General features: G+C 43.7%; 1 protein-coding gene across 3 annotated transcripts; it reads right to left on the reverse strand.

Moving 5' to 3' along the window:
* Positions 1-2,441: 2,441 nt before the first annotated feature.
* On the reverse strand, positions 2,442-58,407 carry Cd38 (CD38 molecule). Of its 3 annotated transcripts, XR_010040850.1 has the most exons (9): positions 57,996-58,407; positions 48,186-48,315; positions 46,534-46,666; positions 43,217-43,299; positions 39,709-39,782; positions 36,386-36,478; positions 35,947-36,032; positions 17,941-18,031; positions 2,442-2,848 (listed from the first exon to the last, which is right to left on the reverse strand). XR_010040850.1 is itself a non-coding variant. In XM_063230138.1 (8 exons), the coding sequence occupies exons 1-8, from the start codon at positions 58,241-58,243 to the stop codon at positions 17,994-17,996; spliced, it is 885 nt and encodes a 294-aa protein (XP_063086208.1). In that variant the 5' UTR covers positions 58,244-58,407; the 3' UTR covers positions 17,928-17,993. The 3 variants fall into 3 exon arrangements, 2 of the variants coding, with proteins under 2 accessions (XP_063086208.1, XP_005001592.2); XM_063230138.1 differs by lacking the exon at positions 2,442-2,848 and having other exon boundaries at positions 17,928-18,031; XM_005001535.4 differs by lacking the exons at positions 2,442-2,848; positions 17,941-18,031 and adding an exon at positions 29,592-30,868 and having other exon boundaries at positions 57,996-58,391.
* Between the last annotated feature and the right edge of the window lie 13,682 nt (positions 58,408-72,089).

The raw sequence follows: 72,089 nt of genomic DNA on the forward strand, positions 1-72,089 counted from the left end.
AGGGTGAACTCCAGACCTTGGATTGAATCCTTCGGCCTCCAGTGCATAGGTATCCTCTGCACGCTTCCCCATTGCACTCTGTGACTATCGTAAGCCAATCTTGTTGCTTCTGTATATCCCGGGTTATATCTGTTCTCTCTAATAAAACCCTGACCAATAATAAGTGAGGTGGAGGAGGAAGGAGGTGATTTCCTCACCAACCCCCTGCCTAGGTCACCCATCCTGCAGCAGTGTGACTCCTATCCCACCAATAAGCCCACCATGGCCTCTACATCCATCCAGCCAGCCGGCCTGGCTGTAAGGTTTCAAAGACACAGTCTCCTCTCTGATTTTCCCTCCTAGGGTTAATGAAAGCTTCAGCTTTTACTTGTAATAGATCCTAGTTTGGTTTCTTGGCCTCTTTCTTTATGGCCATAATAAATCCCCCACATTAAATAATTTCTATGAAAAATACTAGAATGTTTGTTGTTTTTGCAGGACTGATTTCCTGGCTTTGTGCTTGGCTCTGATTCCCCCTGACTTCTAGATAAGCTCAATCAGTAGGAGGTGAGGACAGGAGATGGGAGAAGAGTAGGAAGAAAGAGATGGAGTTTGAGTGAGACCTCAGCAGCATGATCACGATACCAGCATAGTGAGATCAGGTGCCATTCCAGTCTTAGCCACACTCAGGCCAGAGTCAGCCTTCTCCCCATTCCTGTTCCCCTTGAGGCTGAGTTTGGCTGATCACCTTGCCTGTCTAGCCATGGTTCTTGGCAATTCCCTCAGCTCTCCTCAGATCCCAATCATGACCATACTTAATAATAGTAACAGCTGCCTCTTCCTGCTATCTTGGGTGCTTCACCACCCCTTGTTGATTGCATCTTTTGCTGCTTAAATCTACCTACACTGAGAACTGTGGAGTTTCCAGCAAGCAGGTGGGCGCACACTATCCCCAGAGCCCAGCCTATTTGGGACTCTTGCACCGTCTGGGTGCAGAGCAAGGGATGGGCAGATCTGGGGTGCCTGCATCCGCCTCCCCGGGTGTCTGGAGGACTGTGGATTTCTCAGCAAGCAGGCGAGCATCACCAGTTCCAGAGGCCCCGTGGCCTGTGGTAAGTGCCCAGTGCACTCTGCCCCAAGCCCAGATTGTTTGGGACCCTCGAGCCTTCTGGGTGCAGTGAAGTAGCTAAGTGGGCCCCAGGTGCCTACATCTGCCTCCCAATTCCGGCTGTGAATGGAGAACTGTGGAGTTTCCAGCAAGCAGGCAGGCGCAGAGTGTCCCTGAAGCCCAGCTTGTCTGGAACTACGGATTTCTAAACAGGCAGAAGAGGGCCACTGGTTCTAGAGGCCCAGCGGCCTGGGGGAACTGGGTGCCAGAGTCCCAGGAGCTGCGAACATAGAAATGGATTTCCAACAGACCCTGAGGAAGCTTTCGAATAACACTTGAAACATAGAAATATAGGAAAATGACAAAACGAAAGACCAAATTACAACCTCAAACCTCCAGCCCATCTCAAGAAACCCTAGGAATGATGTATATAGAAGAAAATATATGCCATATACCTCAAATATCGGACATAATAGCTACTGAAATAAACAAGCAACTCCAGGAAGCTTTAAAGGAATTCAAACACGAAATAATCTCCCAGGTAAAAGAAGAAATGATAAAAGAAATGAAAGAGTTTCTGAATATATCTAAAGAAAACACAGTTAAAAAATTGGAGGAACTAAACAAAAAGATAGAATCCCTAGATGAGCAATATAAGAAACAAACAGAAAACATAAAACAGATGCACAGAGATATACAGGAAATAAAAAACTCCACTGAAAGCTGTAAAAACTGCCTCAGTGAAAGTGAAGATAGAATTTCAGACCTTGAAGACAGGATTGCAGCTAGTGAACAGGAAAGGAAAGATCTTTTAAAAATAACAAGGAATCAGGAAGTAACAATTCAACAACTGCAAGATGATGCAAAGAAAAATAACATAAGATTGATAGGGATTAATGAAAAAGAAGGGGACAACATAAAGGATGTCAAGAGGATAGTTAGAGAAGTAATAGCTGAAAATTTCCTAAGCATGAGATCAGAAACCAACATCAGGTTCAGTGAAACCTATAGAACTCCAAATGGTCATAACCAAAATAAAACTACACCCAGACATATAATAATCACCACCCCAGAAATCCAACACAAGAATAGATTATTAAAAGCTGTCAGAGAGAAAAGACAGATCACTTATAAGGAAAAACCTATCAGAATCACAGCAGACTTCTCAGCACAAACAATAAACTCAAGAAGAGCATGGAGTGAAGTATTCCAGATCCTAAAGCAAAATGATTTCCAACCTAGACTGATATATCCTGAAAAACTGCCAGGTGCCGTGGCCAGCGCGGGGAAGGAGTCAGGCGAGAGACTGAAGACACAGGGAGACCAGTTGCTCAGAAGGCAAAAGGCGATTTATTGAAAGACTACAGAGTTTTTATAATGTTTCAAAACAAAGAGCAGTACAAGTCACTTCAGGACACTTTCTTGTGCACACAGCAAAGGTAAACAGGCTCCTGGGCCCGTGAGAAACTTCTATGTTGTGCAGCCCAGGAGGTAAACATGTTCTTGGGCCCATGAGAAACTTCTATTGTTTATGTTATGAAGCTTTTCCCAGGTTAATATCAGCGCGATGCTTTGTCTAGAAGGCTGAGGTCACTGTAGGATGAGGAACTGATTGAGGTCCAGCTTTAGTGTGTGGTTTCCCACACCCGTTCACTGCCGGACCCCTGGCTCCTGCTCCCAACAAACTATCATTCAAAATTGATGGTGAAATACGATACTTCCATGACAAAGAACAGCTGAAGAACTTCATGAACACCAAGCCTGCAAAAAATATTGAGAGACAGTTTAGATACACAAAGGAAAAAACCACTAAGCAAAGCAGATAATTAAACAGAGCAGAAAGACAAAGAGGCAACAGCAGAGAGATAACATGTCAACAATAAACCAGCATTTAACAATTATAACCATTAATGTAAATGGTCTCAATGCACCAATCAAAAGAAACAGACTAGCAGAATGGATCAAGAAACAAAATCCAACCATATGCTGTTTACAGGAAACCCATCTAACCCAGAAGGATACTCACAGACTGAAAGTCAAAGGATGGAAAACAATACTTCATGCAGCAGGAATCCAAAAAAAAGCAGGAGTAGCCATTCTGTTTGCAGACAACGTGAACTTTAAACCAACAATGACCATAAAGGACAAAGAAGGTCACTACATACTCGTTAGGGGAAAACTACAAGAGGAAGAGATAACTATCTTAAATATATATGCACAAAACTACAGAGCAGCCAGTTATATGAAACAACTATTAACAGAAATGAAAACTCAAATTATCAGTAACACAATTGTAACAGGAGACCTTAACATGTCATTGACACCAAGGGACAGATCAACCAGACAGAAAATGAGCAAAGAAATAACAGAACTGAATCACACCTGTGAACAAATGGACTTGAAAGACATATACAGAATGTTCCTCCCAACAACATCAGAACACACATTCTTCTCAGCAGTACATGGGTCATTCTCTAAAATAGACCATATATTAACTCACAGAACATATTTAAATAAATGTAAAAGAGTTAAAATCATCCCTTACATGTTATCAGATCATAGCACTCTGAAACTAGAAATTAATGATAAAAGATACTGCAAAAATCCCACAAACACATGGAACCTGAATAACACACTCTTGAGTAATCAGTGGGTCACAGAAGAAGTTAAAGAAGAAATTAAACAATATCTACAAGAAAATGAAAATGCAGCTACAACTTAATGGAATCTGTGGGATGCAATGAAAGCCGTCCTCAGAGGAAAATTTATTGCACTGAGTTGCCACATCAGGAAAACAGAACAAATACAAATAAATAACTTGATGCTATGCCTCACACAGCTAGAAAAAGAAGAGCAAGTCAAGCCAAAGCCAAAAGAAGAGAGGAAATTTTAAGAATCAGAGCAGAAATCAATGCAATAGAGACTAAGAAAACAATCCAAAGAATCAATGAATCAAAGAGTTGGTTCTTTGAAAGAATAAACAAAATCGACAAGGCCCTAGCCAAACTTATTTTAAAAAGGGAAGAAAAGGCTCAAATTCATGCAATAAGAAATGAAAAATGTGAAATCACTACAGAAATACAGAAGATCATCAACACCTATTTCGAAAACCTCTACTTTCAAAGGTTTGATAACACAGAAGAAATAGACAGATTCTTAGAAGCATGTGAAGTACCAAAGCTAGATCAAGAGGATGTAAAACTGCTGAATAACCTAATCTCTATTAATGAAATTGAAAATGTAATTAAGTCTAAGGACTTAATTACATTTTTAGGTAAGCGTACAAAGAAGAGCCCAGGCCCAGATGGATTCACTGCAGAATTCTACAAGAAATACAAAGAAGACCTAATGCTGACACTCCTCAAACTGTTCAATGAAATTGAAAGGGAAGCAATCCTTCCTAAGTCAATCCTAGAAGCCAATATTACTCTACTACCAAAACCTGAGAAAGACCCAACTAAAAAAGAGAACTATAGACCAATCTCCCTAATGAACACGGATGCAAAAATCCTCAATAAAATATTGGCAAATAGGATGCAGCAAATCATCAAGAAGATTATACACCATGACCAAGTGGGATTCATCCCAGGAATGCAGGGATGGCTCAACATACGTAAATCAATAAATGTAATCCACCATATCAATAAAGCGAAAAGTAAGAATCACATGATCATTTCTATAGATGCAGAAAAAGCCTTCAATAAGGTCCAATATTCATTGATGATAAGAACTTTACAGAAAATTGTAATAGATGGTCTTTCCCTCAATATAATGAAGGCCATTTATGACAAACCAACAACCAGCATTATACTAAATGGCCAAAACTTGAAAGCCTCTACTTTAAAATCAGGCACAACACAAGGATGTCCTTTATCACCACTCCTATTTAATATAGTATTGGAAGTACTAGCCAGAGCAATTAGACCAGAGAGAGAAATAAAAGGGATAAAGATAGGAAAAGAAGTTAAATTATCATTATTTGCAGATGACATGATACTCTACATAGAAGACCCCCTAAACTCCATTGAAAGACTCTTAGATATAATAAATGAATTCAGTAATGTAGCTGGATACAAAATCAATACTCAGAAATCAATAGCATTCCTATACACTAACAACAAAATCACAGAGAGGGAAATAAGAGAAACCACACTCTTCACACTAGTAAGCAAAAAAATGAAATATTTAGGAATTACTCTTACGAAAGAAGTGAAAGACCTATACAGGGAAAATTATAATACACTGAAAAAAGAAATTGAAGATGATCTCAGAAAATGGAAAGACATCCCTTGCTCATGGAAAGGAAGAACAAACATTGTGAAAATGGCGATTCTCCCAAAACTGTTATACAGATTCAATGCAATCCCAATAAAAATACCATCAAAATACCTTATAAATCTAGAGAAATCACTCCTAAAATTCATCTGGAACCAGAAGAGACCTACAATAGCAAAGGCAGTTCTAAGCAGCAAAGACAAGGCAGGAGGCATCACAATCCCTGACTTGAAGTTATACTACAAAGCAACAGTAGTAAAATCAACATGGTACTGGAATCAAAACAGAGCCAAAGATCAATGCAATAGATTAGAAGATACAACCACAACTACAAACACACTCCAACCACCTTATCTTTGATAAAGGAGCCAAGCAGTTTCACTGGAAGAATGACAGTCTCTTTAATAAATGGTGCTGGAAAAACTGGCTCTCCATTTGCCAAAAACTAAAGCTAGACCCATGCCTCTCACCATGTACTAAATTAAAATCTAAATGGATGAAAGATCTGAATATTAAAACAAGAAACACTAAATCTATTGGAAGACAAATTGGGTAGAAACCTTGAAGACATAGGAGTAGGTAGAGAATTCATGAACAGGACTCAAATCGCACGGGAAGTACTTCCCAAATCAATAACTGGGACCACTTCTTATTAAAAAGTTTCTGCATGTCAAAAGAAATCTCCAGCATACTGAAAAGAAAACCCACAAACTGGGAAAAGATTTTAGTGAACTCTCTCTCAGACAAGGGACTCTTGTCTAAAAGATATAAAGAATTAAAAACCTCAGACCCCCAAAATTTAAAGAACCAATCCAAAAATGGGCATCTGAGATGAATACGCACTTCTCAGATGAAGAAATGCAAATGGCAAATAAATACATGAAAAAATGTTCATCATCATTGGTCATTAGAGAAATGCAAATTAAAGCCACACTGAGATACCATCTCACTCCTGAAAGAATGGCCAGGATCAAGAAAACCAACAACAACAAATGCTGGAGAGGCTGTGAGGAAAAAGGAACTCTCTTACACTGTTGGTGGGAGTGTAGACTGGTACAACCTTTCTGGAGGTCAGTCTGGAGATTTCTCAAAAAGCTGGGATTGGAAGTACCATTTATTCCAGCTATTCCACTTCTAGGCATATTCCCAGAAGAACTGAAAGCATCATACCACAGTGATATATGTGCACCTATGTTTATAGCAGCACAATTTGTAATCGCCAGATCTTGGAAACAACCCAAGTGTCCATCAACTGAGGAATGGACAAAAAAGTGGTGGTATTTCTATACAATGGAGTATTACTCAGCTATAAAGAAGGATCACATTGTGATATTTATCAATAAATTGGCACACCTTGAGACCATACTCGTAAGTGAAATAAATCAATCTCACATGTGTGAATACCAAATAGTTTCCCTAATGTAAGTAATGATTCAAATATATAAAAGTATGTGGTAATCATGATTCCCCATTATGTGGCCTTGAAGCCTTTTAAAGTTTTCACTTATTAATTGGAATGGCTTTATTCTGGGCTGCTTGATATGGAAGTATTTGAAGCTATAGTATATGAAGTTATATTCAAGTATTTCAAGGAAAAAGACACTATGGTAACTACTATTTAGTTGGGTTATTTGGTGGTGAAGCACTAGGTTGCTGAAACTGGCATGCTTTGACCTGTACCGTTATGTTGTTATGTTCTCTTTTATCTCCATCTCTCCCTTATTCATTAAAAAATTATTTAGTTATTTTTTATGATTTTTTAATTAAGGGGAAAAATAAAAAAATAGCAGGACATATTATAGTAACTGTTTTGATTTCCTATTAACTTGATTTGAAGTCCTGTAATACTCCCACTATCTTGTTTTGACTGATTAGACTCTGTTCCGTTCTGTATGATAGTATCAAGTTTGAAGGTATAGGCAACTACTTTGAAGGCAATAAGATTCACTATGATGCCCATTCTGGTTTGACTATTATCCTCTTTTGAGTTTCTGTAATGTTTACAATGTTTAGGTTTTATTGGTCTTGTTCTCTACTGTTTGTTCAACTTTATAATACCTGATGAGATAGACAATTCTTTTTAAGGAAGCAAGAGGCATTATGGTAACCATTGTTGATAACCTTGTACTCTGTTTTTACATCATGTGCTTTGTCTATCTTTGGTTTTTTGACTGACAGCTTTGTCTTGCCATATTTGACTTTATTCTCTTCCCCCCCAAAAAGTAATAAGAACTAAGGAGTAATAAAACCCAAAATGTGTAAATTTTGTTGTAAAAAAGAGAAGGAAAAAAAGTGCTCTAAAGGATACAACAGCAAGTGTGTTTAGGGGTGTTAAATAGCTGACCATATTAATGTTTTTGGTTGGATCATTGAACACAACTGTGTGCAGTCTCACTGTTTGAATGTCCACTTTGTATGCTTTGATACTGTGACTTGAGCAACTATCTCTAAGATGATAATGTGTAATCTATTAACTGGTGATTTCTTACTTTTTTTTTTTTTTTTGTAGTTCTGTATTACTTGTACCCTTACACCACTTTGTTTTGTTTTGTTTTTTCTCTTTTTCCTTTTAATTAAAATTTTAAAAAAATCTACCTACACTTTAGAAGATGAACCCTCTTTAAATCTTTTTTTATTCTGAGTGTGCTAATTGGTTTTTGAGGGTGAGCTGACTTATATGATGGGTATTTGAGGAGTGGAAGCTAGGGGTTGAGTAAGGACCTCTGAGGAGGATTTCTCTTGAGAGATCTGTACTGTGAGCCGCAAAGGAAAGGACTGAGTGAATCCTTGGTCCATCACTTTAAGTAAAAACCGAGGAGCTAAATCAACATTTTCCTGGTAGGTAGGACAGTGTGTGCTGTTTGACTTCCTGGCAATAAATGTAAGGCTAAGAGATAAATGGGAGGCTTGTTGGTATGTTATGGAGGGCCAACCAGTAAGATATGCAAGCATGGACTGTGGTCCAAATGTGAGTAAGACTGGATGGATCAAGATGGCATGGGGCATCCTAGGTCCCAGAGGGAACCTAGAGATAACACCAGAGAAGAGCTGAAGTGGCTGCCAGTCTCCAGGAGTTGAGGAAGGGCTGAGTTACTGGCTGAGCCATGTATGTGTCTGCCTGTATCCAGGAAACTGCTGGGAGGAGATGCCAGCAGCAGGGGGAAAAAGACACATCTCTGAGGGTACAGGTGAGAGTGGTCCACAAGCTACAGCCTCACTTATGTATCTCTGCAGGCTCCCAAACCGTGATGGCATGTTATCCCAGAGCCCATCAGATAGTTCCCACGCCCAGGACTTCTCCGCTCTCCTTCACCTCAAAGAGCTACAGAAGCCAGTGAGTGAGGAGGGCATGGGGCATAGAGGAAGCTGGTTGCCCCCCAGCCGCAGGATGCAGGCTTTCTCCTCTGAGGGCAGAGAGAGTGAGCAAAGCTATTCTGAGTCAAGCTAGAAATGTTGATTTTTCTACGGAATAGGATTCTGTAAACTTTGAACAGTGACTGTGTAGCAGCGACCAGGGGCAATTCATTTTCACAGGTGCCGCAAGAAAGCAGGGGCTCTGCTTAAACTCTCACCCACAGGTAGTAGAGGAATAGCCCTGTGCAACTCAGGGACAGGGACAGCACAGCGTCGATTTCCTGTCACTTCCTACACCTACGCTTGCTCAGAACACCTGCTCTGGCCAAGAGCGTTCCACGTGTTAATCTGTAAAACTAAATGATGTGATCGGATCTGTATCTAAATGGGGGCGAGGGGTCACCATGGAGTGGTAGAGGCAAAGTGCACGACACCAGCCAGTGGGTCCAAAAGCCAAGGGGAGCTGACACACAGCTGAGGCGCGGTCACACAGGGCGCTGTTCTACAGGACTGAGATTCCGGAGAAGGGGCAGGCGGATGCCCAGGGAAGATCAGCACAAGCCTTGGCAGCACACGCCTGCAATCCAGCACTCTAAATTCAGATTTAGAGCTCCTTATTATGTAGATTATACAGATCAGGAGGGCCATTGTGGGAAACCATGGACCCCTGGAAAACCTGGAAGTGGAAGTACCACACACTCCAGAAAGTCCACTACTGAGTGCGTGTCGAACAGAGATGAAATCATTTCCCCAAAAAGATACATGTGCTCCCACGTTCACCGCAGTGCCGTTCGTGAATGTGGGACCAGCACACACACCCTGCAGTGAATGGACAGATAAAGAAAAGGTGGCATATTCACACAATGGAGTGCTTTTCTGCTGAAAAAATAATGAATGGAATTCTGCTACTCGCAGCAATATTGACGGAAGTGGGGGTCATTATGTAAGTGAAATTAGCCAGGCATAGAAAGACAAATACCTCACAGTCTTACTCATTTGTGGAAACCCATGTGGAAGAACAGAGTGAATAGTGGTAGCAATAAACTGGAGGGGTAGGGCGGGAGGACAGATGGAAAGATGCTCCATAAGGGGCTCCACGCCTGGGCAAAACAATTGATGAGCTATTTGAGAATGACCAAACTGTACAAAGTCTCCAGCACAAAAATGATTCCTGGTTGGAGAGATGGAAATGCTTATTAGTCTACTTTTACTATTACAGTTTATTATCATGTATTGAATTTCCGTGATGTACCCCATGAAGATGCACAAACTAAAAATAATAATAAAAGATAAACCCAATGAAATGATCAATACTAGAACTACACATTCTGATGTTCCTGCCTGGCCTCTGAGTGCTGGATTGCAGGCATGCACCGCCATGGGCTTTTGCTCATCTTCTTATCCCTCTCTCTATATGTGAAGAACTGGCCACTCCTTCTGAGTATTTTGCCAGAAGAATTGAAAACATTATTCCATAGTGATATATGTGCACCCAGGCATATAGCAGCACAATTTGTAATAGCCAGATCTTGGAAACAACCCAAATGCCTACCAACTGTGGAGTGGATAAAAAGATGTGGTGTTTTTATACAATGGGGTACTACTCAGCTATAAAGAAGGATAAGCTTGAGGCTTTTATAAATAAATAGATGCAACTCGAGACCATACTCATAAGTGAAATAAATCAGAGTCGCGTATGTAAATATTGTCTTGTCTCCCTAGTGTAAGAAACTGAAAGAGTAAATAAGATCCAAAATCCATAATAAATATCATGAAAGGGAAAGAAATTGCTCAAAAGGAAAGAACAACTGTGATAGGGGAAAGGTGAGAAGAAGGAAAAGAAAAATACACATATATGCCAGACAGCTAAGGTAATTATATCACTAATTTCCAATCATTGAAAAGAACGTTAGTGCTTGTGCTCTTTGTTCAGTTTTGCATGCCTGTATCTTGGAATCTTAAGAAACTGCTTGACCTTCACACAATATATCAACCATTGTTAATTTCTTATTGTCTTGACATGAAATTCTCTATCCTTATTTTTATTGTTTCTTCTCTTTAAAATAAAAGAGGCAAAAAAAGAAAAGGTAAAATACACCCTCCAGGTTTATAGAGGCTTCCTTGTTTAACCAGGAGGACTTGGGGTACTCTTTCATCCCTCCGTGCCCTCCTCCATATAAATGCGGTGTTTGAATCCCATAATCGTTAATGTTTACCTGTCTGAAAATACATGAATTGCATGTGCCCAACCCTACTCCAAGGAAAATTAGCACTGAAGCAAACCCTTAAATCACAAGATTAATCTATGTTAATTCATGCCATCCGTGCCTGTTTACTGATGCAAACAGTTAAGGTTATATAAAGTGAACAAAACTTTAAGGTATCTTAGTAATTTCCGTTACTGGCCAACTCGGTTCCTGGCCCCAAGAGGAGTTCTAGGAAGGGGAAGAACGGGCCTGGGGGTACAGCTCAGTGACTCAGTGCTTCCCTGGCAAGTGCTAGGTTGTGAGTTTGATCCAGCACCTCCTCCCAGTAGGAAAACAAGACCAAACTTAGCCAAGAAAAGGAGCCCTGGAGACAGGGGCGGGGCAGCCTCCCTTCCTTTATTCTCTGCTCTCTTTGGCTGTAAACCCCTGCTGGGCCTAAAGGAGCTTGTGTTTCCCTCTCCATTGAAAAGGAAAATCAGGAACCTGGAGGAGATCAGGCCTCCTCCTCCCCCGCCACGCTGGCTTGCTCCCTTCCAGTCTCACCGGGTCTCTTTCATGGACCGGCTTTCCCGGTCCTGTTGTTCCCTGAACTGTAAAATTCCATAATGCGGCGCCCGCACAGGTCTGCTCCCACTCCGACTGGGGTCACTGGAAGCCTCTTCCAATTCTGAAACCCAAGTCCTGCGGTTCACAAAAATGCTCCTTGCAGTCACGATTCCCTGGCTCCCGTGTCCCCGACGCCTCCCTCTCTTGCCGGAGCCCGGGACCAGCACGGGACTCTGTCCCGCTCTCTTCTGCCTCAGTTTCCAATGCTTTGTCTTCCTCTCTAAGAGAGGATCCTAACAAAACGGCCTTGCAAGTCCTTGCACCGAGGAGCTCCTTTCTTCTGCATCACTGGTTCCAAGAGCGGCGCTTCTCTAAATACTCTTTCTCAAAATAACATCCTGGGGTTCTGGTTTTGATTTTCCTGTTTTTATTTTCACGTTTCTGAGTATGTTTATGACAGTTTTTCAACCCTTCTTTCCTCCCCTCCTCCTTCTCCATCACGGGTGTTAAAGATTGAACTCAGGGTCTCTGCACTGAGCTAAATCCTTGTCCTTAAAATTATTTTTTCTTATTTTATTTTGAGACGTGGGGCAGGGCGTCTCTCTTACATGGCTCAGGCTTAGCCTCCTAGGATTAAATATCCGTATCGCCACGCGCCGCCAAGCATCCTCCTATCACCTAACTTCCTCGAGGGATTTCCCCCTGCTGTTTAAAACGGATACCTGATTTTCACCCTAGGGCGTTTCCTCAGAATGAGATCCTTACTCGTCTCCTTTATCCGTAGGGATAATCAGGTCAGTCACAAGCAGCTCGGAGCTTTCACCAGCTTCAGGGCCCCACGCTGGGTTTTACCAGCCCTTAGTGGATTAGAGGGGCGGCAGGGTCTCAGTGGGCCCCTGTGTGCAGGCTGGCCAGGCAGAGAAAGGAGAGCACGCACTGCCCGCAAGTGTCTTTTCTGAAGTGACCACGGGCGCCTCCCTTCCCACCTGCTCTCCAGAGCAGCTCACGGGTCCGCGTGTGCTCCACGCGGAAGAGGCGCGGTTCCCCCGGGAAAGGGCCCTGGACACCCGGGAGCAGCACGTCGGGATGCGAAGGTCTCAGCCAGTGCTGGGAGACCGGCTGGGCTATTCGGCGCAGGGAACCCCTGCTTGCCTGGACCCCGAAAGCGGAGGACAAGGAGTCCACGCTCCTGCTCTGCGCGGCGAGGCAGGGAGGCAGCCCGGCACCCACGACCAGCGTCCAGGGCGCAAGGCCCCCGGCTCCACTGTGCACTCGCTCCTCTGCACCCTTGACCGCTTATGTGGCCACGCCCCAGCCTGCAGGTTCCCTGGGTTTTACCCAGGATAGAGCAGTAACTTCAGCAAGGCCGGAGTCAGCAAGGCGCTTTCCGCACCCACCTTGCAGCAGTGCCCGCCCTCCCGGGGCTCCTTAGCTGGAGCAGCACAACGGAGGAGCTGGTGTAGGGACCCAAAGCCTCCACACTGAGTCTTCACACAGTTTCGGAGGCCAGAAGTGTAAGAGTGCCTTGTCCGTAGCTCGGTGGCCTTTGAGGACTCCCTCCAGGGCTGGAGGTGGCTGTGTTCTCTCTGGCCTCTCCACCTGGACCTTTCTCTGCGCTGGTCTGGGTCCTAAGTGCCGCTGCTCATGAGGACCTGTCCTGCTAGGCGGGGCTCTCCCTGGGACCTGGTTTCTATTCAAAGGGCCCAGTCTCCAAACAAAGTCACATGGTAGGGTACAGGGAGCCCGTGGCATATGAATTTGGGGAAGAGGCAACTCAACTCATCACAGGTATAAAGTCAGGTTATGGTAAAACCAGTGAAATAAAATATTTTATAAAGTAAAATGGTAATAAAGACCAACAGGGCTAAGTTTATGTAATTTTATTTTCCTTGTATATTTTGAATTTTTTCTTTGTGTGTGTGTGTGTGTGTTTGTGTGTGTATGTGGTAAGCAACTAGTTTATGTTTTTAACTTTACTTTAAAGAAACTAAAGTGAAAAAGAATCGGAAGAAAATAAACCAAACTATAGTCCTTGCGTAAAGAAACTATCAGTGTTATTTCAGCTTCAGGCTTTTCTGGTGTTTCCAAGTTTTTCTAAGAAGCATGTGCGAAGCTTTACGAGACCAAGAAAAAGCACCCTACTTAAGACAAAGCACTAAGGTAGAATGGACCACAAAATATCACCGCAGAGTGGTAAATGCCAGCTTGGAGATTTCTGTGTTGCCTAGCTAATTAACCAAATTAAGTGGGAGTCTACCAAATGTATACTATACATTGTGCTGTGAGGCCCATTCAAATCTACACTTGGAATCATATATATATATATATATATATATATATATATATATATGACTTAGCCCTGGGATCTTTTATGGTCCTACACATCCAGAGAGTTACCGAGGGAATGTCGGTTATTCTGGTCATGTTACCAAAGGGCCTTGCCTTTTTGTTGCTAAGTAACTACTCATTCACAATATTTAGCCTTGTAGCAACCAAGAATAACAAGTGGAAAGTCCTGCTAAAGGGACTGATTAGTAAGTTGCACATGTCATTGTTTAGTTGCGAGAGTGGAAGTGAAATTAAGGAATAAAAACATAAATTACATAAAAGAAATTTGGGTAATTTCCAGAGCATACTCTCATACAATTTTCTTTAGGCTTCTGGGAATCCTATCTGCTGCTGATCTGCAGCTGTCTACTTAGTGGGTGTGTATCTTACTGTTTCCTGATCTTGCAAAGAAGGGGCCTCAGGTGATGGGATCAGGGCTGAAGGAAGTCTCTTGGCCTGCAGCAGGTCACTGTTTTTATTGTCACAAACCATGAAACCCTCTTCATTTACCTGAACCCTCCATAAACCTAACAGTGCCCCTTATACATGCTCCTATTTAATATTTTCCTGATAAAACTCAGATACAAAGAAGACAGTATAAAACAGACACCCAGTAATCTTTAGAACCAAGCAGCCTTGGGTAGGCAGCATCCAAAAATAGTCACCTTAACCAATGTTGGGAAAATATACTCCGGGTTTTGGCCCTTACATATTTAAATTATGACAATCTTCTATTTATATAGAAAGTGTGACCACAAGATCCTGGGACCAAGGCTGTCTTGTGTTAGGCATGCTTTGTAATACTAGAAAGATTTCTAGAAATTCTTTCTCCAGGATTCAGATTTTTGACCATTAGTCAGCATTGAAATTCCTTCCAAATCACGGTTTTCTGTCTGATTTTAAAAATGATTACCTTTCCTATTCATTAAGTGTTACGGTTTAGGTCAGGAACAACCCCTAAAACTCTCATGCGCTCATAGTGGAGCCTTTCCAAGGTGACTGCATGCTGGCGGCCCACAGCTGAAATGATGTGTGTGTGAGGGTTGACTGGCAGAGGCAGGTCACAGGGCAGGCACTGGAACATTCATTTCCCTCCCTCCCACTCCTTTCTCTGCTTCCTGTGCCCCAAGAAGAGAGCAGCTGTCCTCCACCCAAACCCTTCCACCATGGCGATTTTCCCATGAAGCCAGCTCACCATGGACTGAAACTGTGAAACAAGAGACACTCATCCTCCTTGTTTAAGTTGTTGGTGTTGGTTATTTTTGTCCTGGCAGTGAGAAGAAGACTGAGACAATAAGGTAGAAGTAACTTACAAAACTCACACTCACAAAGGATTTTCAAAACAATTTAGAACTATAGCTCTTGCATTAAGGCAACACCTAGCAGATGACTAAACCTACAATTTGAAAAGGTAAAACAGTATTAACCAACTCACATTCCACTGGCTGGCATATAGTAACAGAATCAATAGAGAGCCAAAAGGAACAAAAACTAAGACAGACCCATAGCAGAGCCTGACTTAGGTGGTACAGTGATGCTGTTGGCCTGCTGGAGACACTGCTGCTTCATCCTCCCAGCAGCAGGCAGGGATGGCACCTCAGCAGACTGGGCTAGGGACTGGTCAGTGCTCCAGCACCCTCACCTAAGAGGACTACATGGAAAAGCCAGCCCTGCTGGCCGTGGGCCAGCTGAGCCCTAATAGAAACCACACAGCTGCCCATTTCTCCCTGTGGCCAGTCCTGGTTCTTTTGCCTCCTCTTTCAGAGTCTTGGTCCCAAGAATAACCCAACACACTTCTGGCTGTCTGATCTCCTGAATCTGCTTGCTGGGGAACCACACCTGAAACATACAGTTAGACAGGTTTAAAGGAAGCCCTGCCCCCTCTCCACCACTGCTAACGAAACCAACAGCTCATTTGGACTTGCAGTTTTGAAGTATGTGTTAAAAAGCAGGCTACAAGCAAACCACAAGTTCTGGTTGCAATTGCAAAGATATGTATAAAAGCATACATTTCATTAACTCCTGAGGACAAGACACGTGGACTAATACTTCTAGGCATTAGGGTAGACTTTATACTAAAAATAGTAATTAACTCTGTGGTGGAGCTAGAAGTGATGTTTCACTTTCTTCTTTCTCTTTATTTCTTAAATGTTTTGAAATTACAAAGTTAGTAGTTTAGAAAGTGATGTTGCATAGTTAATCTGCATTACACCAAATATTTAAATAAATTCTTTCTCTAGTTTTTTAGGGTCCATTTCCCCAAACTCTCCTCTCTTCTTTCCAAGTACTCAGGGCCTATGAAAATGAGGCTTGACATTTTATAGAAGTGGAAAAGCAGGTTCGGAATGCTTTGGAGTTTGGGGTCTGCGGAGTTCTTAGTAATCCTCCAGTTCTGAAAGTCAGGATGCTTTGGGGCAAAGAGACACAGGAAGTTCCCATCAGTATCAGGTAACATAACAGAAAGAACATAAAAGTGTCTGAGCACTAAGTTTTGATTTTGTGTGTGTGTTGTTTCGTTTTGGGTTGGTTTATTTGAAGTAGGGTCTTGCTGTGTAGTCTGGCTTTGGACTCACTGTGTAGCCCAGATGGCCTTGAACTCCCAAGGATCCTCCTGCCCTACCTCCTAGTGCAACACCACACCCAGCCTCCACACTGGATGACACCATAGATACCACTGAGGCAGATAAAGACACGCAGATTTTAGAGCAATCTCCAAACACCTGGACGTTCTTTATCAGTCCCACCTGGAAACTGCCACCCAAAGATTATACTTATTTATTCTTCTTTCCACCAGTTTATGTGGAATATATTCTCACTGACCACAGTTGGTCTTCAATTTAGAGAGGATAGCAAATTAGAGGTATTGTCATTCGAAGGCTAAAAGAACAAAATGTGGACAAAATATCATTATTTCTTCTTTGTTCTTTCTGTTATTCTCCTTGTTGGCTCAAGTAAGCATACCTTAGTACATCAGTTTGGCAAAAACTTGCAGCTGAATTCAGACAAGGTTAACCTGAAGGTTAATTAAAGTGAGGACAATTTATGGAAGCTCTTCTGCCAAGACAAGATAGAGTAAGATGTCAAGATGAGTTGATTCATTCCAAATCACAAATCTGGCCACCATCTTGATTTTATGCCAGTCACATCCTGGGTGGCACGGCCTGATTTAGCTGAATTACAAAATTTTAGAGCAAGAAGGACCTAAGAAATCATCTTATCCAGCTTCCTTAGTAGATGAGAAAGTTGAAGCCTCGAGCTGTGAAGCGATTTGCTCAAGATCTGGCTCACCTCAGTGCCTTGTTTGGGCCATCTCCACTTTCCTGCCTCCAGGCACAGGAGTCTGAAGCAGACATATTCTCCTTCAGAGCTGGAAATGTTCCCACAACTTGTGGAAAAATGATAGGAGCCAGTGGTCCCCAGGAATCCCAATGCCCCCAGTTGGAGGACCGGGGACTATAGTACCTGAATCTTGACTTACAGAGGGGTAACATGCAGATAAACACATTATAAGTTGAAATACATCCAGCGTGCGTTTTATACACCTAACCTAAAGAACATCTACTTTAGCCTAACCTCAAGTGTGACCAAGACACTTACATTAGCTTAAGGTTGGATGAAATTATCTAACAAAGCTTATTCTATATGAAAATATTGAGCATCTCATGTAAAATATCATACTCATCCTTCCAAACACTGGCACCGCAATACACAGTAGAGGGCTGGCTGGGTCCCCCTGTGATCATGTGGCTGACCGGGGCTAAGGTCCACAGTTCCGTGGCAGCTTAAGAGAAAATCACAGCACGGAACCAAACTCCAAATTAGATCTTTGAAGAGATCCGCATTCGAAATTGGAAATGCAGTTTCTTCTGAATGCAGACCACCCTGTAGAATCGTAGCTGAAAAAAATCGTTGAGTAGAACCATAATAAGAGAAGAACCAGCCGTAGTTACATAGTGTCAGCTTGTTCCAAGTGGGGCCAGCTTGGGATCTAACTGGTAGATGCGTAGTGTGGCAGTGACTTCCTGAGTGGGTGGGAGGAAGCCCTTTCTCGCTTGCCCTTTCTTGCTCCAAGCTTTGAGGAATTCCCTTATTCTCAAACTCATCTGGAGACACAAATAATTTAGTGTTCAGGTGGAAACTTACAAGCGGAGGAATCACCAACAGTTTACTGGCCGTCCCTTCAGTGCACCAAACCTTCATGTCCCACGGTCCTGGTCAGCAAGGGAGCCTGACCCTAGAAGGGGGGATGACAGTATGAGACAAAACAATGCAGAGAACAAAAGAAAGGCAGGGCTGGACTGCTCCTCTCTACTCTGGTAGCTCCGGGTGAGTTCACTCATTCGCCCATTTATTTATTCATAATTACTTATTGAGGCCTTATTGTGTACCATAAAGCAAAAGCTTAGTGAAACACTACCGCTTACCGAGGGTTTCCCTGTGCCTGGTTCTGACCTGATCACTTCACTTCCTTACCTCTCATCTCCAGGGTCTCTGTCACTCCAAACTTATCATCTTCTTCCATGTCTTTCACTGGGTCTCTTATCACTAATCACAGATCATTTCTACTGATCATTTCCTCTGCTCCTTTCTGTGTGGAAACAGCTCCAGTCTGATCTCCGCAGCCCTGCAGTCTACAGCACATCTCTTACCTCTCTGCCCATCTCTCTCCTGAACTCTTTCCTCCCATCCACAAGGTCTAGACACTTCCTCAATGTCCAGTTCGGTCCGATTCCTCTCTCCACAGTGCTCTCTGACAGACTTATCTACATTTACTTCGCTGAAGGTCTCCTCTCATTTCTGGTCCCAGTTTCTCACCATCGTACTGGCTTTATATAACGGAATTTCACTGTGGCTTCACATCTGTCACACTCAAAGGAGATCTCTCCCCCTCCTGCCAAGAAGGCAGCTTGTCTTCCCATTGCCGCCCCAGCCTGAGCCATTGAAGACCCCGTGCCTGCACTGGTAGGTGACTCAGGACGTCTTTCCCATCCTCACTGCCTCTGCTGTGCTGCTTCTTGCCATGACTTTTGTCCTGATCCACACCATAATCTGCCCAACCATGCAGGATGGGCTTCCAAACACATTCCCTCCTTCTGTCCCACGGTGATTTGAGAAGGATGTGCCAAACCTTGCGCCAGCCTTGCAAGGCGGTGTGATTCCCTTATCTTTTTTTTCTCAAGTCTGGCTGGATTTTATTTTGAAGGTAGTAAAACACAACAAAACAACACAGAACAAAGCCAGTGGACACAATGCAGTGAAATTAGTATGGAACTTTAGAGCAGGACACTGGGATAAAAACAATAGTTACCATAGTATATGTTGTTATTTTCACAATAGTTGTCCATTCAATCAGGTACAGCAAAATCAAACCAAATGCAGAACATCATAAAACCTACCAAAGCAGAATATTGTATAGAGCAAAACAATCAGGACAACGCAAAACAGTGAAAACAATATTTTCCTTCAAAGAGAAGATAGGAGGAAATCCCTCATATTTGCTAATTGCATACGGTCATCCTCCCAAGAGATGCTCAGACCTCTGGCCCCAGGTCAGGATAATCAACCCAACAATACCAGCGTTTAGTTGCTTTATGTGCCTTAGCTGCTGTCAACCCCTGCTGTCCTCCACACTGTCCAGTTGCTAACAGGGGGTGGCGTGGGGGATGAGACGCTGGCTGGTTCTCTCCTGGCTCACCCATCCCTCACAAGAGTGCTGCTGCCGCTTACCTGGAAGGAGGGCTTATTGCTTTCTTGCTCAGCCCCCCAAGTTTCAACATGCTGGATCTGGGGAGACACTGACTTGTTCTCTCCTGGTGCGCCTGCTGCTCCTGATTCCCTTATCTTAGATCTCTCAGGAGTCTGCCTGCCTGAGTACTGAGCGGCAGAAAGCTGTAAGGCTCTCCCCATCTACTGAGTTCATTCACTGATCAGGAAACCAGAACCCACTCAATGGTTCCTTCCAGAACGCCTGCTAAGGGCTAGCTTTGGTCCTGGAGCTTACCTAGATTTTGAAGCAAACAAGACAGTGCTCCCTTGTTCGCTGTATCCACTACTCATTATGTAGTTTACCTATGATAAGTTTATTAGCTCATTCAACAAGTGTGACAGAGAACCTAACACAGGCCAGCACTTTTCTAGGGACTAGAATGTACTGTGAGTCAAAGATCCCCCTCTAATGGAGAGAGACAGAAATAACCACAGATTCGCCTTAATCATACACTGCCTGGTTCCAGCGCGTTGGGAGGCAGCGGCGTGGAGTTAAGGGTGGGAGCAGCTGCGGGACCCCTGCATCTGAAGTCGGCCCCTTTACGAGGATGTTGGCCCCAGGACTTTGATTGAGCCTTGTGACTTGTCTGTGCCTTAGCGAGTTCATCCTGAACGCGCCAAGAGTAGCAAGACCCCCCTCAGGAGATTTTTATGAGAATTAAGTGGGGCGTTGTGGAGCATTGAGCAGGGTGCCCAGCACGAAGGAGGCACAGTACCGCAAAGTTCCAAATTAATAAATCTGGAGAAAAACAAGGCAGAGACTAAGCGGAGGGCTGCAAAGCCTGCGCTTCCAAGGCGCCCTCTGGTGGCAATGAGAAGGCTCAGCGGGCGGGGAGAAGCAGGGAGGCTGTGGCAGAAACCCGGGTGAGGCATTAAAGGCGCGGCCACGGAGTCCGGAGCTGGGCTCAAGTTGTGGACAGAGGCTGAGCCCTGAGCCCTGAGCCCACAGACCTTCCAGTGAAGGCTGGTGGAGGAGAAGAACGGAGGAAAGGGCGAGGTGCTGCGAAGGCATGAAGTCGTTCGGGGAGGAAACCCAGGGACCCCAGGCAGGACTGAGGAAGAACGCTTGAGATGTGGAGTCGGAGATCCCACCGAAACTTTTTTTTTTTTTTCTAATTTTTAAAAAATTTTATTTAAAGAGAAAAAGAAAAAAAAAACCAGAAAACGGGTACAAGTAATACAGAATTTCAATAAATAAATAAATAAATAAATAAATAAACAGTAAGAAATCACTAGTTAATAGATTACATATTGCCATCTTAGAAATAGTTGTTCGTTACAAAATTAAAGCATACAAAGTGAACATTCAAACAGTGAGACTGCAAACAGTTGTGTTGAATGATCCAACAAAAACTCAGTAATATAGTTATCTATCTTATACACTTAAATATACATGCAGTTATATCCTTTAGAGCACTTTCTTTTCCTGTCGTTTTTACAATAACAATTACACATTTGGGGTTTTATTACTCCCACAGTTCTTCTTATTATTTTTTTTGAAGAGAATAAAACCAAATGTGACGTAACAAAACAGTCAGTCAAATCAAAAGGATGGACATAGTACATGATGTAAAAACAGAATACAAAGTGATCAACAATGATTACCATAATGCCTCTTGCTATCTTAAAAAGAATTGCCTATATCATCAGGTATAGTAAAATTGAACAAAACACCTAAACTTATTTAAACCACTGAATGCCAAGGGGACCCTAGACAGGCTCCAGCGCCAAGCCTGTGAGTGCTCTGCCACCTAGAGGTGACGCGTTGTCAGGTCCTTCCTGAGGGGGCCGTGGGCGCTGGGGCCGGCGTTACGCCGTTTCCCTCTGCTGGTTATTTTGCAAATCGCACTTCAATGGATCTTAAATGAGTATGGGCTCTGGTAGATCCCTTACTGGGGGTATTTGCTGCAGCCTTCCTTCGTATATTTAGGTTTTATAAGAGGGTGCTGAATACAGCCAGATTTATTAAAAGGTTATTTGTGCCCCAAATTTTAAAAAGGCAATTGAAAAGTCATGTAATGCAAGCATCATCGCACCAATTTCCACCTTCGTCTTGCATTTCAACATCTTTTCATTCACTGTCTCGTTACAGCTCAAATCGAAGGCCAGGCTCGAACTGACTATATAGCACAGGCTGGTAACCATCCTGCCCCAGCCTCCTGAATTCTGGAGCTCCAAGCATGCAAACCCAGCTCAGAAAGAGATGTGATGTCCTGGCCCTAGGATTCCTGATAGAATATTTTGCCACACAGCCAGTCCTCTAGTTACTGGAACGTAAGGTCCATACAACTAGGGGCCTTGGATAACATCAAACCAAATGAAAATTCTTTAAATCCTTTCTAATGTTTCCTAATGTCACCTGATAGGAAAGACTCTTTGTGGTGTTTCATCTAGTGCCAAGCCCTGCAGTAAGCATAAAGGTACACCAGGGCATTTGATATGCTCAACATCTCTGTGAAGTCGGTGTCTCTGTTAACCCCTACTTACCCAGGAGCTCTGAGGTGCAGACTGGAAAGACTTGTCCATGGCCCCTGACCCACTGAGTAGATGCCAGACCCAGGTAAAGACTGGGGTCCAGAGTGCCTACCATGTTCCATGCCTCCCCTTAATTTCTCTTCCTATCTGGGCATCTGGGCCTGCAACCACCCTGACCTCTAGGTACAGGAGCTGGAGTGTTTCTCCTTTTGGAAGAGGTTGCACTTTCTCCTTAAAGTAGACTTGGCCTCAGTATGGCGAATGCCAACTGAATGCAATCTTTGCACATTTTCATTGACTCTGGACTTTTTGTCTTTGGTGCCTTCCCTGGGCTCAGGGATGTGATATCTCTGTCAGATAAGTAGGTGGGTAGGAGGACAGCTATGGCACTGTCCTCAGCCGGCAAAGAATTGGACACTCGTGTGGTGTATGGATGGGAAATCTCCTTTGGTGGAGCTTTAGAAGTTTCCCACGTAAGACGCAGAGTTTGCTACCTGAGTGACCTTGGTCAGGTGGTTCTACCTCTCTGAACCTCTAGTTTGTCACGAATAAAATCAGAACACCCATTCTAGTCAAAGAGCCCTCTAAGCACCAAAAGATCATGTGTCTAAAAAGCCCACTGGCAACTATGAAGTGCTACACGCATATTTATGGACTCTTCTTTATCAGCTCTAGGGGAATAGAATTAGGCACTGGCTTTAAATCTGAATTCTAACAGTTTGGATTCATTTCCTTGAATGCTTTATTTTATCTTCGTAAGTGTTGTCCCCCTTCTTTGTTCCCATTCTAAAGAGAATCGAAATAGTGTTCACCTGAGAAGAATGTAGCTAGGATTAAAGGAGGTGATGAGGAGTACACAATAGGGTCATCCCTCCCCAGCCTCTCCGCTAGGCTCAGTAGTGGAGAGAGAGAGAAAGAGAGAGAGAGAGAGAGAGAGAGAGAGAGAGAGAGAGAGAGAGAGAGAGAGACAGAGACAGAGACAGAGACAGACAGAGATCTTTCTCAGGTACGAAGGGGACTAAGGGATGCAAGGGGTTGAGCAGAAGAATTAAGATGTGTCTCGTACAGTCCTTGTTCCCACAGGAACATGAGCAGTATGATTGGGCTAATAAAAAATAAAAACTGAAAATAAGTGATGGGCCCAGGGCCTGGCACCCAGGGATCAACAAATACCTGTTCCTGTGTCCTTTTTGTTGCAATTCTTCTTAGCATTGCTTTTGTATTCCTCGACGTCCTATGTTGGTTAATCTATATGAAAAACGCATTCTCTAGAGAGGTCCATGATGTGAGTGAATGAGAAGTGGCTGATAGAGAAGGGAAAAGGAGGCGAATTAATGTTTATGGAGCTCGGACTCTGACATTTCTGGGCCAAATGCCTTGATTGCAGAATAACTAGACAATGAAATTCTACACTATTTGTAAACTTTCCAAACCTAACATTTCATTTTGACATTAAGGAAATGTCTGAGTACCTATCAAAGTCTGTTTTGGAGATTAAGTGGGGAATGGGAAGTCAGTGTCTTACTTAGGCAGCTTAGAGGTCAGGGTGAGCCATATGCAAGTCAGGGAGCCACAAAAAGGTGACCAGTTTGATCCCTGATGCACAACACCCTGGAGACACAGGACATGAGTTAACAAGTCACCTTGTGAGCTATGAACCAGGCACAGAATTAGGACCTCAATGATTACTTCCTGCTGTATTTTTCTTTTACTAAGTTAAGTTAGTTTCGTAGTTTTGATTTCCTTTCCTTTCCCTTTTCTGTGAAGATGATGGACTCTCTCATAACCACTAGGCTTCTCCTGACCTGGATAAACGTGGGCAGCAGTTGGGAATCAGAATTTAGAATAACAAATTTCCTGTTTTATAAAATCCATTATAGTATAATTATGTTGTAGATGTGTCATCAATAAGTACTAACTTTTCAGAAAAATTAAAAATGAATTTTAAGATACTCTCAGTTTTTGAAATTGATATGAAATGAATGAACTCCTTGGATGTGAAGAAATAGAATTTGCCTTGGCTCAACATTAAAATTTTTTTTTAATTTAAAGCTTTCCATATATTTTGGTGCTGTAAATTAAACCCAGGGCCTTGTGTATGATGGGCAAGCACCCTACCACCAAGCTACCCTCCCAGTGCTGGCTTGTCATTAACTTTTCAGCATGTTCTTATATCAAACCCACACCCACCTGGTTCTCCTACTCATCAACACCTGTGCCGTCTTTTTTCTGGACTTTTGCTTACTTTCTTATGCTTTAAAAGCAACTATAGATCTTCCAGCATTAAATTAAATTAAGTTCAGAAGAACTGACAAATGTCTTGTTGTATTGCTATGGCTCAACACCTAGGATTTGGAGGCAGATTTGTTTATGTCAACAGACACTGATCAGGATCACTCCTAAAATATGAGGCTCTGATCTCTGATGGTCTAGGGCTTATGCGGGATAAGCAAGCAGGAAGTACAGAGGCAGAGTGGCTTGACCACTGGAGATTGGTTCTTACAGTATGCATCATATAGTAACCAGCTATGTATCATAGTGACTATCCGTTTTTAAGAAATAAAAATAACAGGAACTGTCACCAGAACTGTTCCCTGGGCAACTAACAAACTGAAATATACTGGCTGGGGGAGGAGGCTGATACTGTTACAGTATCAGTCCCTACATTTGCAACGTACCCAACAAATAACTCTCAATTATGTGTCTTTAACGATTAGTTTGAGTTTAGGTCAGAACCTCTACTGACTCAGAAAATGAAAAAGCCCAGATTCCTTGGCTGAGTTGAAAGTTGGCCATGCTTCTCTTGACTTTCTTGAAAATCAGTGACACCATGTTATGATTCAAAAACACAGTTTTCTATAAATGGATTTAAACATCAGTATCCTGTCTTATAATCCTCCCTGACATGACATCAATAAAAACCCAATGATATGCCGTAGCCTCACAACCCCATAATCAGATGTCAGGCTCCTGTCTAAAAGGCTAAGAACAGTCTTTATTAAATAGGAGAAAGGAGTCCCGGAGGGCTGGGAACCACCACCAGGGGAGTCGGCCCTGGTCAGGAGAGCAGAGGATTGGATTGGCAAAGCCAAGTGAGGCTCTGGAGCTCTTCTTTGCCTTAAAGGATGAAAATAACAGATGCTAGATTCTTAGATCTGGGGACAGGGAGGCTCCTCTTGGGGAAAGGTCCCAAGAGGATACCTGTCCCAGTTTTCCACTTAACCATCCAGAAAGATTCAAAGCTTATGAGGCTGATGCTTAGCCAGGGGGCCAATCTCTCCCGTACTCCACTTCCAGGAAGCCAAGTTGATCTGTTGGGAAATTATCCTCAAGGATAAAAACCCGCTCCAACCTCTTTCCAAAAAGGAACAGTGCTAGAACCCTGCCAGCCCGTCATCTTTCTTAACATCAAGACAACACAGAGGTGGGCACCACTTTCACCCTGTCCCACAGATAGAGAAACCGAACTCTGCTCAACCATTTTTCTTACATCAGGCTCTCATCAGACCAAGGAGATTGGTGTATTTGAGTCCAGCCCAGGAAGGGAGGCAGTACCAGGAGCCATGCTATCACTGCCCGCTCTCCATGTTGCCTGCTTCTATTCTGAGAAACAGCTGTGGCTGTCGTCAGAGACAAAGGGACAGCCAGGTGTCCACGGGGCAAGCAACAATGTTTCTACCTGGCCTGTTCAGGGGCATATCTGGGAGTGAAGCTCTTTTGGCTGGCTGACTTCCAAACAGTTCCCTGGTCTTCCTGGAGAACTACAAGCTCCTGATAGCCTTCAGAAAATTTATTTTCAGCCAAAGTTGCCTGGTGTCACTGTCTCAGAGATCACCAGCTGCTGCCACATGTGAAGTGCCTGATGTAATCTATGTTGATCTTTCTCTCTGCAGGTCTGCATTTTGCAGCAAGGCTTTAGCCGATGCATATCATGTCCCTTACCAAGAATCACGTATTTTGCTGTCATTGTGTCATGCTGTCTAGAGATGAATTTCCTTAATGGCGAACAAAAATGGGTCCTGTATGATTCTCAAATCTGAAACTCTTACTAGAAAGCAAAACAGTACTCTTCCTTCTTTGATGTCCTAACAGGAAAAGTGAGTACTTCCAGGTGTCCAAGGAGGGACAAATTTGGACTCTTCTTGATATCTGCCCTTACCTCTCCCACCCATAAGACACCCCAGCAAGATAGCCTGTGCTCTCTCCAGCTACCTGACTCTGTCGTGGGGCAGAGTAGGCAGGAATTCCTATGACCTTTGGCAACAGTTTAACATATCTCTTCATTCTTCCTTCAAACCTGGAGACAATTATTTTTGAAAGAATGATTACAGTGTCGGAGCCATTGAAACTGAATACACATGCAGAGCTGTGGTGTGGCCTGGCATGGTTGAAATGAGAATGAGGAGACACCTCAGTGGCAAAATAGGCCACAGCTGAGGCCACCTGGAGACTTTCTGGATAGTTTTCCTTAATCAGCATCCTCTGTTGCTCTGAGGGGTCCTTGAATCCCTCCAAGATGCTGCTCAGGTTTTCTCCATTGTCCACTCCACTCCCTGCTTGTTCTGATTAAATACGGGCCACCCATCAGTCGGCTGGCTGGCAGAGTTACCAGCCCTGCTGGGGAACTCAGTCCTCCTGCAGCCCTAAAGATCATGCTGCTTGTTTCATTCCTTTGGGCCTTCACTGTGCACCCATTTGGGAGATTGGGGATCTAGGCACAGAGCCCAACATTCCACCAGTCTTGTTCTTCTATTGTTTGTATAATTTTTGGTATCAGGGATTGAACCCAGGGATTTTGCCCTGAGCCACATCCCTAGGCTCCTCTTTAATTATTAATTTTGAAACAGGGTCTCCATAAATCACTAAGTTACCCAAGCTGGGCTTGAACCTGTGGTCCTCCAGCCTCAGCCTCCTGCAGTGCTGGGGTTACAGGCATACACCACCATGTTGCTTATATAATTCATGTTGTATGTAATCAGCATTTTCCAAACTAGAAAGTCACAGGTGTTAGTGAACTTGCTCAATGGCTCACCTGCCTCTTATTTCTATGATTTTTACACCTCATGCTCCTCACCCTCTGATCAGAGGACGAGAATGGCAGCGTGCAGCTCTGTGACTCAGAATCACGATAAATGTTCTATCGGGACACAGCACAAAGCCTTCTGTGATTGGTGTCGGGGCTGAGAGCCAGCTGGCCACTTTCTCAGGATAGCACCAGGCTACTGAGTTCTTGATGGGCTCTTTATATATTAAAATGATGACTCTTTGTAGCAGAAGGAGATCAGTTGCTTTATTATTTAGAAAAACAAACTAAAAAAACTGGGTTAAAACCGCATTTATAAAATGACCTTTAAATGATAGTCTTCCACACGTGTTTTAATCTTATTTTAAACACATTTTACATAAAAATCAGTGCTAACTACTTGTCACTTCACAACTGACCCAAGAAGTCCTGTACAGTAGGTCTCCCCGGGACACACAGGGTTAGATTTAGGGGTTATTTTAAGTAGGCCACCAAGAAGTGAGCAATGCCTGCGGTGTTGTGTCCTTGGAATCAGGGCTGGGTTGGGCTTGTTTTAAGCATTAAGAAAGGCTCAGAACCCGCCTGAGACAAAGCCACACTGAGTTTCGCCAACACATTTGACAGCTTTGTGAGTTACAGAATACTGCTGAATGCTTCAGTGACAGGCACTGGTTATTTTTGCTGTTGTTTTTGTGCTGTTTTGTTTCTGTAACAAGAAATCATACACACACATTTAGACACACTTATTGATGTATATATGTATATCATTTCAACTATTCAAGTCTAACATTTCACAACTGCATTTGCAACTGTGTTTCAAACATGACACTTTCAAGAGTCACAGCAAGAGGAAGAGCGTGATTCTTAGGAAGTACGAAAGGTGACATTAGGGCTGAAGTCATTTCTAACCTTAGGTAGAAAGGATGGTTTGTGGGAGCAGGGATGGAAAGAGAACTTTCTAGAGCAAAGAAGAACCAAATGGGGAAATGAGAGCAGCAAGTTTGTGGGTGAAGTGGGAAGTATGTGAACAACCAGAAATGCAGCAGTCACCAGCGAGAAGACCTCAGGTGCTGTTCGTGGGTAGCGGGGCCCTAGGGCTGGAGATGCCCAATGGCAATGACACTCCAGGTTGGAAGTGTGGAAAGGAAGGAGGCGGGGACAAAGCATCACAGTAGCAAAGACACACAAGGAGGTGCATGGGGAAAAGAGCCCCCAGGCCTCCAGTCATTTCCTTGGCTCCCTGGGGGCCTCTGTGGCACCAGCGGAAAACCTTAGAGGCCAGTGATACAGCTCAGAGGCAGAGCAACTGCCTGGCAAGTGCAAGGTCCTGAGTTTGATTCCTGGCACCAAAATGAAGAAGAAGAGGAGGAGGAGAAGGAAAAAAAAAAAAAAAAAAACCCTTAGGACCAACATCCTGTAGAGTTTCCACTGTTTCTGAATTTGTCCACTCAACTGAGTCTGTTTGTGGTTATGTGGTGCTGGAGGCTGGATTTTGTTTTCCAGTTTGCAAGACACACTGATTGCCTTTGTTGTGGAAATTTGTACATGCACATAACACATTTTAAATCTATTTTTTGTTTGTTTCTTTTCTTTTCTTTTTTGTCTTTTTGAGACAGGGTCTCACTATGCACTTCAAGCTAGCCTTGGACTCACTTTGTGGACCAGGCTGGTCTCCAACTTGCAATGACCCTCCTGCTTAAGCCTCCCAAGGGCTGGTATTACAGGAGTGTACCAACACATCTGGCTTTAAACCTATCTTTGTCTCCTTCCCTTAGTCTCTTGATTCTTTTCTCATTTGCAAATCCATGTCCTATTTCCTATTATCTGTCTTTTATTTTGCTCTTCAACGTATAGTTTGCATTTCTCATATAACAGAAATATAATATTTGTATGTCGGGTTTACTTCATTTTAGGTCCCAAGCTGTATGCACCAAAAGAGACTTCTTGAGGGATGTCTCACAAACTGATTTTTACTCTACCCATCTCATCTTTTAAAGAGAACAAGAGGCACCAACTTTTATTATTATTTTCATAATTATTGTGGGATTTTGTTGCTGTGGGCAGTGCTGGGGTTGAACCCAGGGCCTCACGTATGCAAGGCGAGTATTCTCCAGGCTACATCCCCAGGCTGCATAGAATTATTCATGCATCTTGATTAAGCAGATTAATGTTCTTCACTGTGACATATCCATACATTCACATATTGTGAGTCCCTGGCTTCACCATGGTGGCAGGAGCTCGAGGGTTCCTCAAGAAAACTGCCCAGAGGGAGGGCAGACCAGAGTCCAGGTTGGCCGAGGGTGGGCATTCAGACACGTCTCTTTGGCAGGCTGCTGATTCTGTCATCCCCCTAACTTCTCATCACATTTTAATGGGGATGAGTTCATAATCTTTGAGTGAAAAGGAAACTGAAGTTCAGAGAAGTTAGGTATTTTGTTCAGAATCACACTGGTGTTCCAAAATATAAATCCAGAAATATTTGAGCCCCACACTTATGCCATTTTCCACAAACCAATAAAATTCTTAGAGGAAGATTTTACTTCATTTATTAATTCTCATTCAACACATCTGTTTTCAAAAAATATAATAAATCTCCAGAAAAATATGTCTTCATAACAATGAAATCAGAAAACACTTCTGTCAGAATGATAGTCCAAAAAGACAATGAAATCTAAGAACTGCAGCTAACGCAGGGCTCAGAGGAAAATTTATAGTCCAAAAAAGTGTGTAAAAGGGCAGAAAACAGGCTCAAAATTCAATACCTGAGCTTTTATCTCAAGAAACTGAGTAAAGACACTCAGAGGAATTAGAAGAAATTTTTGTATTTCTAAAAATAAAGAGCAAAAGGCATGTACATAGAAAAAAAATCAACAAAGCTAAATGTTGATTCTTTTAAAAACTGATAAAATGAATAGATCTCAAGAAAGACTAATGTAAGAAAAAAGAGGAATAAAATGTAAACAGCCAGTATGAGTATCAAATACATTTTGACAGCTGACTCTGTAAGACACTGAACATGAGGAGGAAAAAATGAATTTGTTTTGGTGTCATCTGGAAAAATCACATTCTAGAATGTATTGTGCTTAATTTCACCTAGCACACATTTGCTGGAGGACATAACATGCTGTTAGCTTAGTGTTCTGTGCCTTGAAGGGGAGACTCCCCAGATTTTGGAGCTGGACAGAGCTGAGTTCCAATCCAGCTTCTACCTTGATACTAATTGTGTGACTTTAGGCCTTGGAAGGGCACAAAAATAGACCGTGAGATAAAGATGGTTGTGTAGATTCTACTGTCTTCTGAAAAGTTTGAGCATTTTATTTGCCTCATCTTCTTGTGTTACAGAGAAATATGGTGTGGTCATTTTTCTACAGAAAGGATGCTCCCAGCTGGACTGGGGTGTAGCTGTGTAGTACAGCAGTGGCTCGCATGAGACCCTGGTTTAGTCCCTAGCACGGCTGAAAAGAAGGTACCAACATATAAAGCACATAAAAGCAAAACATGAAAGTTAAAAAATACCAATATAAAATTTTCATTCTAATTTTTGCACAATTTTTTTGTTGAATACTAGCAGAACACAAGAAAAAGCTATGCTGACAACATAAGCTATCTCAGTACTGTGAGAGCAGAGCTTCTGTCTCTGGTGTTGTCCTTTTGGACTGAGGGCTCCCCCAGGCTGGCAGCTCTCACTGGTGTGTTGCTGAGTCTTGTGTACCACAAGCTGTCCAAGATCTAACACAGCTGTAGCTCAGATCTTAAATGCACAGACGAATGATTAGGATTTTCATGCATTTAATGAATCTGGCAGGCCTAGGAGAGGGGAGGAAAAAGAAGAGATCAAGAAGTGAAATGGCAGGTTTATGCTTCTACTCACCCATGAGCCAGTGAGAGAAGCCCTTTCCTTAGCAACAAATAGACACGAAGACCACAGCACTCACACGCAGGCCTCTGCTCACTGTGCCAGAGATTGACTGACACATAGCTGACACTTCTCCCATTACTAGGCTGGCTCCTCAATTTGTTGGTGGCGGTGCAGACGCTTGTTAATTTGATGTGACACCATCGGTTAATTCTTGGGATTATTTCTTGTGCCACTGGGATTCTGTTCAGGAAGACTTTGCCTATGCCCATGTTTTCAAGTCTTTTATCTATTTTATCTCTCAGCAGATTGTTTCTGCCTCAACACTTAGGTCTTTTATTTATTTAGATTTTAGGATTTTAATTATCAAGAACACATAAAGAACTTAAAAAAACTAGACCCCCCCCAAAATAAGATGCAATAAAAATTGAGCAATTGAAATGAATAGATATCTCTCCAAAGAAGTACAAATGACCAATAAACACATGAAAAAAAAGTTTGACATCATGGCCATTAGAGAAATGTAAAACTGCAATGAGATGCCATTTTATCCCAGAAAAAAATGGCTATCACAAAAGCATCAAGTTATAACCAATGCTGGCAAGGACATGACGAAGTCTTGTTCACTGTTGGTAGGAGTCAAAACTATCATCACCACTAGGAAATCAGTGTGAAGATTCCTCAGACAATTAAAAATATTAATTCCATTTGATCCAGGTGTCCCCCTTTCTAGATGTCCACCCCCAAAATTAAAGTCACAGTGCTGCATAAATACTCATTCTATGGCAGCACAATTGATGGCAGTGAGTTCTTGGAAACAGGGTGTGTGCCCACCAGCAGATGAAAGGGTAAAAAATTCATGGTATTGACACACAGCACAGTACCACTCTGCCATAAAGAAAGATAAATTTGAGATATTTGTAGGCAAATGGATACAACTTGATAACAGAAAGTTAAGTGAAGTCAGACACAAGCTAAAGTACTGTGTTGATTCTCTTACATGAGAAACTATCTGTCCACATGCACAGTCTCCCTAAAACTGTGCAACTCTTCAGCGACTCACAAAATTACTCAATGTCTGGAAGCTAATGGCCTCCACTCTGAGCACCTCTTGTAACTGTAGAGGCCAAGGGTCACTTGTATTAGTCTTACGATGTCTCAATAAATTTAATATTAAAATATTTGTACAAGTTTTTCTTTTCCCTGAAGTATACATTTTTTGGTAGATTCTGTCTATATTAGAACCTCAATACACAAACTTGATTCTTTCCATGATTCTGGTCACAAACTGTTAGATGACAACTCAGTCAAATTCAGGGGTTAAGTTAAATGTTGACTTCATGGGAAGTTTGATTCGGTTCTCACCCATAGGAAAAATAGAAGATAGATAAATTAGAAAGTAAGGATAAGAACAGATAACTCCCTAAATTATCTAGTTTGTTGTTTTAAAAATAACTGATATTTTTACATTTGTACCACTGGTTTCTTTCATCCATTGAAAAGAAAGTTTTGTCCTTTTGTTTGTTTCTTGTTTGTAAGAGAGTCTCTGTTTTGTGTGACTGTGCTCTGAGTAATATTTTGGTTATTCTTTTAAGAACATCATACATGGTATATTAACCACTGTTGTTCTCTAATTATTTTGTTATGTTATTACAGTAAAATAAATTTTTTTTAAATTACAAGTATTGAAAACAAGAAGTGTGGCCCTATTTAGTTTTGTTTCATTTGCAAAGCCACAGAAATAAGCACCAAGAAGCAGTGTCAGATGGTAACAGGTGGCCATCAGGAAGGGATTCTGACTCCTGTGTGTCACAGACCGATGTCAGCAACCTCAGCTGATGACCAAGAGCCGGAAGAAGCCACCCCTGGAACCTAGGATACCCACAGTCTCTATTGATGATTTGCTTTCTCTTCTCCAGAAACTTCTGGAAGAATTGCTGAGGCAAAGGACAAGAAGCAGCATAGGGTGATGGGTCCTGCAAGAAGCTTTTGGAAGCCATTGTCAGAGGAGCATGGTTTTTGTTTTGTTTTGTTTTTTGGAGGAAGTTGAAATTTGGTTTGATTTGGCTTAGTTTAGCTTGGTTTTGTTTGATTAGGTTTTGCTTTTGCATTACTAGGGGTTCAATCCAAGGACTTTGCATGAAGCTGCTTCCCCTATTTTTCTCTTCTCTTCTCTTCTCTTCTCTTTTCTCTTTTCTCTTCTCTTCTTCTCTTCTCTTCTCTTCTCTTCTCTTCTCTTCTGTCCTCTTTTTTTCTCTTCCCTTTCCATTCCATTCCCTTCATTCTCCCTTCCTCCATTCTCCTTTCCTCTCCTCTTCTACTTTGAAACAGAGTGTCACTAAGTCACCCAGGCATGGTGACAGACACATAACTTGCAATCTTACCTCATCTTCGCAGGGCGTGGGTTTATAGGCGTGCACCACCATGCTGGGCTACCCAACTTCTTTTGCATAGAACAAACTCGAGATAAGTACCACCAGGTAAAAGAGTATCCTTTCCATGACACAATACAAAGAGCCACAGCGTCCAAGTAGCAGAGTGGCTGCTGCTAATCAGCTAGGGTGGATGGGTAGCAGGGGAGGTGTTCGTTACATTGCAGTTAAAGCTCATTTGGCCACATGTGAGGAAGAATAGAACCTTAGAAGCAGCAACTTCTGTGAGGAACAAGTGTCAGCAGCTGCCCTTGGGATGGGCCATCTCGGGATCACCTGGAGCCAGTTGTCTCAATGAGTTGGGCTCCATGGCTGTAAGTGCACGGTCTCACCATCCCACCAGTATGGTCACCTGGGACTCCCCACATGACTTCATTCCAGGCAGAGAGAGCATCTCTTCCTTAAGGAACTCTCCCTCCCAAGGAGAAGGAGACTCTTGGGCCACTTAGGACTTTTGTAGCTATTTTTACCTTACATTAAATGAAGAGAATACAATTGTGTGTGATTATAGTTTCTGACATATTGGGTGCTCCCTCTCCATGAATCTGAAAATATTCACATCCAACATTCTAAGAAGACATGCACCTCTCATATGCTGGGTATATTTTGAGGGATGGACCCAAGGTATATTGTAAAGTAACAGAAGAATTAGTGCACTCCTGAAGAGGGATATTTGGTGCTGTTTTGGGTGTCTTTCTTTCTTTCTTCTTCTTCTTTTTTTTTTTTTTTTTGTATCCCACTAGTGGACATTAACATGCTGATATTTGCTGTTTTTATGGGGAACCCCCAAACTGTTCCCTCTATTCATTCCCTGTTTAACACTTATATTAATAAACTTTGTGTGTATTTTATCAGGAGAGTGTGTAAGTAAAGAGAGGAAAGTTCCTAAAGGAACTGTCAAATATGAGTAGTGTTTCTCTGGGTAGTGGGATTCTTTAAGGGTAGCATCAGTACCACCAGGAAATCTAATCTATGTACATGTAATTACACTTCCGTTTGTTCATTGAATTCTCATACCTAGGCAGCCAGATGAAAGGTTTCAAGTAGGGTGGAGATTTGGGATAGAGAGATTGAAATTACCAGACTACAATCTATGCACACATCTGTAACATTCACTTTAGGCTCCCTAGAGACAAATACCTGTCCCCGAAAGCAGCACAACTCACAAGTGCCCCTACAGATCATCGCTTCATGCCACCACGGAGGCCAAAAGAGTCACGCGAAATACAACAGTCCTCTTGGTCGGAGAAAACAAGCAGTGATGTTAACAGATCCCCACAACTAAGGCCACAAGTTCTGGTGCTCCGAATGCCAAGAGTCGGCTTGGGAAGGAGCCACTGTCTGTCCAGGCCTCTGTTCCTCTATGTTCTTCCCAGACAGCGAATGAGCTCACCTGAGCATCAGTGAAGGTGGTCAGTGGGGTTTAATGTATAAGTTTCTGGCCATTAATGTTTAATGCAGGAAAAAGAAGACTCAGTGAGCGAGACCCTTCACTCTCCAGTCTTCTGGGCTCTGAGTGCTCTGTATCCTCCATGAAAAACGACTTGGGGTAACTCACACTGACAGCCCCCTCTACAGTTCCTCCCTGGCTCATCCTGCCTTCCCATCTAACGGCTGTAACTTGTGAGTGTGATTTTCTGGCAGTTTCCAGGCAGCAGCCAGCTGAGTGTTGGAGCATTTGGAAAACATGAGTCATTAGTGAGAGATCCTTGCATCTCTCCTTCTGCCTTAGTGATACAGTTGATGGCTTGAGAAGACAGAAAAGATACTCTAGCAGTTCTGCTTCCACATTCTTTGAAGAATTTTTCTGCATATATTACATTTGTTCTTTCACTATACATAGAGGAAGCTCCAAAGATGCTTCTAGCCATGTGTCCCCACCTATATTCTTGGCCAAAAGTACTTAGAAATGAATGTCGGGCTGGGTTCAACATGTAACATGGAACAAAGAAAGCAAAAGAGAGACAGACAGACAGATAGACAGACAGGGAGAACAAAACCAAGAGAGAAGAAAAAGAAAGATGAAAAAAGAAGAGGTCCTGGTTTTGAAAACAGAGTTACAGGTGACTTTTAAAAACATATACTGTAACTGTCTGTAATTTTAAATATTTTTGTAAGAATTTTTATCTCTTTGTTATTTAAAAAAGGCAATTGTTAATAGACTGCCACAGAACAACTTACCAAGTATTAGGCGTCTACACCCAGATCGTGCTAAAGAGGCCTGCTTATGCCAAGTTGCAAGGATTTCCCAAGGTGGGAGATCAGTCTTGGCCAAACACACCTCTGCTCCCCTGAAATCCAGAAAACACACTGGCCCTGGGCATGGCCGTTCTCTCTGGAAACCAGCAGACAGGCCCTTAAAGGCCAAGTCAGACTCAGGAGAGGGTCTATGCTGGGGGTTGGCAGTGGGGGAGAGTGTGATGGGGAGAAGGTGGCCGGATGAAGTCCCCTGGCTAGGAAAACTTCTGAGCCAGGCTTGGCAAAGGGACAGAGATCACCATCAAGGCCCAAGAGGCAGCCCAGCTGAGAGGAGATTAGGAAAGGTCAGATGCGTACAGAGGGCAATGTAGCTGTTTCTTCACAAAGAAAGCAGTTACCTGCAGTATCCTTGCAGTGAAATTTGATTTTCTGTGCCTCCACAATTGACTTCAGTTCTCTGAGGGAGGAACTTTCGCATAACTCCCTGGGGAAGAAACAAGATGTCAAAATAGCAATATGTGGCAAATGACTCCTGTGGCTGCTTAGTTTCCTCATCAGAGGAGGCCCTAGGCAAAGCCCTGGGGTGGAAAGGGGGAGCACAAGTCCATACTGAAGAGCTTTTGGGTCAGCAGGGAGAGGAAGGTGGGAGCCGGTTAGATGCCCATTGTGGAGATAAAACTAAGAGGTTCCTTGGGGTGAGCTCAATGTAAAGTACCATTCGTCTCCTGAGCCGGAGTCTGTTTAGTGAATATGCGCCCACCATCTTCTTCTGAGAGAGCATTGTTTTGTGGGCTAACTCCTAAAAATGTTTCCTGGGTCTGCAGGAATAAGATTTACCTGTAGGTTTGTCCGATGTCGTGAATCACCCAGGCCTGTAATTTATTGACTTTCTTTGGATCAAAATGAAAAACTTCCACACTTCCAAAAACGCTAAAATAGAACAGACAAAGAGTATTCTCAACCCCAAATTTTAGTTTAGGGGCAACTATACCTCTTGTCAAAGACCAGCAGGTGAGGCTAGACTCTTTGGTCAGACTTACACTTTGGAATTGGCCTACTTACCTTAGAGTGTCACCTTTTCCCTCTCAACACAATCTTGAATTAACAAAGATTTTCTTTTTTTTTTCTTTTCTTTTTTTTTTTTTTTTTTTGCCAGTTGAGACAGTGTAGTGAAATTGGTACAGAATTTCACAACAGGTTACCAGGATAACAGCAATAGGTATCAGAGTATATCTTGTTATCATCACATTAGTTGTTCTCTCAATCACATATAGCAAAATAAAATGAAGTATAGAACACTATAGAACTTATCAAAACAGAATATTGAATAGAACAGTACCATTAATCAGACTAAAGCAGAACTGTAATAAAAATATTTGCTTTCAAAAAGATGGTAAAAGCAAATCCCCTTATTTGTTATATTGCATATGGTCAGCTTCCCAAGAAGTGCTCAGATCTCTGGTTCCCATTTGCTAAAGGGGGAAGTGGGATGTTTGACTCTAAGCCCGTGCACCAGTAGGCTCACTACTGCTTAACAGGGAGACAGGCTGATTGCTTGGTTTCCCAGCATCCTAAGTTCCAACATGGCGTGGATCTCAGGAGATGCAGGTGGTTCTCCCCCTGGGGCTGCTGCAGCCTGCCACACCACAGCTGCTTACCAGGGAGGTGAACTGCTTGCTTGGTTTCCCAGTGTCCTAAGTTCCAATATGGAGTGGATCTCAGGAGATGCTGGCTCTTCCCCTGGAGGGGCTGCAGCCTGCCACAAAACTGTGTTTAGTTTTTGGAGATTTCAGTCCATACTCAGTTGGTTCCAAGGCAGACTGGCACAGCAGCAGCAAACAGCAAGCCTTAACAAAGACTTTCAAGATAAGATTTTTAATCTGCACACTGAGTTTTTAAATACTTGCTACTTGTGATGGTTCATCTTGATTGTCAAATTGACTGGCATGAGTGATGCCTCGGAGATCTGTAAGACACACTTCTGGATGTGTGCAGGCGAGTCATGGGACTGCGAGCTTGGGACTGTATCGGACTCGTGGCTCATTCTTCTCCAGCTTTCTTGCTATTTCACTCTTCTTCCGGACTGCTGTGGGCTGAGCTGCTTTCCTCTGCATTGTCCTCCCATCACAATGCCTTTGCCTTGGAGCCAGCCCACCATAGAAGGAATCCTTTGGAACTATGAGCTAATACAAACCTTTGTTTCATTTAAGTTGACTTTCTCAGGGATTTGGTCACAGCAACAAAAAGGTGACTAATACTCAAAGGGATTCACAGATCAGTAGATGAAGATCTCCAGCAAGGTAGTTAGAATGAAGAAGTCTCAACCCTTCACTACCTGGTGAGTTAATTGGGACCAGAACTGCCCCCAGGTGATTCCCACACTCACCAGACTCCAAGAAGCCCACGATTTTCTCTGACCTCATTTCTAAACTCCCACTTGTTTTTCACAGCTGTGTCCTTCCTGTCTCAGAATGTAGATCCTAATATCTGAGTATAAAATCCTTGAATGCTAATGCTTTCACCCAAAAGACCACTGAAGATGAAGGTCAGAAGATGGCCCAAGAGCAAATATTTCTTTGTGGATTAAATATTAAATTCACAAAGCACACAGGGTACCTACAGGGCCCAGGACAAGTCCATATATGCTCCATCTCTCAGTCCATCAACCCTATCAGGAAAAAGTTAGAGAACAAGGACAACAGACAATCAATGTGATAAAAACTGTAGATAGAGGAGGAGCTCAGAGAATGAAGGCAAGAGTGCGGCTGGTTCCATGACGAGGATTAAATGAGAGATGAATCACTGACCTTCTCTGAATGGTGTCTGTGTCAGGCAGAGCTCAGCACTTTTCACTAACATCATCTCATGGAACCCTATCACCATTGCCTCTTCTGGTTCATATGCTGGGGTTTGGAGTTAGCACTGTCTAACACAATACAGATCATATGTAAAGATGTCTGGAATCTTTTTTTTTTCAGTACTGGGCATTGAATCGAGGGTCTTCACACTTAACCACTCCCAGCCCTCTCCTCTTCTTTCTTTTTTCCTTTTTTGAGACAGGTCCTCACTAAGCAGCCCCTGCTGGGCTCCAGTTTGAAATCCTTCTGACTAAACCTCCTAAGAACCTGGGATTCCGCCTCGCTGAAATACCTGTACAAAGATGAAGAAGGTGAAGAGCCTAGCACAGTTTGGGATGTTCCCAGTATTAATTTTACTGCTGAACTGGGATACAAACTTTCTTGAAGATAGAAGAGGCAGGACAGTTATTCATGGATGGGAAGAATCGGGAGCAGTCATGAGAACAGCATAAACTCAGGTGGAGGATGGATGTGTCAGTGTAACAAAAGAGAAAGCTGAGAAAATTACACCAAGCCTGCAGTTGTGACCGTTCATTGTGATGTGTCTGCTTGACCTGAGTAGGACCCACACAGCAGATTAGGAAAGGCTTGGAGGTGTCTGTGGCTGGATGACATGCAGACCAAGGAGGGGAAGCTGGCTCCTGATGAGGGTGGCATCAGCCAGGAGGCTTGTAGACTGGGTGGAATAAAACAAAGGAAAGAAGTCTCCCCCTTTTCCTCTGGAAGAGCTTCAGTCTTTGCTGTCACCTGTGGACATAGTTTTCCACTTCTTTAAAGCTTTCAGCCCACATTCTTCAGCCTTCCAATATAGACCTTGAAACTTTCAAACACAGACTCACACCAGTAACCCTGAGGTGAGCTTCCAGGGCTTCACTGGCTCCTCTGTCTCTGCAGCACATGGACGGCCATTCTGGAGTCTTCCACCACTGATGACCACTGGGACTCTTCACCTCTTGAGCCTGTAAGCCTACCTAATCAATCCTTGGTATAACTGTACTTGTACTGTATAATGATTCTGTTCCTCTGAGAGCCCTAACTAATACAGAAGCCAAGAGTAATACCTGCAAACAGTGTCACAGCCATTAGGAGAATTAGAGGATTTTAGATAAAGATAAAGATAAAGGAGAAAACATAAAAGCACTGACCCAGAAAGACAAACTTTATAAAACTTTTTTTTGCCTTTATATCCCATATCTATATTATTGATGTGAAATATGAAAAGTATATATTTTCTCTAGGGATGAAATACTTAACAGGGAAATACCAAAGCACTTGCAAATAGGGACTGAAAGAAATAAGTACCTTTTTTTACTGAATGGTTCATCTAAGGACCCGTTGAGCACCACATGGACCTCACCACAGGCAGACTCTGCAAACTTAAAAGAAAGAAATGCTCACCATTCCTCAGTAAGTTATCCTAGAAACCCTTTCCATGAAGATGCCTCTCCAATGATGCTTACAATTAGCTCATCTAAGAAAGAGCATCCTCTAGAGAATTGGCACAGCAATGCCAATGTCTAAAGAGCTGTGTTCCAAAGCACTGGAGCAATTGTGCTTCAAAACATGAGAGTCCTTGAAGCAGTTGCTCCAATATATAAGTGTCCCAACAATGAAGTTCAGTGGCATTGTTCACAGGGTTGCTACATTCAGAGAAGGAAGTCCAAGAGAGGAAAAGTGGTATCTTTAAAGGAGGAAAATGAAGGTACTTTCCTAGCACCATGGACAGCAAACACTGAATTTAATTTAACATAAACAAAATGGACAATTCATGATCAAGGAAATGGGAACATTATGGAAATGGAGACGGGCAAGAGTAGGTGACCATGAAGCCTGAACAGGCGCTAAGAGAAAAGGAAAATGGATGAACAAATGAATGAATGAATGAATGGGTGAGTGAATGAGTGAGTGAATACAGTCGAGCAAGGAGTTTTATTTCCTCATGCAACATTTAGCTGAAATCTTTGCTAAGCACTGGAAGAAACAAAATGAACAAGGAAAAACCATCTAGAGTTTCCTCCCGGAGACACACCAGGACTGCTGTGTGGGAGACTGCCCAGCTGCACTCTCCTGGGAAACAAAGCCCCTTGCCGCCATCTTTCCCTGATCCCTCCTTCAGCCCTACCCACTGAGATATGCAGAGATGAATGCATTATACCAGATGTTCCCTTAATTGGCTAAAAGAATGTGATCAAGTCTCTCTGGCTGAGAAACCAACGTGTCTCATTACAGCCCATGCGTGAGAATTGTGCACCCTGCTGAAAACTGGAATGGGGGCTCCAGCAAGAGCTTCTGAGATTCTAAGGTTAAGACATGAGATGACTTCTCAGCTGAGGTCCTGGAACTCACGAAAGAATTATACCTTCCTTTCTGTTACATTGAGAATTGGAGGCCTTTGTGCCTAGTACAAAATTGTGCTTCTCATTATAGCCAATGCTTTCAAAGTTTCTCTTCCCTACCCATCTGCCTCGACCTCCACTCACCTCCCTGACTGATACCAATAAAAGCCATGAGCTTTTGGAGTTGTAGCCTTTTGTTTTACAGAGAATATTGGTCAGCCCAGATCCATTCAGCTGAAGAGCATTCTCCCTTTGTCTTTTGCATCTGTGTGCCATGTTGCCAGGTGGGAGACCTGAACCCTCTGCATGGAGTTTTGTGGTACTCCTGGAGCACACTTAGGCTACCTTCTCTGAATCCTAACAACCTCCCATGTCTCCACATTATTAACTGTACATCATTGTAATGATAAGCTAACGCACTTTGGCTATCAGTAGTAACAGTTTCATGAGAACTGAGATCCCGGTTTTCCTGCTCACCTTCACAGCCTTGAGTGGCATGTCCTTCATATATGGCATGATTGACTGACCAAGAGAAATCAAAGGAAGGAAAAAATGGAGGAAAGAGAGTAGGTCAAGAGTAAGCAAGGTGTCAGAGAACCTGTGGTAGAGACCAGGAAAGAGCAGGCAAAAACCTTGGAAGGCACAAAGGCCACATCCCAAAGGAGGAACACACTTGCAGCAAGCATAGGCTGAGGCCGCAGTGAGTGGAGGGCAATGTAATGTGAGCAAGTTATTTTTTCTGAGGAAGAGGTTGTTATTATTTGTCATACAGGCAATTGAAGTCAGAGAGTTTGCATCAACCTACATCCCCAGTTTTTAAAATTTTTTTCCTTCTTATTTTCAGACAGGATCTTTCTAAGTCTTAAATTGCCCAGGCTGGGCTCACACCTGTAATCCTCCTGTCTCAGCCTCCCAAAATGCTGAGATTACAGGCTTACACCACCATACTCAGCTGAATCGACCACAGTTTCAACTCCCAGGCTATCTGCTCTTCTCACCTTTTCCTGAATCCCCTTGAGGTACTTTAGTTTGGTACCAAAAGGGAGTTAAAGAAAATCAAACCTTCCATTTAAAAGATAAAGCAAATAAACAAACTCTGTAAACAAAGTCAAAGAGCACTGCTTTGGAACAGGCAGACTTTGCTCCGTATTAGCCCCTGAACTTGATTGAGTCATTTAACCTGAGAATCCTGGTTTCTTCACCATTACTGTGTGGATTTGCTCCTGCTTACACTGCCATTTGGGAGGAATACATGGGAGTGACTTAGAGACGACATCTCATGGCTTGTCACACAGGAAATGCATCAAATGTGATGCACAGTTTAGCCATGCCGTGCATTCATCTTCCTACCTGCCCCCGTCTGCAAGCTGGAAGCTTGTAGCTTCCAGCTTGACCCACTGTGATAGCATGATCGGATAGGGTCTTAGGAAGGGATTAGGCCATGAGTGTTCTGCTCAAACGAATAGGACTGGTGTCCTTATAGAAAGGCTCAAGAGAACCAGCTGGGCATTTTTACCCTCCTGCCTTCTGCCATGTGGGGGCAGAGCAGCAGGCACTATCTTGGAACCAGAGGGCAGCCTTCACTACTCATCCAGCCTGCTGGGTTCTAACCTTGGACTTCCCTGTCTGCGGATTATGAGGAATCTGTGTCTCACCCGTGCCCAGATATTTTATTACAGCAGCACAAATGGGCTGAATGATAATCACTTACATACATAATGTTGTACTTGCCCTACCTGCCCCCTCAGTTATCTATTTAAAACCTTGTACTTCGTGTTTTTTACTTTTTCTTCTTTTACTTCTTTTCATTTCTTTCTTAAATCTTTTTCATGCTTTTCCCCCCAATCTACTTACAAAGAAGTTTTCCTTTGATCATTTCCAAAGAAGCAACTTACAAGGGAAATAAATATATACTGGTAGTTTCAAGTGAAGACAGATAATGTGTGAAAGAGGTGGCATTTTTTTCTCTCAAATTGTGGTTCTGAGTTAGATAAGTGGGAATAAACTCCCAGATCTAGGTGGGCACATTTTAGACTGCTTATGTTACAGACAGCAATGCCATCTGAGAAAGACGTGATACCCATAGGACTTACTTCATAGCATTCTTGTGGGGATGAAAGCTTTCCATTTATGTAAAGAACTGGGCACACAGTAAATAACCTATAAATGTAGACTAATAATGCTATTCAATGAATCTAATCATTCTATATCAAAGGATTGAAGCTGCCCTAACTTCCAGGCAGCCACAGCCAAAGTAACAGGTAAGAGCCTTGATTTTGCAACTGAAGCCTATGGACTCTTCACAAGCACCATAGTACCGAATGTGAAAATCTGCCTGCATGTGCTTGCAAACTTTTTCTCAGGAAAGAATCTTGCAGTCTTCTCATGCCTAAAGTGATCTGTGATCCATTTACTGGGTGCCATCTTCAAGGTCTATGTCTCACCAGTCTAGAACTGTATTGTTTGTTGCTTACCTTTTGGGAAATCGCCTTCCAGAACGCTGAGACAGCTGTATTTTTGCAATCACTCCAACGTGGGCAATTTTCATAGTTCAATTCTAAAAGATACAGTTGATAGAAAATACTGAAAGTACCAAAGAGCTATCAGAAGCCCCATTCTTCCCTGGATTGTCTATCACAACGGCATCATTTTCCAACAGTATCATTGCCTAGATAGAGACCGGGAAGGGACAAGTCTCAGTGCAATTTAACTACTGTGCCCCGAATCTCTTCCAAATTCTTACCTTTCTCTCCAGATCCCAGGTTGCAATACAGCAGTAGGTTTGAGTCATCATTCTTGGAAATGGCAGCAAGAGCTCACCCAACAGAGAGAAACCCCTACCCTTATCCCTGAGTCCAGGAAGACTCGGAGGTAAAACTGGCAAAAACACTTCTCTCCTGCACAGCTCTCTCTGGAGAGTTTCCTCCCTGACTCTCTGAGTCCTCACCTCCTTGGGCTCAGGTGACCTTTGCAGCTTACTACACTGGTGTCCAGCAAGAGAGGCTCATCCCCCAATGGAGGGTAAATATAGAGCATCAAAACGGATTCTGTGTTTCTTCCTTCAAGGGGATTTTTACCGTTTAGATCTAGATGGTCCCCTAAAGCCTCATGGGCTCATAGAGAGGGCCCAGGGAGGTGACTGGATTATGGAGGAGAGGCACTCATTGTTGGATTACCCACTGATGAGTTTAGCTCAAGAACATTCTGGGTAAGATCTTGTGCGAGGAAGTGGGTGACTTGGGAAAAGAACCAGGAAGTTCTATTCCCCCCCCCCTTTCTCTGTCTCACTATCTCTCTCTCTCTTTGTCTCTGTTTAGGTCTCTCTCTCTCTGGTTACGACCACCATGCCATGCACAGTTCTTTCTGGCCCTGCCTCTCTGTACCCCAGGAATTCAGTGACCAACCCTAGGAATTTAGATATTACCTTACAGGCAAAGGAGACTTTCTAGGTTTTAGGGGGAAGTGCTTACAATCATAGCTTCATTTTAAGAAGATCACTATGGTCATCAGAGGGAGGGTGACTAAAGAGGTAAAGGTGAACAGCAAGAACACTATGATATTCCTTGCAAGAATGGAGGGGACTCAGGCAGCAGTAATGGGAAAGAAAAGATTAATTATTGGGCAAACAGATTAGGCTGGTGAATGATTGGCTATAAAGGGTAAGAAAAGGAAAAATATGACCATAAAAATGGTGACTACAAGAAGAGGTCACTGCTATTAGCTTAAGTGCAGTAAGCACTTCACTATGTACATGTGCATCAAAACATCACCCTACACACCTTAAATACACTTACTTTCAGCTTAAAATCAACTTTGAAAAGAAGAAAAGACTGTACCACATGTCTTCCCAACACTCTGGAGGCTAAGGCAGGAGATCACTGTGCATTCCAGGCCAGCTACCAAGTGAGTTCAAGGCCAATTGGAACTGCATAGTGCAAACCTGTCTAAAAAAAAAAAAAAAAAAAAAAGAAAGAAAGAAAGAAAGAAAGAAAGAGAGAGAGAGAGATAGGGAAGGAGGAAAACTAATCCAAAATTCTTAAAATTATGTCCCAGAACTATGTGGCATAGAATGAAATAATAAACAGCCAAGGAGGGTATTCCCTGGAGGAAGAAAGAGGAAGGGTGAGAGAGAGACAGAGACAGAGAGAAGGAGGGACAAAGGGAGGAAGAACAGGAGAACAGATGACAATAGGGCAGAACCTGAGAACAGCTCGCCTCATCTCAGTATTATCAAGAAGCAGTAGGATTTGAATGTGGCTTGCCTCCCCCACCGCAAACCCTGCGCTGAGGTTTAATCCCCCAATGTAACTGTGCTGAAGCAATGAAACTTCAAGAAGCCTTTCAGGCCATGAGGGTCACCCCTGGTAAACGGACTCACCACTGTCCACCATGCCGTGAGGTGACATGGGCCCTGACCAGGCACAGTCACTCAGTTTCACCCCTGGAACTGTGAACCGGGATCCATCTCTTCCTTCTGTATCTATGTCCTGTCCTGGAAACTTTGCCAGACCAATGCAAATAAGCCCATTTATAGACTTGATCAGAGTGTAAATTGCTACCACCCTTTAAATGAGAGTACAACGGTTTCCATCACAAATTGTTGAAAAGCTACTGTTTGCACAGTGATATAGAGGTCAGGAGTGGTAGACTTCAAGGTGATCACTTTTTAAAATTTTAATTTTGTTAGCACATGTTTATTGTACACTTCTTTTATTTTATGCATTTCTGTACTATTCAAGATTTTATAAAAATAAGCAGGATTCCTGTTTATCATAGAAAATAATGAAAAATATAGAGCGGAGTGTAGTGGCAAAGCCTGTAATCCCAGCACTAAGAGGCTGAGGCAGGAGGATCACAATGAATCAGAAGCTAGCCTGGCTACTGTCATGGTTGATGTGTTCTGCCAACTTGAGAAGTTCAGAAGTTTAAACAAGTGGCTCGGCACAGGGTCAGGGGCCTTGCTTAGTAAACATCCTCAGCTTGTGTAAGAGGTGGGAGGAAGAGGTCTGTCCCTCCCCCCTTCCATTCTTGTTGACTTTTGCTCTATTCTGCTGCCAGGAAGTGTTGCTCCTTAGTCATGCCAGCCTGCCGTGGAGCCAGCTGATTGTGGACTGAAACCTCCACAACCTGTGAGCTAAATATACCTTTCCCTCTTTAACTGTGGGTGTCAGGTATTTTGTTTCAGCAACAAGGGAGAAGTAACTAAAGGCTACATAGTGAGTTCAAGGCCAGCCTGAACTACATATCAAGACCCCATAGCAAATAAAAAAAATAAAAAGAAGAAAGAAAATAAGATAAATATTTGCACTAATCAAAAACACTAAAAATAAGAATAAAAATAACATAAATAAAAATACTCCTCATATCAAAATAAAAAGGAAAGAGAAAAGCAAAGTCGGGCTCTGGGGGGCTTTGTGGAGGGAGAACACCTTTCTGAGGGAGGTACTCTGGTTCTTCCTGTGTTAGACAAGGCCACACAGAGTCTAAAGCCACACACTGGGGCCCCTGTGGCCGCTGTGGCTTCCGTGGGACACAACATTGGTCTGGAGGCCTCGTGAATTCTTTGGTCCCGAATGATACCCATATATGGAGCAAAATCCTAAGAATCTGAAGTGCTCAGAAAAGGGACTCGGGCCAGGGTGACCCTGGACTCCCTAGAAGGTTAGGGTTTTGCTAGGCAGCTCTCTTCCCACGGGGCACAGCTGGTGTCAGTGGCCCACAGCTTTCCCACCATATGGGTCTCTTGGGGGCCCCCTGGCAAGGCTCCTTCCCTGAACGCCCAGGTCCTCACCAGCAGAGCTGCTGTTTCCACACCAGTTCAGGTTGTCGGCCATGTGGCCCAGCAGTGTGTCCTCCAGCCTGAACATGTCATGCACCTTGGCAAATTGATACGCCAGCTCCTTCGTCTTGCTCCAGAACAGGCTCTGGGGAAGAGCAATGCAGCTTCAGTCAGAGAAGGCAGCCACGCTGTCAGAGAACATCACACACAGCAAAGGTAAAGACTGATCTGAGCTAAGTGCATTCTGTGAGAAGCAGTGAGGAAGACAGAGCGTGTATGTGCTCATGCGTGTGTGTGCACGCACATGTGCACCTTCTAGGTCACAATGTAAAGTGCATTTAGTGTTCTAGGTTGTAATCAAGAAACCCTAGAAGCCACTGAACAAAACTATACAATTAATGTAGCATAAAATCACCTCTGGAAGAGGCGTTAGGGAGCTCCAATGTTCCTCAAGTTCAGTTATCTGCGCAAAGTGTTGCCTATGTGCTGTTTCCTGGGAGATTTGCTCTTTGATTCTTGAAAAGCTCCATAATCCTTTCCACCTTCCCCATGTGTCCCTAACACCACCAAAAAAAAAAAAAAAAAATCTAGGAAGATCTTTTTCCATTCTTTCCTCAAAGGCACAGGCAGTGGCACTGCAGGATGACCTGCCTCCTGAATCAGTCTATCCATGAGGCAGAGGGTGTGGCTCACAGCATGGGCCTCGAGGTTACGCCCTGTGTGGATGTCACCCAGTGCCACCACTTTTTAGCTGTTTGACCAAAGCACTGTGGAGCCTCATTTTGTACCTGAGAGCTGCCAGGGACTCCCAGGTGGCTGGGCAGGCTCAGTGAGGTCCTGCAAGTAAATCACGCAGCACCGCACAGGCAGAGTTACTATTTGCCAAGCTCTTTGCACAGAGCAGCATGTTTGGGGTCCTGATGACTCCATCTCACAGCAGCACAGGAAGAGAGTTCATTATGCCTTTGTGAATGGGCTTAAGGGCTTCACAGGAACAGTCCTGGACACCCAGGAAATTGGGCGACTCTGGAGAAGCTGCTCTCCATGCTGTGCCCTTCCCTGCATAACCAGTGCATCTGAACCCAAGCTCCTGTGTCTGCAGGTCTTGTTCTGTGTACATTTCCAGCCTGCCACAATTGGGCAGTTGCCGGCCCTCTGAACTCCACTTTATCACTGGTGACACAGGAGTTTTCACAAGTGGCTCATCTGTCCCACAGAGCAGCCATGTGGCCTTAGAACCTAGCAGGAGAGTAAGCTGTAAGGGTAGGGCTGCAAATACGAGTTGACGTGGTTACTATTCATTTCCTTCTGTTCTGAGTGTCAGGGCAAAGTTCTCCTGTAAATGAAGTCAGGCTGCTCTTGTTTCTCCGTGTGCGGGGGGTGGGGGCGTGGGGGGGGGTAGTTGGTGTTAGGAGCGCTTCCCGATTTGGGGCCAATTTTCCTTTATTCTCCCCTTGGCTCGACCTTGCCTTCCCTCCCCACAGGTCTCAAACCCTGATGATATCCTCGTTCCTTCATGGCCCCAATAGCTCTCTCCCTAACGCCCACTTCCATGTGATAATACCTGAATTTCCATCTTCCCTGATCCCACTCAAAACCTGTCCCCTGTCCTCTTCCCACTGGCTTTTCTGCCCAGTTTCAGGCGTAAGACCTTGACCGCTTACTTTGTTGCAGGGCACTGTTTGTTTGACCAAGCGAACTAATGGTTCATAGTCTTCTTTTGTAACACTGCAGGGATTCTTTGATATAAATGCATTTTTGAATGCATCCCGTATTTCGGGACAGTCTTCACGTCTGTGGGGTAAAATGTGGAAAACAAAATTAAACAGAGCTGGATATTTAAAATAGTGAGTTGAGTGTTACAATGTGTGCCTGTAATCCCAGCACTTGGGAGGCTGAGGCAGGAGGATGACCTTGCCTTCCAGGACAGCTTGAGCTACATAGTGAATTGAAGGCTAGCCCGAACTGCATAATGAAATACTGTCTCAAAAAACCAAAAAGTATGGGGCTAGGGAATTGTTTTGGTGGCATAGGTGACTGCCTGGCAAGTGCCTGGTGGTGAGTTTGATCCCCAGTACCAAAAAAACAAAAAGTAAAATTAGGTAGTATTTACTGAGCACTTACTATACTATGTGCCAAGAAATTTATAGTTGTTTGTGGTGCTGGGGGTGTGTCTTAGTTACTTTTTATTCATTGCTGAGACAAAATACCTGAAGCCCAAAGCTGGGAAAGGAAAGGTTCATTTCTTACAGTTTTTGGAGGTTTCAGTCCATACTCAGTTGGCTCCAATGCAGGGAGGCATGGCAGAGCCGCAGTTCAAGGCGGCTGCAAACAGCAAGCAGGAAACAGGCAAAAGAGCAAGACACACCTTCTTCCTGCCATTACATTACATCGTGGCTCCACCCCTATGTGAATGTAGCACTGACACCATCAATCCAAGCACTAGACAATGAACCAATCACAGAGGCACAATGCAAACTCATGACCATGACAGGTGGAACTCATCAAAACCTCACACACCTCCAAATTATTTTTATGCCTCTTAGGTACTTAAACCCTTTTTTAAGAAACATTATCTTAAGAAGAGTTCCTGAAATTCCAATCTAAAAATGTAAGAGAAAAGAAATCTAAGAGAGTTTCTTCCTTAGGAAGAGCAGAATCCAAAGCATTGCAAGGATCTGTTACTTGGTTCTGGCTTCTTTATGCAGTCTAGGATTGCAGCCTCCTGCATGCCTCAAGTGAAGAGCAAAGCAGGGAGTGGTGTGAAGTGTGGAGGAAGGCTTTGTGAAGCTTTCCTGCACCCACAGAATAAACACTTCCCTCTCCATGAGCACATCAGCCTTTTCACTGACTTAAACACCTTGAATCTGAAAGGAGCTAGGCCTTCGGTGGACAGAGATGGGAGCAGACCTTCCTGATTCAAGACACAGGGCAGAGTGAGAGGCACTCCTGCAAGGTCAATATCAGAGTTTTCTTAGCTCGCTCTGTTACAAAATGGGAAGTCTCAGTCCTGAGAGCTCAGGGCTGCTGCTTAGGAGGGGACTGCTGGGGACAGCTGTCAATGCAGCAGATGCTGCTGGGGGCTCATCCTGTACCCAGAGCTGATTCCCCACCTGAACTGCAGTGCTGCTGAATACTGTCCTATCCTGAGGGCCCAAGTGCAGGCCCCAATCGGGGACCGGCTAGAGAGCAGCAGAAAGATCACAGTGCTGTGACCACATCAGCACAGGAGTGGGGCAGCCAGTAGGACCTGGAATTCTCCAGTAAGTTTAATTGACCCTGTTGGGTAACTGCCGGTGAGGACACTGATCTAACCAAGCTTTCATTTCACGGGGGAAGGACACTGGAAATTCAGAGGGGGAGGCTGGCCCAGGGGGGACAGGTGACCAGTCATTCCACGGTTCTACTGAACTCTTCAATCCAGAAGGAGCTCTTGCAAGTGACCTGTGCCTCCAGCACCTCCCTACTTATGGTTACCTGCTTATGGCTGGTTAGTCAATAGTCACCAATGACGCGTCACTGCAATGACTAGAACCACAGCCATTAGCATTTTCCAGGGTCGCTCTTAAGCAGGTACTTACCAAGTGTTGTAACCCAAAACAAGGCCCAAGATACTGTTCAGAAAGAAAGGCAAGTCATCTTAAAATTATTTTATTTTAGCTGGCACCAGAGACACACTCTGCCATTGGAATCTGCAGAGCTGTGCAACCAGGTTAGGTTACCAGGGGTTTTTAAAAATCAAGACAGTAAGGAGGGGGAGAGAGGGGAGTTAATCTCCGCAAAAATGTTTTACAACCAGGGCCAGTGGGTCCCGGGACCGAGTGTTTTACAATCAGTGGTCAGCAAATATTTTACAATCCAGGGTCAGTGGGTTGTGGGACCAAATTGCTGTTCTGGAAAGGGATAATTTATAAGAAACAAGAGTTGAAACACAGGTCAGGGTAACAGCGCTTACAGAACAAGATAGCGACGCTAAAGCAGGTCATGACACCAGGCATTTTGCAGGCATTTCATTGCATTCTAGCCACACAGACATATCCTTATCATCTCAGTTTTACTCACAACCTCAGAAAATCAATGTCTTTCCCAAGAACCCACTACTGGAACCCTAGCCAGACCTCACACCTTGAGCTGTCCATGTCTGGAATCCATGTTTTCAAATCCTTAACCAGACAGCTTACCACAAGGCCTCCACAGAGAGCTTCCAAAAACAGGGCTGAGTCGCCTAAGATGTTTTTACAGGAACATTATTTTTCATGACCAGCTTTTTGCCACAGCCACTGACCCAGCCACCATGACGAAACCAGATAGTGACCAGGACATCAAAGTAGAGTGGATGCAATGGAGCAGAGGAATGGGAAGATAATTTTTAATATCAGTGAGACCTCTTTGAGAACTATTCTTTACTCATGAGACCATAAAACCTTTCCTAGTTGTTATCTTTATTAGTACATGTTTGCAGCACACGGTTGCATTACTGTGGGTACATAACATAACCTGGTTCTTCTTTCTTCTCCCTCTCACGCTCTCCATCCCTCTTCCCTCCATCTCTTGATCCTCTTTTCTTTTGCAGAAGACTGATCTCCCTGTTTCCTATTATATATCTTTTATTTTGCTCCTCAATTTATTTACACCCTGAATTTCTTGTGTAAGGAAAGAACACGCAATGTTTAATCTTATATGTCTGTTTTATCTTACTTAACAAGATAGTCTTTTCCTATGATAGTCCATTTTCCTATGAATGACTGGGGTATGCCACTCTCTGTGGCAGAGCAGTGCTCCCGTGGGTATAAGCACCATGTTTTCTTTACCACTAACTGGTGATTGAAATATAGGTCGCTTCCCAGTCCACACTTTAGTGTTCCCCCCAAAGCAAGCAAGCAAACAAACAGAACTGTCTCCTCTTATCCCCACTCCACAGGTAAATTATTCTGCTTCCTCTTATTTCCCATAGGGCTTGCCTGCCCATGCCTTGCGGGTGGAACTCTAATCACATTACACCTTTTAAAAAGTGTGGGCTTTTCTAACATGAGGATTCGTAGTTTTAAGTGTTTCTGCAGAGGAAGAAGTGGGACACAGAGCCCACTTTTCTACTTTCAAGAGTTTAGAATCTGGAGAACACAAAGTAAAAACTATCTTGGCCTAAGTAAACAGAAATACTGCCTTCTCTTGTCCCCTGTCCATTCCACTCACAGTGTCAACTGCAATGGGCCATTGTTAAGTGCACAGCTCAGGGAGGTTACATGCGTCCACTTTGTTCTGTAACCCATCTCCAGAACACTTTCTTTTATACAAGGAAACTCTGTGGCCATTACACAGTGAGTGTCCATCTTTCCTGTGTCCACCCACTGCCAGCCACAGTTCCACTCTCTCTTCCTATCAGCTTGATTAAAGTATCTCACAAGTGGGATCCTTCTGTGTTTCTGCAGCTGGCTGATTGCACTTTAGCACAATGCTCTCCAGGGATGTTCGTGCTGCGCTACACGTCAGAATTTCTTCCCTTCCCAAGGCTGCACGCGATTCCCTTGTGAGTCTCCAGCACACTTGGGTCATCTGTCCATCAGTCAGTGGCCACTTGCATTGTTTCCTCCACTCACTCTTTTACGCACATTTATGGAGGGCTGACTGTGAGCCTCCCGACGTGCTCAGAGCTGTAAACACATACTTTCTCATTGCTGTACTTGGGCTGTGGCAAAGAGCACTGCAAAGAGATGGATCGTCAGTGAAAGGGGAGGGGACCAAGAGATGGAGGGAAGAGAGAGTCAGGAGAATAAAAGGGCTGAAATGTGTTATGCACAGGTGCCAGCTCCTCAGCATGAGTGGAATCTTCATTGACTCCAAATATGTGCAAATAGAAACAAAAGAGTTTTTAAGACTATTAGAGCACCAGAGACTTGCCTTGGGGCCTAAAACTTGAAAACAACAAATATTAATGGACCATTTTTTTTTTCCTACAGAGGACAAAAACAAGATTTTTAAAAATCTTTTTTAAAATGTCGGCCAGCATCACCTTTGGAAAAAGAGCTTTCTTCATTGGCCTCCCCTGCCCCATGAGCCCCAGAGCATTCTGCTCTACTCTCACAGGTGTGGAACCACGCACATTCACAACCACCGCAGTCTGCTCAGCACTTTCTAGCCTCGCTTGGGGTTGGATTCCCGAGTGTCTGGAAGTGCAGTCAGCAAAGAGGACAGTTTCATCGAGTGTCTCCACTGCTGGTTTTACAGTCAGAGCCTTTGGAGAATGTGTTTATACAGAACCTGGAATAGCCAGGGAATGTTTATTTATCACTAAATGAAAAAAAATCTGAAGCTAAACCTACAGAAAGTAGGAAACCGTGAACCCCCCCCAACTGTTAATCAGTTGCCTCTGTGAAGAGGAATAAAAGGGAATGTCCACTTTTACCTCACATTTTTACTTATAGTATTGCTTATTTATGATACTAAGTAAAGTTAAAATCTTTATAAAATTACAATTACTATGATGAAAAACAGTTTATAAAACTGAACATAAAAGCTGGGTGTGGAAGATGGCAGAGTGTTACACAGAAAAAAAAGAGCCACTCTGAGAGTTGCTGTGCAGGCTCTGGAATACAGCAAGTCAGGGAAGCCAAGGAGGAAAGTGTGTGTGTTGGACCCAGGGGAAGAGAGGAAGACAAAGAGCGAAGGCTTGGGGCTTTAGGGCAATGGCACAACAGCCTGCCTGGCCAGCGCTAGGTCAGGAGTTTGATTCCCAGTATCAAAAAACAAACAAACAAGCAAATAACAACAGCAACAACAAAAACACAGGAAAGTGAGAAGCACAAATGTCCTAACTACTCAGTGTGATGAGAACTGAAAATGCTCTCACTGTCGCACTGCCTCCTTCCTCGGCTGTTAGTTTTAGTGCAGAATAAAAACAGGGGGTGAAAATCCAATAGTGGGAACCACTAACCTTTCTAGGGACACTCATCCATCTTGCCCATTCCACAGGCTTTCAACTAGAAAGCCTTTCCTTCTAGAAGTTTCCTTCTAGAACTTTCCTTCTACAAGATTCTACTACCACAGCTGCATTGTCCTGGACATCCTGGCAGCACCCCAAGCCCCACAGGGCCCAAATCAGTTTATTGGCCCATGAATTCCTCTCCACCTGTCCACAGATTACTCAGGTTGAGAGCTGACCGCCCTTTCATAACCAGAGCATCCCCAAGCTCCACTTTCAGACAGGTGGATTAAAGCTGTCTGGCCACGGGCTCTGGTCCCAGAACCCCTGAAGGAAAGGCGGGGTGGAGGAAGCTTGAAAATCATCCCCTAAGCTTTGAGAAGACATGGCATGTACAGTTTTGCCCATAGCTCTGAGGAAGCCCACAGCCTGACAGGAATCCTGCAGGGATCAGGGCACCACTCCATGGTTCCAAAGGAAAACCTTGCTGGGATTCCCTCCTGCCCTGCCCTGTCCTGCCTTGTCCTGTCCTGTCCTGTCCTGTCTGTGTGAAATGGTCCCACTTCTACTCTTGTGAGAAGACCCAGGTCACACTCTGTCAGCAGTAGGATCCTTCCCAAGCTCCCTCTGCCTTTAGAAAGTGTCACAAACTGCTCAGCCTATTGTCTCCTGCAGTGGCCTCTTATCTGTCCCCAAGCTTCTCCAAACAGGGAGGCGGTCCTCAGCCACTACCTTGCTGAATCCTATCTCAAGAAAAAGACTTCAGACAAGTCCACTTTCCTGAAAACCTCCTGACTCCCCAGCCCGCAGGTGATGCCCCTTCTGCACCGACACAACACCATGCAGGCGCCACACACTCTGCCATGTGCAGTGGGCCGCTGGCTATGTCTAACATGGCCCTGTGGATTCCAGGAAACCACTCTGCCCGGGTCTCCTGCCTGCCAGGATTTTCCAGTTGCCACGCTGCATAGCAATATAAACCAATATATTGCATAGCAATATAAACCAGCTGTGGCCCCTCCACAGCTGCAGATCATGCAGCCCTGCAGCGTTTGGTACTCGGGCTGGTCCTCCCCACCTCCCACTCCAGACAGACCCAGACCTGTGGCTTCTTTTCCTCCCACCATTCCTAGTGCTGGCACCAGAGGGGCGGTAAATCCTCCCTCAGAGTCTGTGGGCATTTGTGTACAAATGAATTTCACGGAGTTGACTTTCACATACTGTGTGTGTCATCAAGACGGGAGGTTTGGGGAAGTAAAGCAGCCTGGGAATTTTGAAGAGGAAGGAGAAGCAAAACGGAAAGAGAATCAATAGTTGTGATATGAAAATAAAGGATCCAGAGAAGTCAGTCAGCTTGGGCACAGAAGGGATGGGCAGAAGATGGGGAAGATGGTTTATCTGGCCAAGTTCATTCCCCAGGTGACAACAGGCCTGAGTGACACTGTGTGGAACAGGCCACCTGGTGGATCTGGGCCACCCCGCAGACTTCTAAAAGACAATCAGTGATGGCTGCTTTAAGTCACTAAATTTCAGGGCACTGGCTCATTGTGCAAAAGTAGAAAATGCTATCTGGAAGGCAGGAACTGCACAACAAATCCTAAAACAAATGCATGACAGTGAACCTGCATCATCAACTTGTCAAATCCCAGGTACCTAAACACTAATTACTCATTTCTGGCTGTTGATTTAAAAATATTTTTTAGACAAGAGTCACACTTAAATCAAGAGATCTCATGTGTACCACATCATCGTCTGTGTTCTGGGGCGAGCCGATTCTAATCAGTGGAAGGCCTTCAGAAAAAGACTGAAATCTCTGTGTGACTCCAGACTGGTAAAAAAAAAAAAAAAAAAAAAAGTCTGAAATCCAGGACCCAAGCTGCAACATCAGCTCTGCCCGGGTCTCCTGCCTGCCAGGATTTTCCAGTTGCCACGCTGCATAGCAATATAAACCAAGCCTCATCCCTCCCCATACATGTATTGTTTCTTTTCTTCTGGATGCCCTGACTACCCACCCTGTGACCTGAGCACTGAGACTGGGTGGTAGACAGAAGAAGGGAAGTCTCAGGAGACGGTGAGTGCAGGCTGGAGGGAGCAGCAGACCACCAGCCTGGAGTGCGGCAGGGCAGCAGCCCACCTCACGTGACCTGTAGTAACGTAGTCACCTGCTCTAATGGAGGTGTAAACACTCCTCATGGGTTGGGAGGTCTGGCTAAGCAGACTTCCACGGAGAATGCTGAAAGGGCCTGCTCATTTCCTAGCTGTGTAGGGTGAGGTATAAGAAGAAAAAAGGGAAAACCCTTGATTTGTTTAAAGCAGAATAAAGAGCAAACATTTCCAAGTTGGAATTTGCTGAGTGTAAAATAAAAGTTGAAGGTGGTAGCGCATGCCTATAATCCCGACACTTTGGGAGACCGAGGCAGGAGGAGCACAAGTGCTAGCCCAAAGTGAGCAACTTAGCAACTGAGTGAGACCTGGTCACCAAAACATACAAAAGCTGGGATGTAGTTTAGTGTGGAAGTCCTGCGTTCAATCCCCCGTACTGACCAAAACAGAGGAAAAAATAAGAAAACTGTCAGTCCTCAGCTTTCCTGGTAAAAGACTATCGATAAGAAATGATCTCAAGGTCATCATCAAATCCAGGAATCTACCAATCAAACATGGTCCTAGAGTGAAATTCCAGGAAAGGGGCTATAAGATAATGTGCTTGATGACATTATCTAAAATATATGAAGAACTCTCACAGAAACAAGGAAATGTATAACTCTATAGAAATGGCCACGTGTCTGAACAAGAACATCACAAAAAAGTATAATAGCTGATAAAAGCACACAAGATGCTTAGGCTCTCTGCAGAAAAATTGGAAGACACTTTTCTCATACCTAAACAAGTTGAAAATATTTAAGAATGAAGAGATTACTGGAACACACATCCTCTGATACGTTGATGTCAGTGTGTGCAATGGAATAGCTATTTTAGGGGGAATTTGGAAATTTTGTAAATGGAAAAAATTAAAATTGAAAGTGAAAGTGTTGACCCAACAACAGCCTTAGAAATGCATCCTCCAGCACCATCCCCATGAGAATGTAAAGGCACAGAGACCAAGATGTTCTCAGGGCTGCTCTCTACCAGCAGAAAGAGCTGCATAAGAATGGGGGATTCATCACGCTTTCTGTGACTTTATTGGTTCACAACGCAATAGGTCCTCAACATGGATTTGGCTGAAAGAATGAGAGATTTAAAGAATGGGAAACAACTAATTTTCTCTAAGCTGAAAACGGTCCCATCTTCTCCTATGGAGTATTAAGAGATGCTGAAAGGAAAAAGTGGGTCAGTAAGTACCAAATGAAAGATTCGTGATCAAGCCTTAAGCTTTATAGATCATTTAAAAAATGACACCATAAGTGCTGCTGCTAGAGGGCTGATTTGCTCAGTGGACACAAGCCATTCACTGCCAATGACCTTGGTCTGGACTTAGTACAGAAAGCTGTCTGCGTGCTACATTTCCAAAGCAGGACATTGACAGGTTATGGTAAGAAGATTCCTCCTCCTACTCCCCACAATTGGTCCACGTGGGAGAAGGCTATGGCGAACACTTCCGTTTACAGTTGAGAACACTAGGGCACAGGTAAACTTAGGAACTCTTGCAAGGTCACACAGTGAGGTCACCAAACTGTGAACCTGAGTGCTGAGACTCAGAGCAGAGGAGCTAAAGCCACCCCGGGATAAGGCCTCTACTTGCTCTGATCAAAACCTGTTCACTCCAGATTCCTTAGTCCAGAAGTTACCCAGGCTGGGGCTTGTGAGCCTCCTGCCTCAGCCTTTCAAAGGACTGCTTTTTAAGAGCCCTTTCAAGTTGGATTTCACACTGCACGGCAGAGCGTAGCCTGAAAGAGTGCCAAGTCTAGTTTCTCTTTCAGTTAAGCATTCGGTTAACTGTTAGGAAACGCCCAGCTGGACCCTGAAACCCTTGGAGCTGAACAGTCTGCAAGCCCTGCCTTTGCTTCATGCCTGGCTGCTGAGCAGAGCGCGGGCTGCAGTAGCGGGTCTTGGCCTCTGGGCGCTGTGGCAATTGGGGTCCAGGCGTTTTTGCACCATTTAGCACCATGCACTCTCACAGCTCCCCTGCTGGCCTTCCCAGCCTCGCCTGCTTTCTGCACATCTTTAAAGCTGAGTCCCACCGGGTAGACCGGCGCTTGGGACAGAAGTGGGTGAGAGGGATCTCCTCCGCTGAGCGGCAGCATTCTACACCTCAGAACAGCTGCGGTTCTGTTAACAGTCGCCAGCGCTTGGGGGCGTGCAAGACGCAGAGCAGAGGATGTTGTGTAAATTAACCTAGGACTTCCCTGCCTGGGGCCCTGCAGACACCGGCCACCTCACCGCAGGCTTGCATGCCGCCTCAGCGGGTGTCCTGGAGCGCCCTCTCTACCAGCCTTCCACCCTGCGGCAGGATTGGGAGGGGGACGGTGACTGGGACGGGGCGAGGACCTAGACAGGGAAAGGGACCGGGACGGGACGCACACATCCAGCGCTACCGGCTGTTCGCATCCCGGCTCACCTGAGGTCCGGCTGTCCACGCTGCTGCGTGTAGTTGTCACACCGGCTCAGGACGATGTGGAACAGGTTGCGCGTGCTGCCGGGTCCATTCCACACCACGGGCTTCCGGGCCAACTTCAGGGTTACGACTACGATCACCGGGATGGCGATCAGGACAAGGAGACCAAGGCAGAGGAGGACCCAGCATTTCTTAGAGATCCGGCAGCAGGGTTCATCCCCGGACACTGGGCTGAATTCGTAGTTGGCCATGAGACTAAAGCAGAAGGCAGTGTGGCTGGCCGGGGCTAAGACAAGGGAAGGGAGGCAACAGGAGGCTGGGCAGGAGGAGAGGAGAGCACTGACCTCTCTCAGGCAAAACCTCCCCCTTTCCTCTCAGTTGCTTTTCTTTGCTTCCCTTCCCACCCCCACTTCCGTTTCAAAGTTTCAGTGGGACACTGGGCCAATAAGGGTTGAAAGAGCTTAAAAGACACCACCTTCCTCCAGACCATCACTTTCAGTGCTTTGAGGGGCTCAGATCCCTGTCACCATGGGGGAGGGGGGAGCACTGCCTGGAGCCCTCCCAGGTGCCCCAGTAACAGCCTGGTCCTGCACTCTGGCCTCATTAGCTTTGCAGTTTACACTCCAGCCACTGCCCAGGGAGCTGGAAAGGCTGCGGGCTCTGTGCCAGCGTCCACACAGTACCTTCTCTCTAGGAAGGGTCGCCCTGTGTCTGCAGGTGCCTGCTCAGCTCCTAATGGCCCAACTTAAGTTGGAGTCCCGTGAGTCACATCCTTGGGGTGGCATAACTCTGAATTCAGACCCAGCCCAGCTAATTTAATCTCTGCCTTCAAATGTGAAGCAGAGATTGGTGGCCTGTGGGCTTCCCAGGGTTTTAGGACCCTCTGGGTTCATGTTTCCCAGAGGTTGACACACTGCCTGGCCATACTCAGTGGTCTCTAACTTGTTACTATCCAGGTTTTCCAGGGCTCTAGAAGAAGTGCAGCTCCTTGGACTGTGGAATGAGTTCAGAAGAGGGTTAGAGTTAGAGTTTAGGAATCCAAGGGCTTGCCCCTGGCTGTGGTTTCCCAACAGAATGTCTGTGACACTTCATCAGAGACCTGAGTCACATGAGTGGTCAGAGCACAGGATTTCTACAGGATAAATGATTTCCAGGCAGAGGGAAGTGCAGATTTAACTCTGCTGCCTGGCAAACTACTGAGTAGATAAATAGGTGGAGCCTATCTCCCCGGATACCGCCTTCCAGGGGCCCCTGCAAGCTGTTTGACCTGTGCCAGCAGCAAGCAGGACACTGTCACTAGACTAGAGAGAGCATGGAGACAATGAGAGCTTCTGAAGGGATCCTGAGGCCAGATCACTATGGCTCGATAGGAAAGGAAGCAAACATGTTGGGGTTGTTTTGGACAATGTACTTTATTTTTAACCCATTCAGGTCTCAATCTGGTATAACACTCTCAAGTTTCAATCTGCCTCGCTATGGAGAATACAAAGCAATATAACATAGAGAGCTCTGCAGTGCAACACAGGGACCTTGGCAATGAAGTGCGGTATTCAGGGATGGGGAGGTTCCTATGACTTTGTGGAGGAGTGACCAAGGCAGCAAAGAACAAAAGCAGAATTGTGGATGTAGTTTGAAAGTAGAGGGTGCAGGATTTGCTGGTGAACTGGGTGTTGAGTTTGTTAGCAGGAGAGAAGTGAAAAGTGACTCCCAGATTTTGGATCTGGGTAACTGATCAAAGGAAGGACAGCATTGCTAGGCAGAGAGATAGGAAAATTGGGAACAAAGTGGATTTGATTTGGGGGGAGCATAAATGGAGATTTTGCGGGCATCATGGCAGGAGGTATTTGCACACAGTGCAAACTTGCTCTTTAGGACCAAGAACAGGAATAGGATCCTGTGGAGATTATGGGCAGACAGAGAAGAAAAATTCCAGAGACTCAACCTAGGAGCATTCTGGACTAAAGATCAGAGAGATCTGGGCGAGGTTGGGAGCTAAGATAAGAGAAACGGTGGCCTGAATGTCACCAGAAAGATTGGCCAACAGTACCAGTGTAAGGAGCAAGGAGACAAGCCCACTCAGAGGGGGGTCCATGAGTAAGCTGTGCGTGCGTGCGTGCGTGTGTGTGTGTGTGTGTGTGTGTGTGTGTGCAAAGGTAGTCTGTCCAATAGAGTAAGGACATGGTTGGAAGACTCTGGGAACTCAGGGGAGAATATTGTGTCCTGAGGTGAGACATCTAAGAGCTTATCTGTAGGATGCCTCACTAGAAAGGAAGCAGCTGACAAGGAAGGGCAGGAGGAAGTGTGGAGAGCAAAGGCTCTCTGTGTAGAGGAGAGGAATCCTAGGTCAGTGATGGCGGGGTGGGTGCTTGGTAGTCCACAGAAGAAAGATGGAGAAGATGGCTTTAAGGGCTTAGCATGCTTGGTTATGGTAACATGCAGACACTGCCTTCCAATTGCTTCTCAGTGAAGAGACCTGCCCTCTCCTGAGGTGAGCAGGGCACTGAGGGGACAGGGCAGAAGCTGGGAAAGAGCTCCGACTCTAGAATGAAAAGGAAAGTCATGGTGTGTTCCTAGGAGGTCAGGGATTTAGATATAGGCCTGTCATTGACCTTGTGTCCTATGCGATCATTTCCCAATGCTTAGACAAAAGAGAAAAAGTGAGCAGAGGGCTGGGTTCAATAGGGATGGGGGTTCCTGGGAGCAGTACTTTGCTGCACAAAGTATCACACACTGGGTGCCTGAAACTATGCAAATTTACTGCCTTGCCCCCACCAGGAGTTCAAACTTTCAAATCTGCTTGGGCTTCTCTCTCTCCCTCCTCCCACCTGGCTGTAGGAGATTGGTGGCTACCACTTGCAAATTATTCACCACGTGCTCATTTTCAGGGTCTCCATTCCACCAGCCTAGTCCATGCTCTTTCCCACCTAGGAAGGGCTTCCAGGCTGTTGTACTCCCCAAAAAGGCCCCCTGAGATGAAAAACGGGGCAAGACAATGTTGTTTTAAAAAGAAGCGCTTTTATTTTAGCTGGCCCAGCGACACAGTGCAGATGAAATTTGCAAAGCTGTGCAACTGAGTTAGAATTTTGACTGATTTTTATAGTTCATTTATGATTAGCTCATGGATCATTAAGTACACAGTGATTAGAAACAGAAACAAGGTGGACCTTTATTTCCCGTTGCTTGAGGTCAGAGGCATTTCACAGTGGGTGGTTAGCCAATTTATAGCTTTATAGTCCTTGGTCTGCCAATTCCAGGAACATTTGTCTCTCATAAAGGGAACAGTGGTTGACACAGCATTATTTGTCTCTTATAAGGGAAACAAAGGTTGACACAACAAAGAGGTTACTGGGAGATGACGATGCATACAGAACAGCATGACAATGCGGTCATTTAATCTATAACTATGTGGTTGGTACATGGTTACTAGGGTAATGAGCTCAGCACAGAATGACAATATTGTTAATAACTATCGTTTTAACTATTTTTGCTGTTAACTATCTTAATTAACTATTTTAAGTTTTCAGCATTTTAGTACAACACGGGCCACTTCCCCAATTCATTCTCCCTGCCCCTCATCAGTTATCTCCACATCACTACCAGCTAGGTGGTCTCCTTTCTAGATGTCTTTTTCCCTTTTCAACGGAGCTCTGATTCCCTTACCTTCCCAGTGGTTCTGGATACAGCAAGCTGGATGTCAGCTTCTTTCTGCTTCTCTGACCCCCTTGGCACATCTGTTCCCAATTCCTGTGACCTTCCAGCCCTACTGGGTCACTGTCTGTCCCCAACCAGCCCAAGTTCTCCTCTGCCTTCAGCCTGTACGGGTGCCAGGCCCTCACCCTCTTTCCGCCTCCTGACCCCTCAGGTCCAGCTCCAGTGAGATCTCCTCGGGAAGTCTTTCTTTCTTTCTTTTTTTTTTTTTTTTTTTTGTCTTTTTCCTTTTTATCGGTACCAGGGATCCAACTCACGACTGCCTGCTTGCAAGGCAGGCACTTATGCCGCTGAGCTAAATCCCCAGCCCCCATGGGAAGTCTTTCTAAACTGGGCCAGGTCTCCAAGCTGTGCACTCCTGGGATGGTGCAGATCTTGGAGATTCTGGACCTGACCACCCAGGAAAGAATCTTCTGGAATTTCTTCTAGAAGATCCACTCCTCATCAGCATAGGAATTTGCTTATGGCTGAGGCAGCCACTGTCAAAGCTTTTCTTTCACTTTTTATCTAGAGCCCAAGTTGAAGTCCTCAAATGCTGATTGAAAACATAATAAATGACCATTCTGGCATCCACTACTCTGTCTCTTCTTTGAAGAGGAGCTCAGAGTTTTCTTGTGTTGTCAGAGCTAAACTGCAAGTGTCAATACAGTGAGAAATGTTGGTTTTGCCTTGGTTTTGTTTCCTGTGCCACAGATATGTCCCTGCCTTCTCCCCCCCTATTATCCTGTGTGTTTTTCATGTCACCTGAAGAATAAGGCTAAGAACCAGTTCCATGTCATAAGCCCTGTTTTCTCTTTCTTGTTAGAGTAAAATATCTGGGGCTTGTCCCCCATAATATCCCTCTAGAAAGGGTGTTTGCTTTGGACATGATATGATAAAAAACATGGAATGAAAGTCAAGTAGATATAAATGATGTTTCTCCAATCCCCACCCCCCTCTAATGGTAATGTGCAAGTAGCCCTTGTGTTTACACACAGAGAGACAGAATTTTATCATTTAATAAAGTTATATGTCTTTTGGGGCACCTGGATTTCTCCACATTATGATACAGGTTGAAGACACTCCACATGAGCACATGCTACTTTATCTAATTCTTTTAAATAACTCCACTATTCTTCATGGCTTGCTTAACCAGATACTTATCGGTGGACCCATAGGTTTTCTACATCTTGATTACTACATTTACTGTACAATAAATATGGTTGTGTCAAGACATTTTTTACATGTCCAGGGACGGCTGGTGATGGAGCTCAGTAATATAGTGCTTGCCTAGCGTGTGCAAGGTCCTGAGTTTGGCCCACAATCGCATCCACACACAAAATCAGGCACATGTGCTGTCTTAAAAGTTTACTTCCTGGGTCAAAGTGCATGAAGACTTTCAATGATGCAATGCTATGATTTATAGCTGGATGTTCCTCTAAAGCTTCTTGTAACTCTAACTGGTACTTGGAAAGCTGACAGATTACAGGGGCTTACAGCTGACTTACTGGTAGGAGGTGAGGCCTGACTGGAAGAGGCCTTCACTGTGGTGCCACCAGCAAGGTTATATTTCCTGTCCCTCCTCCTCCTCAGAGCCTCTGCTTCCTGATCACTGTTGCTGAGCAGCTCTCTGCCTCCACACCTCTCTGCCTTGGGATCAGCTGATCATGGACTAAAACGCAAACCCAAATAAACTTGTGTCTCTTTAATTTGTGGATGTTTTTGTCTAGCCACAAAGTGACCAAGACATAGGGATACCAAGAGCCTTTACTAACTGACGTGCGCACAGAGAGTGCCTGTGAATCCACTTCCCAGCAATCACACAACTGTGGGTGAGCTTTGTCTTCGCAGTGACCCATCTGCAGTGTCTGTAGGGAATTTCAGCTTTCAGTTCTCTTTTCTCATAAATGTAGCAAGCACTTGAGAAAGTGAATATTAAAGGGATCCTGAAACTTTTCCTTCTGCTAAGTCCATGGGTTGGAGAGCACTTTCCCTTTCTTTTTGTCTTTGTGCAAGCAGGATGCTCAGGTACAAATGTTGGATATGTTGATACTAAAATGCACCGACCTCTTCCTAGCACACCATATTGCTGTTCTATGAGAGAGGCCAAAGTCCTCACATTTTTAAATTTCCATTTCTCATCTATAGAGTGGCATAAGGCAATGCCACTTCATTAAACCTAAGTGGAGATGACTGGGGAAAAGCAGACACACCTAGGCTGGGTCAGAAATGCAAGTCCATGTTAAGTTCCCATGGACTTATTTGTACATAAACTGCAGTGCACAGAGGCTCAAAAACTGACACACTCTAGCATTTATTCCTTCAAAAATGTTAAGGACCTGCTCTATGCCAGGGGCTATGTTAGGTGCAGAGAACATCACAATAACCTGTCTTTGAAGAATTGCTCTGTCCCTTAGCAGCGAAGAGCATGGGTTTTGTGGTCAGGTACGGATGAGTAGGCTGTGTCTTTTAGAACAATAATGACACTGCTCTGAACCACAATTTCCCCTGCTGTAATATGACCTGAGAAACATCCTTGGCCTCCCTGAGTTCATTAGTATCTGGCCACCAGCAAGTATTCAGTGAATAAGCGCTAATGTCGCAGTGGCTGTGTGGCACACAGGAGTGGCCTGTAAGAAGCTTTCTCAGGACAGGGGTGCAACCTCAGGCTGTGAAGTGTCAGCCAGTAACAAAAGGGGAATTGGCTTTAAGCAGAGCACTGTTGGTGAGAGTGTAGGATGGTGCAACCACTGTGGAGATCAGTCTGGAGATTCCTCAAAAATCTGTAATTGAAAGTCCCATTCAACCCAGATATTCCACTTCTAGGCATATTCCCAGAAGAACCGAAAACATCATACCACAGTGATATATGTGCACCCGTGTTTATAGCATGTATTGTTTATTACAATTTGTAATAGCCAGATCTTGGAAACAATCTAAGTGTCCATCAACTGAGGAACAGATAAAAAAGTTGCAGTATTTTTAATTCTTTATACGTTTTAGACAGAAGTCCTTTGTCTGATGGACAGTTTACTAAGATTTTTTCCCAGTTTGTGGGTTTTCTTTTCATATGTTGGAGATTTCTTTTGATGTGCAGAAACTTTTTAATAAGATGTGATTCTAGTCATTGATTCTGGGAAGTATTTCCCATGCGGTATGATTCCTGTTCATGAATTCTCTACCTACCCATATGTCTTTAAGGTTTTTACCCAATTTGTCTTACAATACATTTAGTTTTTCTGTTTTAATATTCAGATCTTTGATCCGTTTATTTTAATTTAGTACATGGTGATAGGCATGGGTCTAGTTTTAGTTTCCAACATATGGAAAGCCAGTTTTTCCAGCACCATTTATTAAAGAGACTGTCATTATTCCAGTGAACATGTTTGACCCCTTTATTAAAGATAAGGTGGTTGAGTGTGTTTGTAGTTGTTGTATCTTCTGTTTTATTCCATTGATCTTCAGCTCTGTTTTTATTCCAGTATCATGTTGATTTTACTACAGTTGCTGTACAGTATAACTTCAAGTCAGAGATTGTGATACCTCCTGCCTTGCCTTTGCTGCTTAGAACTGTCTTTGCTATTCTAGGTCTTTTCTGTTTCCAGATGAATTTTAGGATTGATTTCTCTGGATCTATGAGGTATGTTGAGGGTATTTTTATTGGGATTGCATTGAATCTGTATAACAGTTTTGGGAAAATGGCCATTTTCACAATATTTATTCTTCCGATACATGAGCAAGGGATGTCTTTACATTTTCTGAGATCCTCTTTGATTTCTTTTTTTCAGGGTACTATAATTTTCCCTGTATAGGTCTTTCATTTCTTTTATGAGATTAATTCTTAAATATTTTATTTTTTTGGATGCTAGTGTGAAGAATATGGATTCTCTTATTTCTCTCTCAGTGACTTCGTTGTTAGTATATAGGAATGCTATTGATTCTTGAGTATTGATTTTGTATCCAGCTACATTGCTGAATTTACTATATCTAGGAGACTTTCAATGGAGTTTTGGGGGTCTTCTTTGTAGAGTATCATGTGATCTGCAAATAATGATAATTTAACTTCCTCTTTTCCTATCTTTACCCCTTTTGTTTCTCTCTTATGTCTAGTTTCTCTGGCTAGTATTTCCAGCACCATATTGAATAGGAGTGGTGATAAGGAACATCCTTGTCTTGTGCCTGATTTTAAGGTACAGGCTTTCAATTTTTGGACATTTAGTATGATACTGGCTGTTGGTTTGTCATAGATGGCCTTTATCATATTGCGGTAAAGACCATCTATCCCAATTTTCTGTAAAGATCTTATCATGAATGAATGTTGGACCTTATCAAAAGCTTTTTCTGCATCTATAGAAATGATCATGTGATTTTTACTTTTGGCTTTATTGATATGGAGGATTACATTTATTGATTTACATATGTTGAACCATCCCTGCATGCCTGGGATGAATCCCACTTGGTCATGGTGTATAATCTTCTTGATGATTTGCTACATCCTATTTACCAATATTTTATTAAGGATTTTTGCATCTGTGTTCATTAGGGAGATTGGCCTGTAGTTCTCTTTTATAGTTGGATCTTTCTCAGGTTTTGGTACTAGAGTAATATTTGCTTCCAGGAATGACTTAGGAATGATTCCCTCCCTTTCAGTTTCATTGAAGAGTTTGAGGAGTGTAGGCATTAAGTCTTCTTTGTATTTCTTGTAGAATTCTGCAGTGAATCCGTCTGGGCCTGTGCTCTTCTTGACTTTATTGTTTGTGCTGAGAAGTCTGCTGTGATTCTGATAGGCTTTCCTTTATAGGTGATCTGTCTTTGTTCTCTAACAGCTTTTAATATTCTATTCTTACGTTGGATTTCTGGGATGGTAATTATTATATGTCTGGGTGTGGTTTTGTTTTGGTTGTGGCTATTTGGAGTTTATTATGCTTCACTGATCTTGATGTCAGTTTCCATTCTCGTGTTTGGAAAATTTTCAGCTATTACTTCTCTAAATATCCTCTTGATATCCTTCGTGTTGTCCCCTTCTTTTTCATTTATCCCTATCAATCTTATGTTGTTTTTCTTTGCATCATCTTGCAGCTGTTGAATTGTTATTTCCTGATTCCTTGTTATTTTTAAAAGATCTTTCCTTTTCTGTCCACTAGCTGCAATCTTATCTTCAAGGTCTGAAATTCTATCTTCACTTTTGTTGAGGCTGTTTTGACAACTTTCAATAGAATTTTCGATATCCTGTGCATCTCTTTGAATCTGCTTCATGTATTATGTTTGTTTCTTACATTGTTCATCCAAGGATTCTATCTTTTTGTTTTGTTCCTCTAATTTTTTAACTGTGTCTTTTTTAGATGTGTTTAGCATCTCTTTCATTATTTTTATCATTTCTTCTTTTACCTCAGAGATTATTTCTTGTTTGAATTCCTTTAAAGCTTTCTGGAGTTGCTTCTTTATTTCAGTTGCTATTATTTAAGGTATTTTAGGTGTATGGCATATATTTTCTTCTATGTACATAGCTCCTAAGCTTTCTTGGGATGAGCTGGAGTTTTGAGACTGCATTTTTGGTCTTTCATTTTGTCATTTTCCTGTATTAAGACCCTGTTTCAAGTGTTGTTCCAAGGCTTCCCCTGGGCCTGTTGGAAATCATTTTCTATGCCCTCAGCTCCTGGGATTCCGGCCACCCAGTTCCCTGGATTGAGAGAGGTCACTGCGAGTGGTGCAGGCAGGCCTAAGACCTGTAGAGCCAGTCGAGTATGGCAGGAAGCTGAGAAGTTCCTTGGCCAGTGGGAGCCAGAATCTTAAACTCCAGGGGCTCAGGATGGTGGGTGGACACTCACTTCTGGTTGCCCCATTCCAAGTTGTGGTATTTTTAAACCATGGAGTACTAATCAGCTATAAATAATGATCACATTGATACATTTATAAATAAATGGATGCAACTTGAGACCACACTCATAAGCGAAGTAAATCAAACTCACATGTATAAACACCAAATAGTCTCCATAGTGTAGGAAATGGTAAGAGTACTTAAGAGTTTATGGTAATCGTAATTCCACAATACATTGCTTTGAAGCCTTATAATGTTTGCATTCTGTCATGGTTTATGTCTGTGTCCCCCAGGCCTCATGAGTTTGCATTGTGTATTTGTGATTGGTTCATTGCCTAGTGCTTGGATTGATGGTGTCAGTGCTCCCCCCTCATAGGGGTGGAGCCAGGATGTGATGTAATGGCAGGAAGAAGGTATGTCTTTCTCTTTGCTGGTTCGAGCTTGCTGTCGGCAGCTGCCAGGAACTGTGGTCCAGCCATGCCTGCCTGTCTTGGAGCCAACTGAGTGTGGACTAAAACCTCCAAAAACTGTAAGAAATAAACCTTTCCTTTCCCAACTTTAGGCTTCAGGTATTTTGTCTCAGCAACGAGCATAAAGTAACTAAGACACATTCATTAGTTGGAATGGTTTTACCCTGGTTTGTTTGATTTTATTATCTGTGATAGTACGAACAGCTATTTTGAAGAAAACAAGACATTACAATTGCCAGTGCTGATTTAATATCATCTTACTCTGAAGCCCTACTATGCTATTGTTCTTCTGTTTCCTTTGGTTCTATCATGCTATATCTTATTATTATGTGTGATAGTATAAACAAATTTTCTATGGAAAATGAGATAATATAGTAGACATTGTTCATTTTCTGTTACTTAGTTCTGAAAGCCCTGTAATGCTTTCAGTCTCTTGAATGGTTTTATACTGTTTGTTTGATACTATCATATATGAGTTATGCTCAACTATTTCAAAAAAAGAGACATTATGGTAGTTACTGTTAATTATGAGTCATCTTGTGGTAAAATGATGTGTTCCTTGCATTGTTCTGATCTGATCTGCTTTGTTATGTTCTCTTTGGTCTTAATTTCTTTAAATTAAAAAATAAAAATAAAAAAACAAACAGAGCCTCAGGGAGAGCATGGGGAAGTGGCTGCCCAGGTAGGCAGTGGAACCACTGCCCCTACAATGAGGGTTTCGAGCTTGCTTCTCTGTTAAGTGGACTACATTTGATCATCTTGAAATCACTCCAGCAATATAATCACATTTGCAAAATTAGAAATAAATAAAAGAGGAAAATTTCCCCTCGTTCCAAAACACTAAGCCACCTGCCAGGAGAATTTGGTTATCTCTCCAGCCTTTTCCCTCATATTTTTGATAGGATTTGCAGTGACCTATAATATATTATGTAACTTAGTTTGTTATTTTACATTTTGCTCCATCACAAGTAGTGGGCATGCAAACATGAATAGGGAATTTTTCATAAATCTAAATTAAATAATGTGGTATAACTGCTGGGTTTTCTGAAGTAGACAAGAGAAATCAGGTTTTTTTTTAAAAAGGAGACCAAAAGGTAGTTGTATTTTTTGAAAGGGTAAAATATATTTATTGGGGAAAGAATGCTTCTGTCTGTGAGAAACAGAAGGAGTCTTGAGTGGGTTGCCTCATACTTTTTAAATCATAGTTTTAATAAAAACTGCAGCTTCAAAACACAAAGCAGCTCAAAAATTCCTAAGGGCCTGTAAATTCCCTTGTGAAATGGGTCTTTTCTCCATAGATGGGCTACAGCTCTGTCACCTATGAATGGGCCATCACCTTTCTGCAGAAAGACTATCACTTTTCAACCCCCTTCTTTCCTTTCCATAGAGTCGCAAACCCTTCAGACCTTTACTTCCAAATTCCTACACATATTCCCAGTTCAAGACTCCAAAGCGATGCTCTCACTTTTTGTGACCCATACTTTATTTCTTTGAATGCGTATTTTTAAAATTCTGCTGAACAAATCCCTTTTACATCTTGTACTGTTTCATCCCTAATATTCTCTTCCTGAGATAGAAGGTAATAACCCTGTAACCTGCTCCATGATGTGTGGTGAGTCTAGGTTCTCCATCTCCACCTTGGGGACCTCCTTGGACTCTGTCTAGTGACATTCCTAGTTCATTGTGCAGGCAGGGTCCCTACCAAGCCATGTCCCCTCTCCCAGGCTTTAACCCTAACTCTCATCCTTTGGGAGCTCCCAGAGTTTCCCCACATCTCGGGCTTCCTGTAGGAACTTTATGTACAAAGCAGATACAGCCTCTAGGGAGATCCTCTAGAAACTGAGGTACCTCCTGTCCTCAGTCTTCCCACTGGAAGTTCTGTCTCCCAAGAACAAGGCCATCTCCTGCCTTTGTTCACCAGCAACATCAGATTCACTGCATTGTCAGCACCATGATGCTGCCCACTATGTGGCCAACACATGGGAAAGGAAGGAACAATTCCTGGTCCCTATTCAAACTCGCAACAAGCGGCTGAGCAACCACCCATGAATTCAAGTCCTTCTACAGATTTTCCAGCTGAAATATGTCAACAAGGCTCTGTGCCCATTAGCTGAGCACAAAGCTCTGTGTTGGAAGGAAAAGCAGAAGGCAAAACAGTCAGATAACTTTTCTTTTCCCCTTTCAATGCTAATGGCTAATGTCATTGCTAATGTGAGGATTTGCTTGTGAAGCACTGGAAGCAAGCAATTCCTCAACGTGCCTTGCAAGCAATAGTTCATACCACAGGGATCTCCTTGATGTGTTCCAGGTCCCGAACTGTAGATGAGGAGCTGGGGGCCTAGAGCTCACTGCATTCTTGAGGAGGAGTCATGGCCCACAGTGGGTACAGGCCAAGGAGACCTCATGTGGCCCCGGGAAGCTCAGGTCCATCTGTCTTCCTGGGAGGATCCTACCTCCTCAGTGTGTAATCTACTTCCTCAGAGGACAGCAGTGAGTAAAAGTTGAGTATCAAAAACAACAGGAAAGTGCCCTTAACTGAGGTCATCAGAACACTCTGTGACCTGTCTTTCTCTAGTTGGTTTATGAAAAGATGAGTTATGTGGTTTCTCCTACCACATCCTGAAGCTGAAAAAGCACAACTTTGCATTCACTAATTTTTTTTCTATATTTTCATTAAACACAATCAAACAGGGTTTGGCAGAATGCCTGAAAATACTTTTAATTCATTCGGGCTGCCTGTCCTTCCTGGTTGGCCTGCCTGTTTATTCAAGATGGGCACAAATCTGAGGGCACAGAAGTCATCATTTCAACCACTTCCTCAGCGAGGGCATGCTCAGCCTGCAGACTCAGAGATGGCTCAGTGCTTGTACCTGCCTGGCCTCTCCCCGGGTCCTTTTTCTTCCTAGAACTCCCGGTTGCAGCTCAGACCAATGATGATGAACCTTTTAGAGCTTTCAGTGACACAAACAGCCCACTGTGGCACATGTGCCATAAGTTCACCACCGCTGGCTTAGATAGTCTCTGGGACAGCTTTTCAGTCCTTCATCTCTGGGGCACACACTTTTGTTATGTGTTCTCATAACTGGAGATTTTTGACAATTTCTTCACTTTCACCCTTGCCTTCCACCAGGGTACAAATTATAGAAGGACACCAAGTCCTTCTGTGCCTCAAGTATGTCTCCAGCGACTAGCAACTCCCTGATCCTCCACAGCACTGCAAAACTGTAGATGACTACAGCACTTTAATCCAAATGTATTTTTCATTTCATTTGCTTATTTATCCAATCATGCATTAAATATTACTGGGTACCTAACTCTGTTCCAGGAACTATGATGGGTAATAAGTTTATAGCACTTTTAAAAATTCAGTGCTAGCCTGGCATAATGGCACACACTTTAATCCCAGATATCCAGGAAGCTGAGGCAGGAATATTGCAAGTTTGAGGTCTGTCTCAGCAACTTAGCAAGACCCTGTCTTAAAATAAAAACTTAAAGGAGTGGGTATGTAGCTCCATGGTAGAGTACCCCTGGGTTTGATCTCTAATACCAGAGGAAAAAAATTTAATACTACAGAGTTTATATTCTAATACGGGTCAGGAATGTACCAGACAAAATATGCAAGTGATTCATGGCATATGTGAAGGGGTGATGATGGCTAGGAAACACCAGGCAGGGCTCAGGACTCAGAAGGTTGCAGAGGAGGATACAGTGTCAAGGCTGGTGTCACTGCAGAGTAAGGGTTTAGAGCAGAGGTCTGAGACAGAGACGAGAAGATGGGGGCTAGCTTAGGTAGCTGGTGGAGAGCCTCTCTGGGAAAAACAGCTCAGATATTGGAATTTGACAACATGGAGAGGGCTGGATGAGTGGAGAGGGATTCTCATGACCCCAGGAGGAAACTGAAGGAACAAGAAAACTAGGAAGAGGAAGGAAAAATGCTGGCGGAAGCCTGGAGCCAGATGTGCTCACTGAGACCAGTTCCATGCTGCACTGAGCACGCTTTGGAGTCAGACAATTCAAGGTCATGCTGAAGCCACGGCCCTTGGCGGGAGGACGCAGTGCAGTGTGGAATGAAGTCAAGGTGGAGAGCTGCATTAATTCTCAGTGAATGCTGGAAATTGGGTC

Source organism: Cavia porcellus, unplaced genomic scaffold (assembly GCF_034190915.1).
Source record: "Cavia porcellus strain 051 isolate PalLab524CR breed Dunkin Hartley unplaced genomic scaffold, mCavPor4.1 scaffold_18, whole genome shotgun sequence".
Taxonomy (NCBI): domain Eukaryota; kingdom Metazoa; phylum Chordata; class Mammalia; order Rodentia; family Caviidae; genus Cavia; species Cavia porcellus.

Bases quoted from the DNA above. Each gene is read 5' to 3' on its own strand.
- Cd38 (XM_063230138.1), bottom strand. From the start codon at position 58,243: ATGGCCAACTACGAATTCAGCCCAGTGTCCGGGGATGAACCCTGCTGC. The intron at 46,667-48,185 runs GTAAGCGGTCAA...GCTCTTCCCCAG, and splicing joins AAACAGTGCCCTGCAACAAA to AGCCTGTTCTGGAGCAAGAC. The intron at 18,032-35,946 runs GTAACTGCTTTC...CCCCCCTTCTAG, and splicing joins TCACTGCAAGGATACTGCAG to GGTCAGGCTCCCTTGCTGAC.